The sequence below is a fragment of the Ovis canadensis genome, chromosome 7, assembly GCF_042477335.2.
Source record: "Ovis canadensis isolate MfBH-ARS-UI-01 breed Bighorn chromosome 7, ARS-UI_OviCan_v2, whole genome shotgun sequence".
NCBI classification, from domain to species: domain Eukaryota; kingdom Metazoa; phylum Chordata; class Mammalia; order Artiodactyla; family Bovidae; genus Ovis; species Ovis canadensis.
In genome coordinates, this window is record NC_091251.1 from 7,965,287 (window position 1) to 8,035,266 (window position 69,980).

Sequence of the window (69,980 nt, forward strand, 5' to 3'; positions counted from 1 at the left end):
TGTGGAGTCGGGGCCGGAACCTGAGGATTCCTCTCCAGTGCTGACATGGATCTTGGGGTACTTCTGGAGTCTCCCCAGGGGAGTCAGTCCTCGTCTCGAATTCGGGCATGCACTTGCGCTTTCCTCCAGAGCGGTAGCAGCAGTGTCACGCAGTCCGCCGCGTGGATCAAAGGATCTATGGTTTTCCCTCGAGTCTTTCCCACGAGGCTTTCCCACGAGGCTTTCCCACAGGGCTGTCCCACGTGCACACGTGGTGGGAGTCGATCCTCGGCTTGAACGTCAAGGCAGTGCAGGGAAAACAGGTTCCTCTGGAATGGACTGACACATCTGGGGGACTCTTGGAATGGTGGCACGACCCTGGAGTTCCTCTCGCCTTTCCTGTGGAGAGCGCCTCCTCTTGAGATGCGACGGGAACTCCGGGAATTCTTTCCCTATGAAACAGGGAAAGGATCCCTCATCTCGAGTTAGGAGGCCGAAACAGGGCTCCCCTGGATGTGTGCGGGACCCCACGTGCTTCCTCTCGAGTGGAGACGGGTATGTCGGGGAACTTCTTGAGTTGCAGCAATGGTGTGAAGGACCCTTTGGAAGTTCCAGTGGTTAGACGTGATTGGCCTCGAGAAGTCTCAGCGGAAATGGGCCTCATCTCGCCTGGAGGGCAAAACCTCCTGGATTTTCTCGAGTTGCGGCAGGTGCTCTCGACTTACGACGGGGACCTCAGGGACCCGCTCTGGTGGCCTCAGGAAAGGCCAGTCCCCATGCGAGTTCCTCGGGGGCCTCTCGGGATTCCTCTCCCGTCGATGCCGGGGCCTAAGACCTTGTGTGGAGTCGGGGCCGGAACCTGAGGATTCCTCTCCATTGCTGACATGGATCTTGGGGTACTTCTGGAGTCTCCCCAGGGGAGTCAGTCCTCGTCTCGAATGCGGGCATGCACTTGCGCTTTCCTCCAGAGCGGTAGCAGCAGTGTCACGCAGTCCGCCGCGTGGATCAAAGGATCTATGGTTTTCCCTCGAGTCTTTCCCACGAGGCTTTCCCACGAGGCTTTCCCACAGGGCTGTCCCACGTGCACACGTGGTGGGAGTCGATCCTCGGCTTGAACGTCAAGGCAGTGCAGGGAAAACAGGTTCCTCTGGAATGGACTGACATATCTGGGGGACTCATGGAATGGTGGCATGACCCTGGAGTTCCTCTCGCCTTTCCTGTGGAGAGCGCCTCCTCTTGAGATGCGACGGGAACGCCGGGAATTCTTTCCCTAGGAAACAGGGAAAGGATCCCTCATCTCGAGCTAGGAGGCGGAAACGGGGCTCCCCTGGATGTGTGCGGGACACCACGTGCTTCCTCTCGAGTGGAGACGGGTATGTCGGGGAACTTCCTGAGTTGCAGCAAGGGTGTGAAGGACCCTTTGGAAGTTCCAGTGGTTAGATGTGATTGGCCTCGAGAAGCCTCAGCGGAAATGGGCCTCATCTCGCCTGGAGGGCAAAACCTCCTGGATTTTCTCGAGTTGCGGCAGGTGCTCTCGACTTACGACGGGGACCTCAGGGACCCGCTCTTGTGGCCTCAGGAAAGGCCAGTCCCCATGCGAGTTCCTCGGGGGCCTCTCGGGATTCCTCTCCCATCGATGCCGGGGCCTAAGACCTTGTGTGGAGTCGGGGCCGGAACCTGAGGATTCCTCTCCAGTGCTGACATGGATCTTGGGGTACTTCTGGAGTCTCCCCAGGGGAGTCAGTCCTCGTCTCGAATGCGGGCATACACTTGAGCTTTCCTCCAGAGCGGTAGCAGCAGTGTCACGCAGTCCGCCGCGTGGATCAAAGGATCTATGGTTTTCCCTCGAGTCTTTCCCACGAGGCTTTCCCACGAGGCTTTCCCACAGGGCTGTCCCACGTGCACACGTGGTGGGAGTCGATCCTCGGCTTGAACGTCAAGGCAGTGCAGGGAAAGCAGGATCCTCTGGAATGGACTGACACATCTGGGGGACTCTTGGAATGGTGTCACGACCCTGGAGTTCCTCTCGCCTTTCCTGTGGAGAGCGCCTCCTCTTGAGATGCGACGGGAACGCCGGGAATTCTTTCCCTACGAAACAGGGAAAGGATCCCTCATCTCGAGCTAGGAGGCGGAAACGGGGCTCCCCTGGATGTGTGCGGGACCCACGTGCTTCCTCTCGAGTGGAGACGGGTATGTCGGGGAACTTCTTGAGTTGCAGCAAGGGTGTGAAGGACCCTTTGGAAGTTCCAGTGGTTAGATGTGATTGGCCTCGAGAAGCCTCAGCGGAAATGGGCCTCATCTCGCCCGGAGGGCAAAACCTCCTGGATTTTCTCGAGTTGCGGCAGGTGCTCTCGACTTACGACGGGGACCTCAGGGACCCGCTCTGGTGGCCTCAGGAAAGGCCAGTCCCCATGCGAGTTCCTCGGGGGCCTCTCGGGATTCCTCTCCCGTCGATGCCGGGGCTTAAGACCTTGTGTGGAGTCGGGGCCGGAACCTGAGGATTCCTCTCCAGTGCTGACATGGATCTTGGGGTACTTCTGGAGTCTCCCCAGGGGAGTCAGTCCTCGTCTCGAATGCGGGCATGCACTTGCGCTTTCCTCCAGAGCGGTAGCAGCAGTGTCACGCAGTCCTCCGCGTGGATCAAAGGATCTATGGTTTTCCCTCGAGTCTTTCCCACGAGGCTTTCCCACGAGGCTTTCCCACAGGGCTGTCCCACGTGCACACGTGGTGGGAGTCGATCCTCGGCTTGAACGTCAAGGCAGTGCAGGGAAAACAGGTTCCTCTGGAATGGACTGACACATCTGGGGGACTCTTGGAATAGTGGCACGACCCTGGAGTTCCTCTCGCCTTTCCTGTGGAGAGGGCCTCCTCTTGAGATGCGACGGGAACGCCGGGAATTCTTTCCCTACGAAACAGGGAAAGGATCCCTCATCTCGAGCTAGGAGGCGGAAACGGGGCTCCCCTGGATGTGTGCGGGACCCCACGTGCTTCCTCTCGAGTGGAGACAGGTATGTCGGGGAACTTCTTGAGTTGCAGCAAGGGTGTGAAGGACCCTTTGGAAGTTCCAGTGGTTAGACGTGATTGGCCTCGAGAAGCCTCAGCGGAAATGGGCCTCATCTCGCCCGGAGGGCAAAACCTCCTGGATTTTCTCGAGTTGCGGCAGGTGCTCTCGACTTACGACGGGGACCTCAGGGACCCGCTCTGGTGGCCTCAGGAAAGGCCAGTCCCCATGCGAGTTCCTCGGGGGCCTCTGGGGATTCCTCTCCCGTCGATGCCGGGGCCTAAGACCTTGTGTGGAGTTGAGGCCGGAACCTGAGGATTCCTCTCCAGTGCTGACATGGATCTTGGGGTACTTCTGGAGTCTCCCCAGGGGAGTCAGTCCTCGTCTCGAATGCGGGCATGCACTTGCGCTTTCCTCCAGAGCGGTAGAAGCAGTGTTACGCAGTCCGCCGCGTGGATCAAAGGATCTATGGTTTTCCCTTGAGTCTTTCCCACGAGGCTTTCCCACGAGGCTTTCCCACAGGGCTGTCCCACGTGCACACGTGGTGGGAGTCGATCCTCAGCTTGAACGTCAAGGCAGTGCAGGGAAAACAGGTTCCTCTGGAATGGACTGACACATCTGGGGGACTCTTGGAATGGTGGCACGACCCTGGAGTTCCTCTCGCCTTTCCTGTGGAGAGGGCCTCCTCTTGAGATGCGACGGGAACGCCGGGAATTCTTTCCCTACGAAACAGGGAAAGGATCCCTCATCTTGAGATAGGAGGCGGAAACGGGGCTCCCCTGGATGTGTGCGGGACCCCACGTGCTTCCTCTCGAGTGGAGACGGGTATGTCGGGGAACTTCTTGAGTTGCAGCAAGGGTGTGAAGGACCCTTTGGAAGTTCCAGTGGTTAGATGTGATTGGCCTCGAGAAGCCTCAGCGGAAATGGGCCTCATCTCGCCTGGAGGGCAAAACCTCCTGGATTTTCTCGAGTTACGGCAGGTGCTCTCGACTTACGACGGGGACCTCAGGGAACCGCTCTGGTGGCCTCAGGAAAGGCCAGTCCCCATGCGAGTTCCTCGGGGGCTTCTCGGGATTCCTCGCCCGTCGATGCCGGGGCCTAAGACCTTGTGTGGAGTCGGGGCCGGAACCTGAGGATTCCTCTCCAGTGCTGACATGGATCTTGGGGTACTTCTGGAGTCTCCCCAGGGGAGTCAGTCCTCGTGTCGAATGCGGGCATGCACTTGCGCTTTCCTCCAGAGCGGTAGCAGCAGTGTCACGCAGTCCTCCGCGTGGATCAAAGGATCTATGGTTTTCCCTCGAGTCTTTCCCACGAGGCTTTCCCACGAGGCTTTCCCACAGGTCTGTCCCACGTGCACACGTGGTGGGAGTCGATCCTCGGCTTGAACGTCAAGGCAGTGCAGGGAAAACAGGTTCCTCTGGAATGGACTGACACATCTGGGGGACTCTTGGAATGGTGGCACGACCCTGGAGTTCCTCTCGCCTTTCCTGTGGAGAGGGCCTCCTCTTGAGATGCGACGGGAACGCCGGGAATTCTTTCCCTACGAAACAGGGAAAGGATCCCTCATCTCGAGCTAGGAGGCGGAAACGGGGCTCCCCTGGATGTGTGCGGGACCCCACGTGCTTCCTCTCGAGTGGAGACAGGTATGTAGGGGAACTTCTTGAGTTGCAGCAAGGGTGTGAAGGACCCTTTGGAAGTTCCAGTGGTTAGATGTGATTGGCCTCGAGAAGCCTCAGCGGAAATGGGCCTCATCTCGCCCGGAGGGCAAAACCTCCTGGATTTTCTCGAGTTGCGGCAGGTGCTCTCGACTTACGACGGGGACCTCAGGGACCCTCTCTGGTGGCCTCAGGAAAGGCCAGTCCCCATGCGAGTTCCTCGGGGGCGTCTCGGGATTCCTCTCCCGTCGATGCCGGGGCTTAAGACCTTGTGTGGAGTCGGGGCCGGAACCTGAGGATTCCTCTCCAGTGCTGACATGGATCTTGGGGTACTTCTGGAGTCTCCCCAGGGGAGTCAGTCCTCGTCTCGAATGCGGGCATGCACTTGCGATTTCCTCCAGAGCGGTAGCAGCAGTGTCACGCAGTCCGCCGCGTGGATCAAAGGATCTATGGTTTTCCCTCGAGTCTTTCCCACGAGGCTTTCCCACGAGGCTTTCCCACAGGGCTGTCCCACGTACACACGTGGTGGGAGTCGATCCTCGGCTTTAACATCAAGGCAGTGCAGGGAAAACAGGTTCCTCTGGAATGGACTGACACATCTGGGGGACTCTTGGAATGGTGGCACGACCCTGGAGTTCCTCTCGCCTTTCCTGTGGAGAGCGCCTCCTCTTGAGATGCGACGGAAACGCCGGGAATTCTTTCCCTACGAAGCAGGGAAAGGATCCCTCATCTCGAGCTAGGAGGCGGAAACGGGGCTCCCCTGGATGTGTGCGGGACACCACGTGCTTCCTCTCGAGTGGAGACGGGTATGTCGGGGAACTTCTTGAGTTGCAGCAAGGGTGTGAAGGACCCTTTGGAAGTTCCAGTGGTTAGACGTGATTGGCCTCGAGAAGCCTCAGCGGAAATGGGCCTCATCTCGCCTGGAGGGCAAAACCTCCTGGATTTTCTCGAGTTGCGGCAGGTGCTCTCGACTTACGACGGGGACCTCAGGGACCCGCTCTTGTGGCCTCAGGAAAGGCCAGTCCCCATGCGAGTTCCTCGGGGGCCTCTTGGGATTCCTCTCCCGTCGATGCCGGGGCCTAAGACCTTGTGTGGAGTCGGGGCCGGGACCTGAGGATTCCTCTCCAGTGCTGACATGGATCTTGGGGTACTTCTGGAGTCTCCCCAGGGGAGTCAGTCCTCGTCTCGAATGCGGGCATGCACTTGCGCTTTCCTCCAGAGCGGTAGCAGCAGTGTCACGCAGTCCGCCGCGTGGATCAAAGGATCTATGGTTTTCCCTCGAGTCTTTCCCACGAGGCTTTCCCACGAGGCTTTCCCACAGGGCTGTCCCAGGTGCACACGTGGTGGGAGTCGATCCTCGGCTTGAACGTCAAGGCAGTGCAGGGAAAACAGGTTCCTCTGGAATGGACTGACACATCTGGCGGACTCTTGGAATGGTGGCATGACCCTGGAGTTCCTCTCGCCTTTCCTGTGGAGAGCGCCTCCTCTTGAGATGCGACGGGAACGCCGGGAATTCTTTCCCTACAAAACAGGGAAAGGATCCCTCATCTCGAGATAGGAGGTGGAAACGGGGCTCCCCTGGATGTGTGCGGGAAACCACGTGCTTCCTCTCGAGTGCAGACGGGTATGTAGCGGAACTTCTTGAGTTGCAGCAAGGGTGTGAAGGACCCTTTGGAAGTTCAAGTGGTTAGATGTGATTGGCCTCGAGAAGCCTCAGCGGAAATGGGCCTCATCTCGCCCGGAGGGCAAAACCTCCTGGATTTTCTCGAGTTGCGGCAGGTGCTCGCGACTTATGACGGGAACCTCAGGGACCCGCTCTGGTGGCCTCAGGAAAGGCCAGTCCCCATGCGAGTTCCTCGGGGGCGTCTCGGGATTCCTCTCCCGTCGATGCCGGGGCTTAAGACCTTGTGTGGAGTCGGGGCCGGAACCTGAGGATTCCTCTCCAGTGCTGACATGGATCTTGGGGTACTTCTGGAGTCTCCCCAGGGGAGTCAGTCCTCGTCTCGAATGCGGGCATGCACTTGCGCTTTCCTCCAGAGCGGTAGCAGCAGTGTCACGCAGTCCGCCGCGTGGATCAAAGGATCTATGGTTTTCCCTCGAGTCTTTCCCACGAGGCTTTCCCACGAGGCTTTCCCACAGGGCTGTCCCACGTGCACACGTGGTGGGAGTCGATCCTCGGCTTGAACGTCAAGGCAGTGCAGGGAAAACAGGTTCCTCTGGAATGGACTGACACATCTGGGGGACTCTTGGAATGGTGGCACGACCCTGGAGTTCCTCTCGCCTTTCCTGTGGAGAGGGCCTCCTCTTGAGATGCGACGGGAACGCCGGGAATTCTTTCCCTACGAAACAGGGAAAGGATCCCTCATCTCGAGCTAGGAGGCGGAAACGGGGCTCCCCTGGATGTGTGCGGGACCCCACCTGCTTCCTCTCGAGTGGAGACAGGTATGTCGGGGAACTTCTTGAGTTGCAGCAAGGGTGTGAAGGACCCTTTGGAAGTTCCAGTGGTTAGATGTGATTGGCCTCGAGAAGCCTCAGCGGAAATGGGCCTCATCTCGCCCGGAGGGCAAAACCTGCTGGATTTTCTCGAGTTGCGGCAGGTGCTCTCGACTTACGACGGGGACCTCAGGGACCCGCTCTGGTGGCCTCAGGAAAGGCCAGTCCCCATGCGAGTTCCTCGGGGGCCTCTCGGGATTCCTCTCCCGTCGATGCCGGGGCTTAAGACCTTGTGTGGAGTCGTGGCCGGAACCTGAGGAATCCTCTCCAGTGCTGACATGGATCTTGGGGTACTTCTGGAGTCTCCCCAGGGGAGTCAGTCCTCGTCTCGAATGCGGGCATGCACTTGCGATTTCCTCCAGAGCGGTAGCAGCAGTGTCACGCACTCCGCCGCGTGGATCAAAGGATCTATGGTTTTCCCTCGAGTCTTTCCCACGAGGCTTTCCCACGAGGCTTTCCCACAGGGCTGTCCCACGTGCACACGTGGTGGGAGTCGATCCTCGGCTTTAACATCAAGGCAGTGCAGGGAAAACAGGTTCCTCTGGAATGGACTGACACATCTGGGGGACTCTTGGAATGGTGGCACGACCCTGGAGTTCCTCTCGCCTTTCCTGTGGAGAGCGCCTCCTCTTGAGATGCGACGGGAACGCCGGAAATTCTTTCCCTACGAAACAGGGAAAGGATCCCTCATCTCGAGCTAGGAGGCGGAAACGGGGCTCCCCTGGATGTGTGCGGGACACCACGTGCTTCCTCTCGAGTGGAGACGGGTATGTCGGGGAACTTCTTGAGTTGCAGCAAGGGTGTGAAGGACCCTTTGGATGTTCCAGTGGTTAGACGTGATTGGCCTCGAGAAGCCTCAGCGGAAATGGGCCTCATCTCGCCTGGAGGGCAAAACCTCCTGGATTTTCTCGAGTTGCGGCAGGTGCTCTCGATTACGACGGGGACCTCAGGGACCCGCTCTTGTGGCCTCAGGAAAGGCCAGTCCCCATGCGAGTTCCTCGGGGGCCTCTCGGGATTCCTCTCCCGTCGATGCCGGGGCCTAAGACCTTGTGTGGAGTCGGGGCCGGAACCTGAGGATTCCTCTCCAGTGCTGACATGGATCTTGGGGTACTTCTGGAGTCTCCCCAGGGGAGTCAGTCCTCGTCTCGAATTCGGGCATGCACTTGCGCTTTCCTCCAGAGCGGTAGCAGCAGTGTCACGCAGTCCGCCGCGTGGATCAAAGGATCTATGGTTTTCCCTCGAGTCTTTCCCACGAGGCTTTCCCACGAGGCTTTCCCACAGGGCTGTCCCACGTGCACACGTGGTGGGAGTCGATCCTCGGCTTGAACGTCAAGGCAGTGCAGGGAAAACAGGTTCCTCTGGAATGGACTGACACATCTGGGGGACTCTTGGAATGGTGTCACGACCCTGGAGTTCCTCTCGCCTTTCCTGTGGAGAGCGCCTCCTCTTGAGATGCGACGGGAACTCCGGGAATTCTTTCCCTACGAAACAGGGAAAGGATCCCTCATCTCGAGTTAGGAGGCCGAAACAGGGCTCCCCTGGATGTGTGCGGGACCCACGTGCTTCCTCTCGAGTGGAGACGGGTATGTCGGGGAACTTCTTGAGTTGCAGCAATGGTGTGAAGGACCCTTTGGAAGTTCCAGTGGTTAGACGTGATTGGCCTCGAGAAGTCTCAGCGGAAATGGGCCTCATCTCGCCTGGAGGGCAAAACCTCCTGGATTTTCTCGAGTTGCGGCAGGTGCTCTCGACTTACGACGGGGACCTCAGGGACCCGCTCTGGTGGCCTCAGGAAAGGCCAGTCCCCATGCGAGTTCCTCGGGGGCCTCTCGGGATTCCTCTCCCGTCGATGCCGGGGCCTAAGACCTTGTGTGGAGTCGGGGCCGGAACCTGAGGATTCCTCTCCATTGCTGACATGGATCTTGGGGTACTTCTGGAGTCTCCCCAGGGGAGTCAGTCCTCGTCTCGAATGCGGGCATGCACTTGCGCTTTCCTCCAGAGCGGTAGCAGCAGTGTCACGCAGTCCGCCGCGTGGATCAAAGGATGTTTGGTTTTCCATCGAGTCTTTCCCACGAGGCTTTCCCACGAGGCTTTCCCACAGGGCTGTCCCACGTGCACACGTGGTGGGAGTCGATCCTCGGCTTGAACGTTAAGGCAGTGCAGGGAAAACAGGTTCCTTTGGAATGGACTGACATATCTGGGGGACTCTTGGAATGGTGGCATGACCCTGGAGTTCCTCTCGCCTTTCCTGTGGAGAGCGCCTCCTCTTGAGATGCGACGGGAACGCCGGGAATTCTTTCCCTAGGAAACAGGGAAAGGATCCCTCATCTCGAGCTAGGAGGCGGAAACGGGGCTCCCCTGGATGTGTGCGGGACACCACGTGCTTCCTCTCGAGTGGAGACGGGTATGTCGGGGAACTTCCTGAGTTGCAGCAAGGGTGTGAAGGACCCTTTGGAAGTTCCAGTGGTTAGATGTGATTGGCCTCGAGAAGCCTCAGCGGAAATGGGCCTCATCTCGCCTGGAGGGCAAAACCTCCTGGATTTTCTCGAGTTGCGGCAGGTGCTCTCGACTTACGACGGGGACCTCAGGGACCCGCTCTTGTGGCCTCAGGAAAGGCCAGTCCCCATGCGAGTTCCTCGGGGGCCTCTCGGGATTCCTCTCCCATCGATGCCGGGGCCTAAGACCTTGTGTGGAGTCGGGGCCGGAACCTGAGGATTCCTCTCCAGTGCTGACATGGATCTTGGGGTACTTCTGGAGTCTCCCCAGGGGAGTCAGTCCTCTTCTCGAATGCGGGCATACACTTGCGCTTTCCTCCAGAGCGGTAGCAGCAGTGTCACGCAGTCCGCCGCGTGGATCAAAGGATCTATGGTTTTCCCTCGAGTCTTTCCCACGAGGCTTTCCCACGAGGCTTTCCCACAGGGCTGTCCCACGTGCACACGTGGTGGGAGTCGATCCTCGGCTTGAACGTCAAGGCAGTGCAGGGAAAGCAGGATCCTCTGGAATGGACTGACACATCTGGGGGACTCTTGGAATGGTGGCACGACCCTGGAGTTCCTCTCGCCTTTCCTGTGGAGAGCGCCTCCTCTTGAGATGCGACGGGAACGCCGGAAATTCTTTCCCTACGAAACAGGGAAAGGATCCCTCATCTCGAGCTAGGAGGCGGAAACGGGGCTCCCCTGGATGTGTGCGGGACACCACGTGCTTCCTCTCGAGTGGAGACGGGTATGTCGGGGAACTTCTTGAGTTGCAGCAAGGGTGTGAAGGACCCTTTGGATGTTCCAGTGGTTAGACGTGATTGGCCTCGAGAAGCCTCAGCGGAAATGGGCCTCATCTCGCCTGGAGGGCAAAACCTCCTGGATTTTCTCGAGTTGCGGCAGGTGCTCTCGATTACGACGGGGACCTCAGGGACCCGCTCTTGTGGCCTCAGGAAAGGCCAGTCCCCATGCGAGTTCCTCGGGGGCCTCTCGGGATTCCTCTCCCGTCGATGCCGGGGCCTAAGACCTTGTGTGGAGTCGGGGCCGGAACCTGAGGATTCCTCTCCAGTGCTGACATGGATCTTGGGGTACTTCTGGAGTCTCCCCAGGGGAGTCAGTCCTCGTCTCGAATTCGGGCATGCACTTGCGCTTTCCTCCAGAGCGGTAGCAGCAGTGTCACGCAGTCCGCCGCGTGGATCAAAGGATCTATGGTTTTCCCTCGAGTCTTTCCCACGAGGCTTTCCCACGAGGCTTTCCCACAGGGCTGTCCCACGTGCACACGTGGTGGGAGTCGATCCTCGGCTTGAACGTCAAGGCAGTGCAGGGAAAACAGGTTCCTCTGGAATGGACTGACACATCTGGGGGACTCTTAGAATGGTGTCACGACCCTGGAGTTCCTCTCGCCTTTCCTGTGGAGAGCGCCTCCTCTTGAGATGCGACGGGAACTCCGGGAATTCTTTCCCTACGAAACAGGGAAAGGATCCCTCATCTCGAGCTAGGAGGCGGAAACGGGGCTCCCCTGGATGTGTGCGGGACACCACGTGCTTCCTCTCGAGTGGAGACGGGTATGTCGGGGAACTTCCTGAGTTGCAGCAAGGGTGTGAAGGACCCTTTGGAAGTTACAGTGGTTAGATGTGATTGGCCTCGAGAAGCCTCAGCGGAAATGGGCCTCATCTCGCCTGGAGGGCAAAACCTCCTGGATTTTCTCGAGTTGCGGCAGGTGCTCTCGACTTACGACGGGGACCTCAGGGACCCGCTCTTGTGGCCTCAGGAAAGGCCAGTCCCCATGCGAGTTCCTCGGGGGCCTCTCGGGATTCCTCTCCCATCGATGCCGGGGCCTAAGACCTTGTGTGGAGTCGGGGCCGGAACCTGAGGATTCCTCTCCAGTGCTGACATGGATCTTGGGGTACTTCTGGAGTCTCCCCAGGGGAGTCAGTCCTCTTCTCGAATGCGGGCATACACTTGCGCTTTCCTCCAGAGCGGTAGCAGCAGTGTCACGCGGTCCGCCGCGTGGATCAAAGGATCTATGGTTTTCCCTCGAGTCTTTCCCACGAGGCTTTCCCACGAGGCTTTCCCACAGGGCTGTCCCACGTGCACACGTGGTGGGAGTCGATCCTCGGCTTGAACGTCAAGGCAGTGCAGGGAAAGCAGGATCCTCTGGAATGGACTGACACATCTGGGGGACTCTTGGAATGGTGGCACGACCCTGGAGTTCCTCTCGCCTTTCCTGTGGAGAGCGCCTCCTCTTGAGATGCGACGGGAACGCCGGGAATTCTTTCCCTACGAAACAGGGAAAGGATCCCTCATCTCGAGCTAGGAGGCGGAAACGGGGCTCCCCTGGATGTGTGCGGGACCCCACGTGCTTCCTCTCGAGTGGAGACGGGTATGTCGGGGAACTTCTTGAGTTGCAGCAAGGGTGTGAAGGACCCTTTGGATGTTCCAGTGGTTAGACGTGATTGGCCTCGAGAAGCCTCAGCGGAAATGGGCCTCATCTCGCCTGGAGGGCAAAACCTCCTGGATTTTCTCGAGTTGCGGCAGGTGCTCTCGATTACGACGGGGACCTCAGGGACCCGCTCTTGTGGCCTCAGGAAAGGCCAGTCCCCATGCGAGTTCCTCGGGGGCCTCTCGGGATTCCTCTCCCGTCGATGCCGGGGCCTAAGACCTTGTGTGGAGTCGGGGCCGGAACCTGAGGATTCCTCTCCAGTGCTGACATGGATCTTGGGGTACTTCTGGAGTCTCCCCAGGGGAGTCAGTCCTCGTCTCGAATTCGGGCATGCACTTGCGCTTTCCTCCAGAGCGGTAGCAGCAGTGTCACGCAGTCCGCCGCGTGGATCAAAGGATCTATGGTTTTCCCTCGAGTCTTTCCCACGAGGCTTTCCCACGAGGCTTTCCCACAGGGCTGTCCCACGTGCACACGTGGTGGGAGTCGATCCTCGGCTTGAACGTCAAGGCAGTGCAGGGAAAACAGGTTCCTCTGGAATGGACTGACACATCTGGGGGACTCTTGGAATGGTGTCACGACCCTGGAGTTCCTCTCGCCTTTCCTGTGGAGAGCGCCTCCTCTTGAGATGCGACGGGAACTCCGGGAATTCTTTCCCTACGAAACAGGGAAAGGATCCCTCATCTCGAGTTAGGAGGCCGAAACAGGGCTCCCCTGGATGTGTGCGGGACCCCACGTGCTTCCTCTCGAGTGGAGACGGGTATGTCGGGGAACTTCTTGAGTTGCAGCAATGGTGTGAAGGACCCTTTGGAAGTTCCAGTGGTTAGACGTGATTGGCCTCGAGAAGTCTCAGCGGAAATGGGCCTCATCTCGCCTGGAGGGCAAAACCTCCTGGATTTTCTCGAGTTGCGGCAGGTGCTCTCGACTTACGACGGGGACCTCAGGGACCCGCTCTGGTGGCCTCAGGAAAGGCCAGTCCCCATGCGAGTTCCTCGGGGGCCTCTCGGGATTCCTCTCCCGTCGATGCCGGGGCCTAAGACCTTGTGTGGAGTCGGGGCCGGAACCTGAGGATTCCTCTCCATTGCTGACATGGATCTTGGGGTACTTCTGGAGTCTCCCCAGGGGAGTCAGTCCTCGTCTCGAATGCGGGCATGCACTTGCGCTTTCCTCCAGAGCGGTAGCAGCAGTGTCACGCAGTCCGCCGCGTGGATCAAAGGATGTTTGGTTTTCCATCGAGTCTTTCCCACGAGGCTTTCCCACGAGGCTTTCCCACAGGGCTGTCCCACGTGCACACGTGGTGGGAGTCGATCCTCGGCTTGAACGTTAAGGCAGTGCAGGGAAAACAGGTTCCTTTGGAATGGACTGACATATCTGGGGGACTCTTGGAATGGTGGCATGACCCTGGAGTTCCTCTCGCCTTTCCTGTGGAGAGCGCCTCCTCTTGAGATGCGACGGGAACGCCGGGAATTCTTTCCCTAGGAAACAGGGAAAGGATCCCTCATCTCGAGCTAGGAGGCGGAAACGGGGCTCCCCTGGATGTGTGCGGGACACCACGTGCTTCCTCTCGAGTGGAGACGGGTATGTCGGGGAACTTCCTGAGTTGCAGCAAGGGTGTGAAGGACCCTTTGGAAGTTCCAGTGGTTAGATGTGATTGGCCTCGAGAAGCCTCAGCGGAAATGGGCCTCATCTCGCCTGGAGGGCAAAACCTCCTGGATTTTCTCGAGTTGCGGCAGGTGCTCTCGACTTACGACGGGGACCTCAGGGACCCGCTCTTGTGGCCTCAGGAAAGGCCAGTCCCCATGCGAGTTCCTCGGGGGCCTCTCGGGATTCCTCTCCCATCGATGCCGGGGCCTAAGACCTTGTGTGGAGTCGGGGCCGGAACCTGAGGATTCCTCTCCAGTGCTGACATGGATCTTGGGGTACTTCTGGAGTCTCCCCAGGGGAGTCAGTCCTCTTCTCGAATGCGGGCATACACTTGCGCTTTCCTCCAGAGCGGTAGCAGCAGTGTCACGCAGTCCGCCGCGTGGATCAAAGGATCTATGGTTTTCCCTCGAGTCTTTCCCACGAGGCTTTCCCACGAGGCTTTCCCACAGGGCTGTCCCACGTGCACACGTGGTGGGAGTCGATCCTCGGCTTGAACGTCAAGGCAGTGCAGGGAAAGCAGGATCCTCTGGAATGGACTGACACATCTGGGGGACTCTTGGAATGGTGTCACGACCCTGGAGTTCCTCTCGCCTTTCCTGTGGAGAGCGCCTCCTCTTGAGATGCGACGGGAACGCCGGGAATTCTTTCCCTACGAAACAGTGAAAGGATCCCTCATCTCGAGCGAGGAGGCGGAAACGGGGCTCCCCTGGATGTGTGCGGGACCCACGTGCTTCCTCTCGAGTGGAGACGGGTAGGTCGGGGAACTTCTTGAGTTGCAGCAAGGGTGTGAAGGACCCTTTGGAAGTTCCAGTGGTTAGACGTGATTAGCCTCAAGAAGCCTCAGCGGAAATGGGCCTCATCTCGCCTGGAGGGCAAAACCTCCTGGATTTTCTCGAGTTGCGGCAGGTGCTCTCGACTTACGTCGGGGACCTCAGTGACCCGCTCTGGTGGCCTCAGGAAAGGCCAGTCCCCATGCGAGTTCCTCGGGGGCCTCTGGGGATTCCTCTCCCGTCGATGCCGGGGCCTAAGACCTTGTGTGGAGTCGGGGCCGGAACCTGAGGATTCCTCTCCAGTGCTGACATGGATCTTGGGGTACATCTGGAGTCTCCCCAGGGGAGTCAGTCCTCGTCTCGAATGCGGGCATGCACTTGCGATTTCCTCCAGATCGGTAGCAGCAGTGTCACGCAGTCCGCCGCGTGGATCAAAGGATCTATGGTTTTCCCTCGAGTCTTTCCCACGAGGCTTTCCCACGAGGCTTTCCCACAGGGCTGTCCCACGTGCACACGTGGTGGGAGTCGATCCTCGGCTTTAACATCAAGGCAGTGCAGGGAAAACAGGTTCCTCTGGAATGGACTGACACATCGGGGGGACTCTTGGAATGGTGGCACGACCCTGGAGTTCCTCTCGCCTTTCCTGTGGAGAGCGCCTCCTCTTGAGATGCGACGGGAACGCCGGGAATTCTTTCCCTACGAAACAGGGAAAGGATCCCTCATCTCGAGCTAGGAGGCGGAAACGGGGCTCCCCTGGATGTGTGCGGGACACCACGTGCTTCCTCTCGAGTGGAGACGGGTATGTCGGGGAACTTCTTGAGTTGCAGCAAGGGTGTGAAGGACCCTTTGGAAGTTCCAGTGGTTAGACGTGATTGGCCTCGAGAAACCTCAGCGGAAATGGGCCTCATCTCGCCTGGAGGGCAAAACCTCCTGGATTTTCTCGAGTTGCGGCAGGTGCTCTCGACTTACGACGGGGACCTCAGGGACCCGCACTGGTGGCCTCAGGAAAGGCCAGTCCCCATGCGAGTTCCTCGGGGGCCTCTCGGGATTCCTCTCCCGTCGATGCCGGGGCCTAAGACCTTGTGTGGAGTCGGGGCCGGAACCTGAGGATTCCTCTCCAGTGCTGACATGTATCTTGGGGTACTTCTGGAGTCTCCCCAGGGGAGTCAGTCCTCGTCTCGAATTCGGGCATGCACTTGCGCTTTCCTCCAGAGCGGTAGCAGCAGTGTCACGCAGTCCGCCGCGTGGATCAAAGGATCTATGGTTTTCCCTCGAGTCTTTCCCACGAGGCTTTCCCACGAGGCTTTCCCACAGGGCTGTCCCACGTGCACACGTGGTGGGAGTCGATCCTCGGCTTGAACGTCAAGGCAGTGCAGGGAAAACAGGTTCCTCTGGAATGGACTGACACATCTGGGGGACTCTTGGAATGGTGTCACGACCCTGGATTTCCTCTCGCCTTTCCTGTGGAGAGGGCCTCCTCTTGAGATGCGACGGGAACGCCGGGAATTCTTTCCCTACGAAACAGGGAAAGGATCCCTCATCTCGAGCTAGGAGGCGGAAACGGGGCTCCCCTGGATGTGTGCGGGACCCCACGTACTTCCTCTCGAGTGGAGACAGGTATGTCGGGGAACTTCTTGAGTTGCAGCAAGGGTGTGAAGGACCCTTTGGAAGTTCCAGTGGTTAGACGTGATTGGCCTCGAGAAGCCTCAGCGGAAATGGGCCTCATCTCGCCCGGAGGGCAAAACCTCCTGGATTTTCTCGAGTTGAGGCAGGTGCTCTCGACTTACGACGGGGACCTCAGGGACCCGCTCTGGTGGCCTCAGGAAAGGCCAGTCCCCATGCGAGTTCCTCGGGGGCCTCTCGGGATTCCTCTCCCGTCGATGCCGGGGCTTAAGACCTTTTGTGGAGTCGGGGCCGGAACCTGAGGATTCCTCTCCAGTGCTGACATGGATCTTGGGGTACTTCTGGAGTCTCCCAAGGGGAGTCAGTCCTCGTCTCGAATGCGGGCATGGACTTGCGATTTCCTCCAGAGCGGTAGCAGCAGTGTCACGCAGTCCGCCGCGTGGATCAAAGGATCTATGGTTTTCCCTCGAGTCTTTCCCACGAGGCTTTCCCACGAGGCTTTCCCACAGGGCTGTCCCACGTGCACACGTGGTGGGAGTCGATCCTCGGCTTTAACATCAAGGCAGTGCAGGGAAAACAGGTTCCTCTGGAATGGACTGACACATCTGGCGGGCTCTTGGAATGGTGGCACGACCCTGGAGTTCCTCTCGCCTTTCCTGTGGAGAGCGCCTCCTCTTGAGATGCGACGGGAACGCCGGGAATTCTTTCCCTAGGAAACAGGGAAAGGATCCCTCATCTCGAGCTAGGAGGCGGAAACGGGGCTCCCCTGGATGTGTGCGGGACACCACGTGCTTCCTCTCGAGTGGAGACGGGTATGTCGGGGAACTTCCTGAGTTGCAGCAAGGGTGTGAAGGACCCTTTGGAAGTTCCAGTGGTTAGATGTGATTGGCCTCGAGAAGCCTCAGCGGAAATGGGCCTCATCTCGCCTGGAGGGCAAAACCTCCTGGATTTTCTCGAGTTGCGGCAGGTGCTCTCGACTTACGACGGGGACCTCAGGGACCCGCTCTTGTGGCCTCAGGAAAGGCCAGTCCCCATGCGAGTTCCTCGGGGGCCTCTCGGGATTCCTCTCCCATCGATGCCGGGGCCTAAGACCTTGTGTGGAGTCGGGGCCGGAACCTGAGGATTCCTCTCCAGTGCTGACATGGATCTTGGGGTACTTCTGGAGTCTCCCCAGGGGAGTCAGTCCTCTTCTCGAATGCGGGCATACACTTGCGCTTTCCTCCAGAGCGGTAGCAGCAGTGTCACGCAGTCCGCCGCGTGGATCAAAGGATCTATGGTTTTCCCTCGAGTCTTTCCCACGAGGCTTTCCCACGAGGCTTTCCCACAGGGCTGTCCCACGTGCACACGTGGTGGGAGTCGATCCTCGGCTTGAACGTCAAGGCAGTGCAGGGAAAGCAGGATCCTCTGGAATGGACTGACACATCTGGGGGACTCTTGGAATGGTGGCACGACCCTGGAGTTCCTCTCGCCTTTCCTGTGGAGAGCGCCTCCTCTTGAGATGCGACGGGAACGCCGGAAATTCTTTCCCTACGAAACAGGGAAAGGATCCCTCATCTCGAGCTAGGAGGCGGAAACGGGGCTCCCCTGGATGTGTGCGGGACACCACGTGCTTCCTCTCGAGTGGAGACGGGTATGTCGGGGAACTTCTTGAGTTGCAGCAAGGGTGTGAAGGACCCTTTGGATGTTCCAGTGGTTAGACGTGATTGGCCTCGAGAAGCCTCAGCGGAAATGGGCCTCATCTCGCCTGGAGGGCAAAACCTCCTGGATTTTCTCGAGTTGCGGCAGGTGCTCTCGATTACGACGGGGACCTCAGGGACCCGCTCTTGTGGCCTCAGGAAAGGCCAGTCCCCATGCGAGTTCCTCGGGGGCCTCTCGGGATTCCTCTCCCGTCGATGCCGGGGCCTAAGACCTTGTGTGGAGTCGGGGCCGGAACCTGAGGATTCCTCTCCAGTGCTGACATGGATCTTGGGGTACTTCTGGAGTCTCCCCAGGGGAGTCAGTCCTCGTCTCGAATTCGGGCATGCACTTGCGCTTTCCTCCAGAGCGGTAGCAGCAGTGTCACGCAGTCCGCCGCGTGGATCAAAGGATCTATGGTTTTCCCTCGAGTCTTTCCCACGAGGCTTTCCCACGAGGCTTTCCCACAGGGCTGTCCCACGTGCACACGTGGTGGGAGTCGATCCTCGGCTTGAACGTCAAGGCAGTGCAGGGAAAACAGGTTCCTCTGGAATGGACTGACACATCTGGGGGACTCTTGGAATGGTGGCACGACCCTGGAGTTCCTCTCGCCTTTCCTGTGGAGAGCGCCTCCTCTTGAGATGCGACGGGAACTCCGGGAATTCTTTCCCTACGAAACAGGGAAAGGATCCCTCATCTCGAGTTAGGAGGCCGAAACAGGGCTCCCCTGGATGTGTGCGGGACCCCACGTGCTTCCTCTCGAGTGGAGACGGGTATGTCGGGGACCTTCTTGAGTTGCAGCAATGGTGTGAAGGACCCTTTGGAAGTTCCAGTGGTTAGACGTGATTGGCCTCGAGAAGTCTCAGCGGAAATGGGCCTCATCTCGCCTGGAGGGCAAAACCTCCTGGATTTTCTCGAGTTGCGGCAGGTGCTCTCGACTTACGACGGGGACCTCAGGGACCCGCTCTGGTGGCCTCAGGAAAGGCCAGTCCCCATGCGAGTTCCTCGGGGGCCTCTCGGGATTCCTCTCCCGTCGATGCCGGGGCCTAAGACCTTGTGTGGAGTCGGGGCCGGAACCTGAGGATTCCTCTCCATTGCTGACATGGATCTTGGGGTACTTCTGGAGTCTCCCCAGGGGAGTCAGTCCTCGTCTCGAATGCGGGCATGCACTTGCGCTTTCCTCCAGAGCGGTAGCAGAAGTGTCACGCAGTCCGCCGCGTGGATCAAAGGATGTTTGGTTTTCCATCGAGTCTTTCCCACGAGGCTTTCCCACGAGGCTTTCCCACAGGGCTGTCCCACGTGCACACGTGGTGGGAGTCGATCCTCGGCTTGAACGTTAAGGCAGTGCAGGGAAAACAGGTTCCTTTGGAATGGACTGACATATCTGGGGGACTCTTGGAATGGTGGCATGACCCTGGAGTTCCTCTCGCCTTTCCTGTGGAGAGCGCCTCCTCTTGAGATGCGACGGGAACGCCGGGAATTCTTTCCCTAGGAAACAGGGAAAGGATCCCTCATCTCGAGCTAGGAGGCGGAAACGGGGCTCCCCTGGATGTGTGCGGGACACCACGTGCTTCCTCTCGAGTGGAGACGGGTATGTCGGGGAACTTCCTGAGTTGCAGCAAGGGTGTGAAGGACCCTTTGGAAGTTCCAGTGGTTAGATGTGATTGGCCTCGAGAAGCCTCAGCGGAAATGGGCCTCATCTCGCCTGGAGGGCAAAACCTCCTGGATTTTCTCGAGTTGCGGCAGGTGCTCTCGACTTACGACGGGGACCTCAGGGACCCGCTCTTGTGGCCTCAGGAAAGGCCAGTCCCCATGCGAGTTCCTCGGGGGCCTCTCGGGATTCCTCTCCCATCGATGCCGGGGCCTAAGACCTTGTGTGGAGTCGGGGCCGGAACCTGAGGATTCCTCTCCAGTGCTGACATGGATCTTGGGGTACTTCTGGAGTCTCCCCAGGGGAGTCAGTCCTCTTCTCGAATGCGGGCATACACTTGCGCTTTCCTCCAGAGCGGTAGCAGCAGTGTCACGCAGTCCGCCGCGTGGATCAAAGGATCTATGGTTTTCCCTCGAGTCTTTCCCACGAGGCTTTCCCACGAGGCTTTCCCACAGGGCTGTCCCACGTGCACACGTGGTGGGAGTCGATCCTCGGCTTGAACGTCAAGGCAGTGCAGGGAAAGCAGGATCCTCTGGAATGGACTGACACATCTGGGGGACTCTTGGAATGGTGTCACGACCCTGGAGTTCCTCTCGCCTTTCCTGTGGAGAGCGCCTCCTCTTGAGATGCGACGGGAACGCCGGGAATTCTTTCCCTACGAAACAGTGAAAGGATCCCTCATCTCGAGCGAGGAGGCGGAAACGGGGCTCCCCTGGATGTGTGCGGGACCCACGTGCTTCCTCTCGAGTGGAGACGGGTAGGTCGGGGAACTTCTTGAGTTGCAGCAAGGGTGTGAAGGACCCTTTGGAAGTTCCAGTGGTTAGACGTGATTAGCCTCAAGAAGCCTCAGCGGAAATGGGCCTCATCTCGCCTGGAGGGCAAAACCTCCTGGATTTTCTCGAGTTGCGGCAGGTGCTCTCGACTTACGTCGGGGACCTCAGTGACCCGCTCTGGTGGCCTCAGGAAAGGCCAGTCCCCATGCGAGTTCCTCGGGGGCCTCTGGGGATTCCTCTCCCGTCGATGCCGGGGCCTAAGACCTTGTGTGGAGTCGGGGCCGGAACCTGAGGATTCCTCTCCAGTGCTGACATGGATCTTGGGGTACATCTGGAGTCTCCCCAGGGGAGTCAGTCCTCGTCTCGAATGCGGGCATGCACTTGCGATTTCCTCCAGATCGGTAGCAGCAGTGTCACGCAGTCCGCCGCGTGGATCAAAGGATCTATGGTTTTCCCTCGAGTCTTTCCCACGAGGCTTTCCCACGAGGCTTTCCCACAGGGCTGTCCCACGTGCACACGTGGTGGGAGTCGATCCTCGGCTTTAACATCAAGGCAGTGCAGGGAAAACAGGTTCCTCTGGAATGGACTGACACATCGGGGGGACTCTTGGAATGGTGGCACGACCCTGGAGTTCCTCTCGCCTTTCCTGTGGAGAGCGCCTCCTCTTGAGATGCGACGGGAACGCCGGGAATTCTTTCCCTACGAAACAGGGAAAGGATCCCTCATCTCGAGCTAGGAGGCGGAAACGGGGCTCCCCTGGATGTGTGCGGGACACCACGTGCTTCCTCTCGAGTGGAGACGGGTATGTCGGGGAACTTCTTGAGTTGCAGCAAGGGTGTGAAGGACCCTTTGGAAGTTCCAGTGGTTAGACGTGATTGGCCTCGAGAAACCTCAGCGGAAATGGGCCTCATCTCGCCTGGAGGGCAAAACCTCCTGGATTTTCTCGAGTTGCGGCAGGTGCTCTCGACTTACGACGGGGACCTCAGGGACCCGCACTGGTGGCCTCAGGAAAGGCCAGTCCCCATGCGAGTTCCTCGGGGGCCTCTCGGGATTCCTCTCCCGTCGATGCCGGGGCCTAAGACCTTGTGTGGAGTCGGGGCCGGAACCTGAGGATTCCTCTCCAGTGCTGACATGTATCTTGGGGTACTTCTGGAGTCTCCCCAGGGGAGTCAGTCCTCGTCTCGAATTCGGGCATGCACTTGCGCTTTCCTCCAGAGCGGTAGCAGCAGTGTCACGCAGTCCGCCGCGTGGATCAAAGGATCTATGGTTTTCCCTCGAGTCTTTCCCACGAGGCTTTCCCACGAGGCTTTCCCACAGGGCTGTCCCACGTGCACACGTGGTGGGAGTCGATCCTCGGCTTGAAAGTCAAGGCAGTGCAGGGAAAACAGGTTCCTCTGGAATGGACTGACACATCTGGGGGACTCTTGGAATGGTGTCACGACCCTGGATTTCCTCTCGCCTTTCCTGTGGAGAGGGCCTCCTCTTGAGATGCGACGGGAACGCCGGGAATTCTTTCCCTACGAAACAGGGAAAGGATCCCTCATCTCGAGCTAGGAGGCGGAAACGGGGCTCCCCTGGATGTGTGCGGGACCCCACGTACTTCCTCTCGAGTGGAGACAGGTATGTCGGGGAACTTCTTGAGTTGCAGCAAGGGTGTGAAGGACCCTTTGGAAGTTCCAGTGGTTAGACGTGATTGGCCTCGAGAAGCCTCAGCCGAAATGGGCCTCATCTCGCCCGGAGGGCAAAACCTCCTGGATTTTCTCGAGTTGCGGCAGGTGCTCTCGACTTACGACGGGGACCTCAGGGACCCGCTCTGGTGGCCTCAGGAAAGGCCAGTCCCCATGCGAGTTCCTCGGGGGCCTCTCGGGATTCCTCTCCCGTCGATGCCGGGGCTTAAGACCTTTTGTGGAGTCGGGGCCGGAACCTGAGGATTCCTCTCCAGTGCTGACATGGATCTTGGGGTACTTCTGGAGTCTCCCAAGGGGAGTCAGTCCTCGTCTCGAATGCGGGCATGGACTTGCGATTTCCTCCAGAGCGGTAGCAGCAGTGTCACGCAGTCCGCCGCGTGGATCAAAGGATCTATGTTTTTCCCTCGAGTCTTTCCCACGAGGCTTTCCCACGAGGCTTTCCCACAGGGCTGTCCCACGTGCACACGTGGTGGGAGTCGATCCTCGGCTTTAACATCAAGGCAGTGCAGGGAAAACAGGTTCCTCTGGAATGGACTGACACATCTGGCGGGCTCTTGGAATGGTGGCACGACCCTGGAGTTCCTCTCGCCTTTCCTGTGGAGAGGGCCTCCTCTTGAGATGCGACGGGAACGCCGGGAATTCTTTCCCTACGAAACAGGGAAAGGATCCCTCATCTCGAGATAGGAGGCGGAAACGGGGCTCCCCTGGATGTGTGCGGGACACCACGTGATTCCTCTCGAGTGGAGACGGGTATGTCGGGGAACTTCTTGAGTTGCAGCAAGGGTGTGAAGGACCCTTTGGAAGTTCCAGTGGTTAGACGTGATTGGCCTCGAGAAGCCTCAGCGGAAATGGGCCTCATCTCGCCTGGAGGGCAAAACCTCCTGGATTTTCTCGAGTTGCGGCAGGTGCTCTCGACTTACGACGGGGACATCAGGGACCCGCTCTGGTGGCCTCAGGAAAGGCCAGTATCCATGCGAGTTCCTCGGGGGCCTCTGGGGATTCCTCTCCCGTCGATGCCGGGGCCTAAGACCTTGTGTGGAGTCGGGGCCGAAACCTGAGGATTCCTCTCCAGTGCTGACATGGATCTTGGGGAACTTCTGGAGTCTCCCCAGGGGAGTCAGTCCTCGTCTCGAATGCGGGCATGCACTTGCGCTTTCCTCCAGAGCGGTAGAAGCAGTGTCACGCAGTCCGCCGCGTGGATCAAAGGATCTATGGTTTTCCCTCGAGTCTTTCCCACGAGGCTTTCCCACGAGGCTTTCCCACAGGGCTGTCCCACGTGCACACGTGGTGGGAGTCGATTCTCAGCTTGAACGTCAAGGTAGTGCAGGGAAAACAGGTTCCTCTGGAATGGACTGACACATCTGGGGGACTCTTGGAATGGTGGCACGACCCTGGAGTTCCTCTCGCCTTTCCTGTGGAGAGCACCTCCTCTTGAGATGCGACGGGAACGCCGGGAATTCTTTCCCTACGAAACAGGGAAAGGATCCCTCATCTTGAGATAGGAGGCGGAAACGTGGCTCCCCTGGATGTGTGCGGGACCCCACGTGCTTCCTCTCGATTGGAGACGGGTATGTCGGGGAACTTCTTGAGTTGCAGCAAGGGTGTGAAGGACCCTTTGGAAGTTCCAGTGGTTAGATGTGATTGGCCTCGAGAAGCCTCAGCGGAAATGGGCCTCATCTCGCCTGGAGGGCAAAACCTCCTGGATTTTCTCGAGTTACGGCAGGTGCTCTCGACTTACGACGGGGACCTCAGGGAACCGCTCTGGTGGCCTCAGGAAAGGCCAGTCCCCATGCGAGTTCCTCGGGGGCTTCTCGGGATTCCTCGCCCGTCGATGCCGGGGCCTAAGACCTTGTGTGGAGTCGGGGCCGGAACCTGAGGATTCCTCTCCAGTGCTGACATGGATCTTGGGGTACTTCTGGAGTCTCCCCAGGGGAGTCAGTCCTCGTGTCGAATGCGGGCATGCACTTGCGCTTTCCTCCAGAGCGGTAGCAGCAGTGTCACGCAGTCCTCCGCGTGGATCAAAGGATCTATGGTTTTCCCTCGAGTCTTTCCCACGAGGCTTTCCCACGAGGCTTTCCCACAGGTCTGTCCCACGTGCACACGTGGTGGGAGTCGATCCTCGGCTTGAACGTCAAGGCAGTGCAGGGAAAACAGGTTCCTCTGGAATGGACTGACACATCTGGGGGACTCTTGGAATGGTGGCACGACCCTGGAGTTCCTCTCGCCTTTCCTGTGGAGAGGGCCTCCTCTTGAGATGCGACGGGAACGCCGGGAATTCTTTCCCTACGAAACAGGGAAAGGATCCCTCATCTCGAGCTAGGAGGCGGAAACGGGGCTCCCCTGGATGTGTGCGGGACCCCACGTGCTTCCTCTCGAGTGGAGACAGGTATGTCGGGGAACTTCTTGAGTTGCAGCAAGGGTGTGAAGGACCCTTTGGAAGTTCCAGTGGTTAGACGTGATTGGCCTCGAGAAGCCTCAGCGGAAATGGGCCTCATCTCGCCCGGAGGGCAAAACCTCCTGGATTTTCTCGAGTTGCGGCAGGTGCTCTCGACTTACGACGGGGACCTCAGGGACCCGCTCTGGTGGCCTCAGGAAAGGCCAGTCCCCATGCGATTTCCTCGGGGGCCTCTCGGGATTCCTCTCCCGTCGATGCCGGGGCCTAAGACCTTGTGTGGAGTCGGGGCCGGAACCTGAGGTTTCCTCTCCAGTGCTGACATGGATCTTGGGGTACTTCTGGAGTCTCCCCAGGGGAGTCAGTCCTCGTCTCGAATTCCGGCATGCACTTGCGCTTTCCTCCAGAGTGGTAGCAGCAGTGTCACGCAGTCCGCCGCGTGGATCAAAGGATCTATGGTTTTCCCTCGAGTCTTTCCCACGAGGCTTTCCCACGAGGCTTTCCCACAGGGCTGTCCCACGTGCACACGTGGTGGGAGTCGATCCTTGGCTTGAACGTCAAGGCAGTGCAGGGAAAACAGGTTCCTCTGGAATGGACTGACACATCTGGGGGACTCTTGGAATGGTGGCACGACCCTGGAGTTCCTCTCGCCTTTCCTGTGGAGAGCGCCTCCTCTTGAGATGCGACGGGAACGCCGGGAATTCTTTCCCTACGAAACAGGGAAAGGATCCCTCTTCTCGAGCTAGGTGTCGGAAATGGAGCTCCCCTGGATGTGGGCGGGACACCACGTGCTTCCTCTCGAGTGGAGACAGGTATGTCGGGGAACTTCTTGAGTTGCAGCAAGGGTGTGAAGGACCCTTTGGAAGTTCCAGTGGTTAGATGTGATTGGCCTCGAGAAGCCTCAGCGGAAATGGGCCTCATCTCGCCCGGAGGGCAAAACCTCCTGGATTTTCTCGAGTTGCGGCAGGTGCTCTCGACTTATGACGGGGACTCAGGGACCCGCTCTGGTGGCCTCAGGAAAGGCCAGTCCCCATGCGAGTTCCTCGGGGGCGTCTCGGGATTCCTCTCCCGTCGATGCCGGGGCCTAAGACCTTGTGTGGAGTCGGGGCCGGAACCTGAGGATTCCTCTCCAGTGCTGACATGGATCTTGGGGTACTTCTGGAGTCTCCCCAGGGGAGTCAGTCCTCGTCTCGAATGCGCGCATGCACTTGCGATTTCCTCCAGAGCGGTAGCAGCAGTGTCACGCAGTCCGCCGCGTGGATCAAAGGATCTATGGTTTTCCCTCGAGTCTTTCCCACGAGGCTTTCCCACGAGGCTTTCCCACAGGGCTGTCCCACGTGCACACGTGGTGGGAGTCGATCCTCGGCTTTAACATCAAGGCAGTGCAGGGAAAACAGGTTCCTCTGGAATGGACTGACACATCTGGGGGACTCTTGGAATGGTGGCACGACCCTGGAGTTCCTCTCGCCTTTCCTGTGGAGAGCGCCTCCTCTTGAGATGCGACGGGAACGCCGGGAATTCTTTCCCTACGAAACAGGGAAAGGATCCCTCATCTCGAGCTAGGAGGCGGAAACGGGGCTCCCCTGGATGTGTGCGGGACACCACGTGCTTCCTCTCGAGTGGAGACGGGTATGTCGGGGAACTTCTTGAGTTGCAGCAAGGGTGTGAAGGACCCTTTGGAAGTTCCAGTGGTTAGACGTGATTGGCCTCGAGAAGCCTCAGCGGAAATGGGCCTCATCTCGCCTGGAGGGCAAAACCTCCTGGATTTTCTCGAGTTGCGGCAGGTGCTCTCGACTTACGACGGGGACCTCAGGGACCCGCTCTGGTGGCCTCAGGAAAGGCCAGTCCCCATGCGAGTTCCTCGGGGGCCTCTCGGGATTCCTCTCCCGTCGATGCCGGGGCCTAAGACCTTGTGTGGAGTCGGGGCCGGAACCTGAGGATTCCTCTCCAGTGCTGACATGGATCTTGGGGTACTTCTGGAGTCTCCCCAGGGGAGTCAGTCCTCGTCTCGAATGCGGGCATGCACTTGCGCTTTCCTCCAGAGCGGTAGCAGCAGTGTCACGCAGTCCGCCGCGTGGATCAAAGGATCTATGGTTTTCCCTCGAGTCTTTCCCACGAGGCTTTCCCACGAGGCTTTCCCACAGGGCTGTCCCACGTGCACACGTGGTGTGAGTCGATCCTCGGCTTGAACGTCAAGGCAGTGCAGGGAAAACAGGTTCCTCTGGAATGGACTGACACATCTGGCGGACTCTTGGAATGGTGGCATGACCCTGGAGTTCCTCTCGCCTTTCCTGTGGAGAGCACCTCCTCTTGAGATGCGACGGGAACGCCGGGAATTCTTTCCCTACAAAACAGGGAAAGGATCCCTCATCTCGAGATAGGAGGCGGAAACGGGGCTCCCCTGGATGTGTGCGGGAAACCACGTGCTTCCTCTCGAGTGCAGACGGGTATGTCGCGGAACTTCTTGAGTTGCAGCAAGGGTGTGAAGGACCCTTTGGAAGTTAAGTGGTTAGATGTGATTGGCCTCGAGAAGCCTCAGCGGAAATGGGCCTCATCTCGCCCGGAGGGCAAAACCTCCTGGATTTTCTCGAGTTGCGGCAGGTGCTCTCGACTTATGACGGGGACCTCAGGGACCCGCTCTGGTGGCCTCAGGAAAGGCCAGTCCCCATGCGAGTTCCTCGGGGGCGTCTTGGGATTCCTCTCCCGTCGATGCCGGGGCTTAAGACCTTGTGTGGAGTCGGGGCCGGAACCTGAGGATTCCTCTCCAGTGCTGACATGGATCTTGGGGTACTTCTGGAGTCTCCCCAGGGGAGTCAGTCCTCGTCTCGAATGCGGGCATGCACTTGCGATTTCCTCCAGAGCGGTAGCAGCAGTGTCACGCAGTCCGCCGCGTGGATCAAAGGATCTATGGTTTTCCCTCGAGTCTTTCCCACGAGGCTTTCCCACGAGGCTTTCCCACAGGGCTGTCCCACGTGCACACGTGGTGGGAGTCGATCCTCGGCTTTAACATCAAGGCAGTGCAGGGAAAACAGGTTCCTCTGGAATGGACTGACATATCTGGGGAACTCTTGGAATGGTGGCACGACCCTGGAGTTCCTCTCGCCTTTCCTGTGGAGAGCGCCTCCTCTTGAGATGCGACGGGAACGCCGGGAATTCTTTCCCTACGAAACAGGGAAAGGATCCCTCATCTCGAGCTAGGAGGCGGAAACGGGGCTCCCCTGGATGTGTGCGGGACACCACGTGCTTCCTCTCGAGTGGAGACGGGTATGTCGGGGAACTTCTTGAGTTGCAGCAAGGGTGTGAAGGACCCTTTGGAAGGTCCAGTGGTTAGACGTGATTGGCCTCGAGAAGCCTCAGCGGAAATGGGCCTCATCTCGCCCGGAGGGCAAAACCTCCTGGATTTTCTCGAGTTGCGGCAGGTGCTCTCGACTTACGACGGGGACCTCAGGGACCCGCTCTGGTGGCCTCAGGAAAGGCCAGTCCCCATGCGATTTCCTCGGGGGCCTCTCGGGATTCCTCTCCCGTCGATGCCGGGGCCTAAGACCTTGTGTGGAGTCGGGGCCGGAACCTGAGGTTTCCTCTCCAGTGCTGACATGGATCTTGGGGTACTTCTGGAGTCTCCCCAGGGGAGTCAGTCCTCGTCTCGAATTCCGGCATGCACTTGCGCTTTCCTCCAGAGTGGTAGCAGCAGTGTCACGCAGTCCGCCGCGTGGATCAAAGGATCTATGGTTTTCCCTCGAGTCTTTCCCACGAGGCTTTCCCACGAGGCTTTCCCACAGGGCTGTCCCACGTGCACACGTGGTGGGAGTCGATCCTTGGCTTGAACGTCAAGGCAGTGCAGGGAAAACAGGTTCCTCTGGAATGGACTGACACATCTGGGGGACTCTTGGAATGGTGGCACGACCCTGGAGTTCCTCTCGCCTTTCCTGTGGAGAGCGCCTCCTCTTGAGATGCGACGGGAACGCCGGGAATTCTTTCCCTACGAAACAGGGAAAGGATCCCTCTTCTCGAGCTAGGTGTCGGAAATGGAGCTCCCCTGGATGTGGGCGGGACACCACGTGCTTCCTCTCGAGTGGAGACAGGTATGTCGGGGAACTTCTTGAGTTGCAGCAAGGGTGTGAAGGACCCTTTGGAAGTTCCAGTGGTTAGATGTGATTGGCCTCGAGAAGCCTCAGCGGAAATGGGCCTCATCTCGCCCGGAGGGCAAAACCTCCTGGATTTTCTCGAGTTGCGGCAGGTGCTCTCGACTTATGACGGGGACTCAGGGACCCGCTCTGGTGGCCTCAGGAAAGGCCAGTCCCCATGCGAGTTCCTCGGGGGCGTCTCGGGATTCCTCTCCCGTCGATGCCGGGGCCTAAGACCTTGTGTGGAGTCGGGGCCGGAACCTGAGGATTCCTCTCCAGTGCTGACATGGATCTTGGGGTACTTCTGGAGTCTCCCCAGGGGAGTCAGTCCTCGTCTCGAATTCCGGCATGCACTTGCGCTTTCCTCCAGAGTGGTAGCAGCAGTGTCACGCAGTCCGCCGCGTGGATCAAAGGATCTATGGTTTTCCCTCGAGTCTTTCCCACGAGGCTTTCCCACGAGGCTTTCCCACAGGGCTGTCCCACGTGCACACGTGGTGGGAGTCGATCCTTGGCTTGAACGTCAAGGCAGTGCAGGGAAAACAGGTTCCTCTGGAATGGACTGACACATCTGGGGGACTCTTGGAATGGTGGCACGACCCTGGAGTTCCTCTCGCCTTTCCTGTGGAGAGCGCCTCCTCTTGAGATGCGACGGGAACGCCGGGAATTCTTTCCCTACGAAACAGGGAAAGGATCCCTCTTCTCGAGCTAGGTGTCGGAAATGGAGCTCCCCTGGATGTGGGCGGGACACCACGTGCTTCCTCTCGAGTGGAGACGGGTATGTCGGGGAACTTCTTGAGTTGCAGCAAGGGTGTGAAGGACCCTTTGGAAGTTCCAGTGGTTAGACGTGATTAGCCTCGAGAAGCCTCAGCGGAAATGGGCCTCATCTCGCCTGGAGGGCAAAACCTCCTGGATTTTCTCGAGTTGCGGCAGGTGCTCTCGACTTACGACGGGGACCTCAGGGACCCGCTCTGGTGGCCTCAGGAAAGGCCAGTATCCATGCGAGTTCCTCGGGGGCCTCTGGGGATTCCTCTCCCGTCGATGCCGGGGCCTAAGACCTTGTGTGGAGTCGGGGCCGAAACCTGAGGATTCCTCTCCAGTGCTGACATGGATCTTGGGGTACTTCTGGAGTCTCCCCAGGGGAGTCAGTCCTCGTGTCGAATGCGGGCATGCACTTGCGCTTTCCTCCAGAGCGGTAGCAGCAGTGTCACGCAGTCCTCCGCGTGGATCAAAGGATCTATGGTTTTCCCTCGAGTCTTTCCCACGAGGCTTTCCCACGAGGCTTTCCCACAGGGCTGTCCCACGTGCACACGTGGTGGGAGTCGATCCTCGGCTTGAACGTCAAGGCAGTGCAGGGAAAACAGGTTCCTCTGGAATGGACTGACACATCTGGGGGACTCTTGGAATGGTGGCACGACCCTGGAGTTCCTCTCGCCTTTCCTGTGGAGAGGGCCTCCTCTTGAGATGCGACGGGAACGCCGGGAATTCTTTCCCTACGAAACAGGGAAAGGATCCCTCATCTCGAGCTAGGAGGCGGAAACGGGGCTCCCCTGGATGTGTGCGGGACCCCACGTGCTTCCTCTCGAGTGGAGACAGGTATGTCGGGGAACTTCTTGAGTTGCAGCAAGGGTGTGAAGGACCCTTTGGAAGTTCCAGTGGTTAGATGTGATTGGCCTCGAGAAGCCTCAGCGGAAATGGGCCTCATCTCGCCCGGAGGGCAAAACCTCCTGGATTTTCTCGAGTTGCGGCAGGTGCTCTCGACTTATGACGGGGACTCAGGGACCCGCTCTGGTGGCCTCAGGAAAGGCCAGTCCCCATGCGAGTTCCTCGGGGGCGTCTCGGGATTCCTCTCCCGTCGATGCCGGGGCCTAAGACCTTGTGTGGAGTCGGGGCCGGAACCTGAGGATTCCTCTCCAGTGCTGACATGGATCTTGGGGTACTTCTGGAGTCTCCCCAGGGGAGTCAGTCCTCGTCTCGAATGCGCGCATGCACTTGCGCTTTCCTCCAGAGCGGTAGCAGCAGTGTCACGCAGTCCGCCGCGTGGATCAAAGGATCTATGGTTTTCCCTCGAGTCTTTCCCACGAGGCTTTCCCACGAGGCTTTCCCACAGGGCTGTCCCACGTGCACACGTGGTGGGAGTCGATCCTCGGCTTTAACATCAAGGCAGTGCAGGGAAAACAGGTTCCTCTGGAATGGACTGACACATCTGGGGGACTCTTGGAATGGTGGCACGACCCTGGAGTTCCTCTCGCCTTTCCTGTGGAGAGCGCCTCCTCTTGAGATGCGACGGGAACGCCGGGAATTCTTTCCCTACGAAACAGGGAAAGGATCCCTCATCTCGAGCTAGGAGGCGGAAACGGGGCTCCCCTGGATGTGTGCGGGACACCACGTGCTTCCTCTCGAGTGGAGACGGGTATGTCGGGGAACTTCTTGAGTTGCAGCAAGGGTGTGAAGGACCCTTTGGAAGTTCCAGTGGTTAGACGTGATTGGCCTCGAGAAGCCTCAGCGGAAATGGGCCTCATCTCGCCTGGAGGGCAAAACCTCCTGGATTTTCTCGAGTTGCGGCAGGTGCTCTCGACTTACGACGGGGACCTCAGGGACCCGCTCTGGTGGCCTCAGGAAAGGCCAGTCCCCATGCGAGTTCCTCGGGGGCCTCTCGGGATTCCTCTCCCGTCGATGCCGGGGCCTAAGACCTTGTGTGGAGTCGGGGCCGGAACCTGAGGATTCCTCTCCAGTGCTGACATGGATCTTGGGGTACTTCTGGAGTCTCCCCAGGGGAGTCAGTCCTCGTCTCGAATGCGGGCATGCACTTGCGCTTTCCTCCAGAGCGGTAGCAGCAGTGTCACGCAGTCCGCCGCGTGGATCAAAGGATCTATGGTTTTCCCTCGAGTCTTTCCCACGAGGCTTTCCCACGAGGCTTTCCCACAGGGCTGTCCCACGTGCACACGTGGTGTGAGTCGATCCTCGGCTTGAACGTCAAGGCAGTGCAGGGAAAACAGGTTCCTCTGGAATGGACTGACACATCTGGCGGACTCTTGGAATGGTGGCATGACCCTGGAGTTCCTCTCGCCTTTCCTGTGGAGAGCACCTCCTCTTGAGATGCGACGGGAACGCCGGGAATTCTTTCCCTACAAAACAGGGAAAGGATCCCTCATCTCGAGATAGGAGGCGGAAACGGGGCTCCCCTGGATGTGTGCGGGAAACCACGTGCTTCCTCTCGAGTGCAGACGGGTATGTCGCGGAACTTCTTGAGTTGCAGCAAGGGTGTGAAGGACCCTTTGGAAGTTAAGTGGTTAGATGTGATTGGCCTCGAGAAGCCTCAGCGGAAATGGGCCTCATCTCGCCCGGAGGGCAAAACCTCCTGGATTTTCTCGAGTTGCGGCAGGTGCTCTCGACTTACGACGGGGACCTCAGGGACCCGCTCTGGTGGCCTCAGGAAAGGCCAGTCCCCATGCGAGTTCCTCGGGGGCGTCTTGGGATTCCTCTCCCGTCGATGCCGGGGCTTAAGACCTTGTGTGGAGTCGGGGCCGGAACCTGAGGATTCCTCTCCAGTGCTGACATGGATCTTGGGGTACTTCTGGAGTCTCCCCAGGGGAGTCAGTCCTCGTCTCGAATGCGGGCATGCACTTGCGATTTCCTCCAGAGCGGTAGCAGCAGTGTCACGCAGTCCGCCGCGTGGATCAAAGGATCTATGGTTTTCCCTCGAGTCTTTCCCACGAGGCTTTCCCACGAGGCTTTCCCACAGGGCTGTCCCACGTGCACACGTGGTGGGAGTCGATCCTCGGCTTTAACATCAAGGCAGTGCAGGGAAAACAGGTTCCTCTGGAATGGACTGACATATCTGGGGGACTCTTGGAATGGTGGCACGACCCTGGAGTTCCTCTCGCCTTTCCTGTGGAGAGCGCCTCCTCTTGAGATGCGACGGGAACGCCGGGAATTCTTTCCCTACGAAACAGGGAAAGGATCCCTCATCTCGAGCTAGGAGGCGGAAACGGGGCTCCCCTGGATGTGTGCGGGACACCACGTGCTTCCTCTCGAGTGGAGACGGGTATGTCGGGGAACTTCTTGAGTTGCAGCAAGGGTGTGAAGGACCCTTTGGAAGGTCCAGTGGTTAGACGTGATTGGCCTCGAGAAGCCTCAGTGGAAATGGGCCTCATCTCGCCTGGAGGGCAAAACATCCTGGATTTTCTCGAGTGCGGCAGGTGCTCTCGACTTACGACGGGGACCTCAGGGACCCTCTCTTGTGGCCTCAGGAAAGGCCAGTCCCCATGCGAGTTCCTCGGGGGCCTCTCGGGATTCCTCTCCTGTCGATGCCGGGGCCTAAGACCTTGTGTGGAGTCGGGGCCGGAACCTGAGGATTCCTCTCCAGTGCTGACATGGATCTTGGGGTACTTCTGGAGTCTCCCCAGGGGAGTCAGTCTTCGTCTCGAATGCGGGCATGCACTTGCGCTTTCATCCAGAGCGGTAGCAGCAGTGTCACGCAGTCCGCCGCGTGGATCAAAGGATCTATGTTTTTCCCTCGAGTCTTTCCCACGAGGCTTTCCCACGAGGCTTTCCCACAGGGCTGTCCCACGTGCACACGTGGTGGGAGTCGATCCTTGGCTTGAACGTCAAGGCAGTGCAGGGAAAACAGGTTCCTCTGGAATGGACTGACACATCTGGGGGACTCTTGGAATGGTGGCACGACCCTGGAGTTCCTCTGGCCTTTCCTGTGGAGAGCGCCTCCTCTTGAGATGCGACGGGAACGCCGGGAATTCTTTCCCTACGAAACAGGGAAAGGATCCCTCTTCTCGAGCTAGGTGTCGGAAATGGAGCTCCCCTGGATGTGGGCGGGACACCACGTGCTTCCTCTCGAGTGGAGACGGGTATGTCGGGGAACTTCTTGAGTTGCAGCAAGGGTGTGAAGGATCCTTTGGAAGTTCCAGTGGTTAGATGTGATTGGCCTCGAGAAGCCTCAGCGGAAATGGGCCTCATCTCGCCTGGAGGGCAAAACCTCCTGGATTTTCTCGAGTTGCGGCAGGTGCTCTCGACTTACGACGGGGACCTCAGGGACCCGCTCTTGTGGCCTCAGGAAAGGCCAGTCCCCATGCGAGTTCCTCGGGGGCCTCTCGGGATTCCTCTCCCGTCGATGCCGGGGCCTAAGACCTTGTGTGGAGTCGGGGCCGGAACCTGAGGATTCCTCTCCAGTGCTGACATGGATCTTGGGGTACTTCTGGAGTCTCCCCAGGGGAGTCAGTCCTCGTCTCGAATTCCGGCATGCACTTGCGCTTTCCTCCAGAGTGGTAGCAGCAGTGTCACGCAGTCCGCCGCGTGGATCAAAGGATCTATGGTTTTCCCTCGAGTCTTTCCCACGAGGCTTTCCCACGAGGCTTTCCCACAGGGCTGTCCCACGTGCACACGTGGTGGGAGTCGATCCTTGGCTTGAACGTCAAGGCAGTGCAGGGAAAACAGGTTCCTCTGGAATGGACTGACACATCTGGGGGACTCTTGGAATGGTGGCACGACCCTGGAGTTCCTCTCGCCTTTCCTGTGGAGAGCGCCTCCTCTTGAGATGCGACGGGAACGCCGGGAATTCTTTCCCTACGAAACAGGGAAAGGATCCCTCTTCTCGAGCTAGGTGTCGGAAATGGAGCTCCCCTGGATGTGGGCGGGACACCACGTGCTTCCTCTCGAGTGGAGACGGGTATGTCGGGGAACTTCTTGAGTTGCAGCAAGGGTGTGAAGGACCCTTTGGAAGTTCCAGTGGTTAGACGTGATTAGCCTCGAGAAGCCTCAGCGGAAATGGGCCTCATCTCGCCTGGAGGGCAAAACCTCCTGGATTTTCTCGAGTTGCGGCAGGTGCTCTCGACTTACGACGGGGACCTCAGGGACCCGCTCTGGTGGCCTCAGGAAAGGCCAGTATCCATGCGAGTTCCTCGGGGGCCTCTGGGGATTCCTCTCCCGTCGATGCCGGGGCCTAAGACCTTGTGTGGAGTCGGGGCCGAAACCTGAGGATTCCTCTCCAGTGCTGACATGGATCTTGGGGTACTTCTGGAGTCTCCCCAGGGGAGTCAGTCCTCGTGTCGAATGCGGGCATGCACTTGCGCTTTCCTCCAGAGCGGTAGCAGCAGTGTCACGCAGTCCTCCGCGTGGATCAAAGGATCTATGGTTTTCCCTCGAGTCTTTCCCACGAGGCTTTCCCACGAGGCTTTCCCACAGGGCTGTCCCACGTGCACACGTGGTGGGAGTCGATCCTCGGCTTGAACGTCAAGGCAGTGCAGGGAAAACAGGTTCCTCTGGAATGGACTGACACATCTGGGGGACTCTTGGAATGGTGGCACGACCCTGGAGTTCCTCTCGCCTTTCCTGTGGAGAGGGCCTCCTCTTGAGATGCGACGGGAACGCCGGGAATTCTTTCCCTACGAAACAGGGAAAGGATCCCTCATCTCGAGCTAGGAGGCGGAAACGGGGCTCCCCTGGATGTGTGCGGGACCCCACGTGCTTCCTCTCGAGTGGAGACAGGTATGTCGGGGAACTTCTTGAGTTGCAGCAAGGGTGTGAAGGACCCTTTGGAAGTTCCAGTGGTTAGATGTGATTGGCCTCGAGAAGCCTCAGCGGAAATGGGCCTCATCTCGCCCGGAGGGCAAAACCTCCTGGATTTTCTCGAGTTGCGGCAGGTGCTCTCGACTTATGACGGGGACTCAGGGACCCGCTCTGGTGGCCTCAGGAAAGGCCAGTCCCCATGCGAATTCCTCGGGGGCGTCTCGGGATTCCTCTCCCGTCGATGCCGGGGCCTAAGACCTTGTGTGGAGTCGGGGCCGGAACCTGAGGATTCCTCTCCAGTGCTGACATGGATCTTGGGGTACTTCTGGAGTCTCCCCAGGGGAGTCAGTCCTCGTCTCGAATGCGCGCATGCACTTGCGATTTCCTCCAGAGCGGTAGCAGCAGTGTCACGCAGTCTGCCGCGTGGATCAAAGGATCTATGGTTTTCCCTCGAGTCTTTCCCACGAGGCTTTCCCACGAGGCTTTCCCACAGGGCTGTCCCACGTGCACACGTGGTGGGAGTCGATCCTCGGCTTTAACATCAAGGCAGTGCAGGGAAAACAGGTTCCTCTGGAATGGACTGACACATCTGGGGGACTCTTGGAATGGTGGCACGACCCTGGAGTTCCTCTCGCCTTTCCTGTGGAGAGCGCCTCCTCTTGAGATGCGACGGGAACGCCGGGAATTCTTTCCCTACGAAACAGGGAAAGGATCCCTCATCTCGAGCTAGGAGGCGGAAACGGGGCTCCCCTGGATGTGTGCGGGACACCACGTGCTTCCTCTCGAGTGGAGACGGGTATGTCGGGGAACTTCTTGAGTTGCAGCAAGGGTGTGAAGGACCCTTTGGAAGTTCCAGTGGTTAGACGTGATTGGCCTCGAGAAGCCTCAGCGGAAATGGGCCTCATCTCGCCTGGAGGGCAAAACCTCCTGGATTTTCTCGAGTTGCGGCAGGTGCTCTCGACTTACGACGGGGACCTCAGGGACCCGCTCTGGTGGCCTCAGGAAAGGCCAGTCCCCATGCGAGTTCCTCGGGGGCCTCTCGGGATTCCTCTCCCGTCGATGCCGGGGCCTAAGACCTTGTGTGGAGTCGGGGCCGGAACCTGAGGATTCCTCTCCAGTGCTGACATGGATCTTGGGGTACTTCTGGAGTCTCCCCAGGGGAGTCAGTCCTCGTCTCGAATGCGGGCATGCACTTGCGCTTTCCTCCAGAGCGGTAGCAGCAGTGTCACGCAGTCCGCCGCGTGGATCAAAGGATCTATGGTTTTCCCTCGAGTCTTTCCCACGAGGCTTTCCCACGAGGCTTTCCCACAGGGCTGTCCCACGTGCACACGTGGTGTGAGTCGATCCTCGGCTTGAACGTCAAGGCAGTGCAGGGAAAACAGGTTCCTCTGGAATGGACTGACACATCTGGCGGACTCTTGGAATGGTGGCATGACCCTGGAGTTCCTCTCGCCTTTCCTGTGGAGAGCACCTCCTCTTGAGATGCGACGGGAACGCCGGGAATTCTTTCCCTACAAAACAGGGAAAGGATCCCTCATCTCGAGATAGGAGGCGGAAACGGGGCTCCCCTGGATGTGTGCGGGAAACCACGTGCTTCCTCTCGAGTGCAGACGGGTATGTCGCGGAACTTCTTGAGTTGCAGCAAGGGTGTGAAGGACCCTTTGGAAGTTAAGTGGTTAGATGTGATTGGCCTCGAGAAGCCTCAGCGGAAATGGGCCTCATCTCGCCCGGAGGGCAAAACCTCCTGGATTTTCTCGAGTTGCGGCAGGTGCTCTCGACTTACGACGGGGACCTCAGGGACCCGCTCTGGTGGCCTCAGGAAAGGCCAGTCCCCATGCGAGTTCCTCGGGGGCGTCTTGGGATTCCTCTCCCGTCGATGCCGGGGCTTAAGACCTTGTGTGGAGTCGGGGCCGGAACCTGAGGATTCCTCTCCAGTGCTGACATGGATCTTGGGGTACTTCTGGAGTCTCCCCAGGGGAGTCAGTCCTCGTCTCGAATGCGGGCATGCACTTGCGATTTCCTCCAGAGCGGTAGCAGCAGTGTCACGCAGTCCGCCGCGTGGATCAAAGGATCTATGGTTTTCCCTCGAGTCTTTCCCACGAGGCTTTCCCACGAGGCTTTCCCACAGGGCTGTCCCACGTGCACACGTGGTGGGAGTCGATCCTCGGCTTTAACATCAAGGCAGTGCAGGGAAAACAGGTTCCTCTGGAATGGACTGACATATCTGGGGGACTCTTGGAATGGTGGCACGACCCTGGAGTTCTTCTCGCCTTTCCTGTGGAGAGCGCCTCCTCTTGAGATGCGACGGGAACGCCGGGAATTCTTTCCCTACGAAACAGGGAAAGGATCCCTCATCTCGAGCTAGGAGGCGGAAACGGGGCTCCCCTGGATGTGTGCGGGACACCACGTGCTTCCTCTCGAGTGGAGACGGGTATGTCGGGGAACTTCTTGAGTTGCAGCAAGGGTGTGAAGGACCCTTTGGAAGGTCCAGTGGTTAGACGTGATTGGCCTCAAGAAGCCTCAGTGGAAATGGGCCTCATCTCGCCTGGAGGGCAAAACATCCTGGATTTTCTCGAGTTGCGGCAGGTGCTCTCGACTTACGACGGGGACCTCAGGGACCCGCTCTTGTGGCCTCAGGAAAGGCCAGTCCCCATGCGAGTTCCTCGGGGGCCTCTGGGGATTCCTCTCCTGTCGATGCCGGGGCCTAAGACCTTGTGTGGAGTCGGGGCCGGAACCTGAGGATTCCTCTCCAGTGCTGACATGGATCTTGGGGTACTTCTGGAGTCTCCCCAGGGGAGTCAGTCTTCGTCTCGAATGCGGGCATGCACTTGCGCTTTCATCCAGAGCCGTAGCAGCAGTGTCACGCAGTCCGCCGCGTGGATCAAAGGATCTATGGTTTTCCCTCGAGTCTTTCCCACGAGGCTTTCCCACGAGGCTTTCCCACAGGGCTGTCCCACGTGCACACGTGGTGGGAGTCGATCCTTGGCTTGAACGTCAAGGCAGTGCAGGGAAAACAGGTTCCTCTGGAATGGACTGACACATCTGGGGGACTCTTGGAATGGTGGCACGACCCTGGAGTTCCTCTGGCCTTTCCTGTGGAGAGCGCCTCCTCTTGAGATGCGACGGGAACGCCGGGAATTCTTTCCCTACGAAACAGGTAAAGGATCCCTCTTCTCGAGCTAGGTGTCGGAAATGGAGCTCCCCTGGATGTGGGCGGGACACAACGTGCTTCCTCTCGAGTGGAGACGGGTATGTCGGGGAACTTCTTGAGTTGCAGCAAGGGTGTGAAGGATCCTTTGGAAGTTCCAGTGGTTAGATGTGATTGGCCTCGAGAAGCCTCAGCGGAAATGGGCCTCATCTCGCCTGGAGGGCAAAACCTCCTGGATTTTCTCGAGTTACGGCAGGTGCTCTCGACTTACGACGGGGACCTTAGGGAACCGCTCTGATGGCCTCAGGAAAGGCCAGTCCCCATGCGAGTTCCTCGGGGGCTTCTCGGGATTCCTCGCTCGTCGATGCCGGGGCCTAAGACCTTGTGTGGAGTCGGGGCCGGAACCTGAGGATTCCTCTCCAGTGCTGACATTGATCTTGGGGTACTTCTGGAGTCTCCCCAGGGGAGTGAGTCCTCGTGTCGAATGCGGGCATGCACTTGCGCTTTCCTCCAGAGCGTTAGCAGCAGTGTCACGCAGTCCTCCGCGTGGATCAAAGGATCGATGGTTTTCCCTCGAGTCTTTCCCACGAGGCTTTCCCACGAGGCTTTCCCACAGGGCAGTCCCACGTGCACACGTGGTGGGAGTCGATCCTCGACTTGAACGTCAAGGCAGTGCAGGGAAAACAGGTTCCTCTGGAATGGACTGACACATCTGGGGGACTCTTGGAATGGTGGCACGACCCTGGAGTTCCTCTCGCCTTTCCTGTGGAGAGGGCCTCCTCTTGAGATGCGACGGGAACGCCGGGAATTCTTTCCCTACGAAACAGGGAAAGGATCCCTCATCTCGAGCTAGGAGGCGGAAACGGGGCTCCCCTGGATGTGTGCGGGACCCCACGTGCTTCCTCTCGAGTGGAGACAGGTATGTCGGGGAACTTCTTGAGTTGCAGCAAGGGTGTGAAGGACCCTTTGGAAGTTCCAGTGGTTAGATGTGATTGGCCTCGAGAAGCCTCAGCGGAAATGGGCCTCATCTCGCCCGGAGGGCAAAACCTCCTGGATTTTCTCGAGTTGCGGCAGGTGCTCTCGACTTACGACGGGGACCTCAGGGACCCGCTCTGGTGGCCTCAGGAAAGGCCAGTCCCCATGCGAGTTCCTCGGGGGCCTCTCGGGATTCCTCTCCCGTCGATGCCGGGGCTTAAGACCTTGTGTGGAGTCGGGGCCGGAACCTGAGGATACCTCTCCAGTGCTGACATGGATCTTGGGGTACTTCTGGAGTCTCCCCAGGGGAGTCAGTCCTCGTCTCGAATGCGGGCATGCACTTGCGATTTCCTCCAGAGCGGTAGCAGCAGTGTCACGCAGTCCGCCGCGTGGATCAAAGGATCTATGGTTTTCCCTCGAGTCTTTCCCACGAGGCTTTCCCACGAGGCTTTCCCACAGGGCTGTCCCACGTGCACACGTGGTGGGAGTCGATCCTCGGCTTTAACATCAAGGCAGTGCAGGGAAAACAGGTTCCTCTGGAATGGACTGACACATCTGGGGGACTCTTGGAATGGTGGCACGACCCTGGAGTTCCTCTCGCCTTTCCTGTGGAGAGCGCCTCCTCTTGAGATGCGACGGGAACGCCGGGAATTCTTTCCCTACGAAACAGGGAAAGGATCCCTCATCTCGAGCTAGGAGGCGGAAACGGGGCTCCCCTGGATGTGTGCGGGACACCACGTGCTTCCTCTCGAGTGGAGACGGGTATGTCGGGGAACTTCTTGAGTTGCAGCAAGGGTGTGAAGGACCCTTTGGAAGTTCCAGTGGTTAGACGTGATTGGCCTCGAGAAGCCTCCGCGGAAATGGGCCTCATCTCGCCTGGAGGGCAAAACCTCCTGGATTTTCTCGAGTTGCGGCAGGTGCTCTCGATTTACGACGGGGACCTCAGGGACCCGCTCTGGTGGCCTCAGGAAAGGCCAGTCCCCATGCGAGTTCCTCGGGGGCCTCTCGGGATTCCTCTCCCGTCGATGCCGGGGCCTAAGACCTTGTGTGGAGTCGGGGCCGGAACCTGAGGATTCCTGTCCAGTGCTGACATGGATCTTGGGGTACTTCTGGAGTCTCCCCAGGGGAGTCAGTCCTCGTCTCGAATGCGGGCATGCACTTGCGCTTTCCTCCAGAGCGGTAGCAGCAGTGTCACGCAGTCCGCCGCGTGGATCAAAGGATGTTTGGTTTTCCATCGAGTCTTTCCCACGAGGCTTTCCCACGAGGCTTTCCCACAGGGCTATCCCACGTGCACACGTGGTGGGAGTCGATCCTCGGCTTGAACGTCAAGGCAGTGCAGGGAAAACAGGTTCCTCTGGAATGGACTGACACATCTGGGGGACTCTTGGAATGGTGGCATGACCCTGGAGTTCCTCTCGCCTTTCCTGTGGAGAGCGCCTCCTCTTGAGATGCGACGGGAACGCCGGGAATTCTTTCCCTAGGAAACAGGGAAAGGATCCCTCATCTCGAGCTAGGATGCGGAAACGGGGCTCCCCTGGATGTGTGCGGGACACCACGTGCTTCCTCTCGAGTGGAGAAGGGTATGTCGGGGAACTTCTTGAGTTGCAGCAAGGGTGTGAAGGACCCTTTGGAAGTTCCAGTGGTTAGATGTGATTGGCCTCGAGAAGCCTCAGCGGAAATGGGCCTCATCTCGCCTGGAGGGCAAAACCTCCTGGATTTTCTCGAGTTGCGGCAGGTGCTCTCGACTTACGACGGGAACCTCATGGACCCGCTCTGGTGGCCTCAGGAAAGGCCAGTCCCCATGCGAGTTCCTCGGGGGCGTCTCGGGATTCCTCTCCCGTCGATGCCGGGGCCTAAGACCTTGTGTGGAGTCGGGGCCGGAACCTGAGGATTCCTCTCCAGTGCTGACATGGATCTTGGGGTACTTCTGGAGTCTCCCTAGGGGAGTCAGTCCTCGTCTCGAATGCGGGCATGCACTTGCGCTTTCCTCCAGAGCGGTAGCAGCAGTGTCACGCAGTCTGCCGAGTGGATCAAAGGATCTATGTTTTTCCCTCGCGTCTTTCACACGAGGCTTTCCCACGAGGCTTTCCCACAGGGCTGTCCCACGTGCACACGTGGTGGGAGTCGATCCTCGGCTTGAACGTCAAGGCAGTGCAGGGAAAGCAGGTTCCTCTGGAATGGACTGACACATCTGGGGGACTCTTGGAATGGTGTCACGACCCTGGAGTTCCTCTCGCCTTTCCTGTGGAGAGCGCCTCCTCTTGAGATGCGACGGGAACGCCGGGAATTCTTTCCCTACGAAACAGGGAAAGGATCCCTCATCTCGAGCTAGGAGGCGGAAACGTGGCTCCCCTGGATGTGTGCGGGACACCACGTGCTTCCTCTCGAGTGGAGACGGGTATGTCGGGGAACTTCTTGAGTTGCAGCAAGGGTGTGAAGGACCCTTTGGAAGTTCCAGTGATTAGATGTGATTGGCCTCGAGAAGCCTCAGCGGAAATGGGCCTCATCTCGCCTGGAGGGCAAAACCTCCTGGATGTTCTCGAGTTGCGGCAGGTGCTCTCGACTTACGACGGGGACGTTAGGGACCCGCTCTGGTGGCCTCAGGAAAGGCCAGTCCCCATGCGAGTTCCTCGGGGGCCTCTCGGGATTCCTCTCCCGTCGATGCCGGGGCCTAAGACCTTGTGTGGAGTCGGGGCCGGAACCTGAGGATTCCTCTCCAGTGCTGACATGGATCTTGGGGTACTTCTGGAGTCTCCCCAGGGGAGTCAGTCCTCGTCTCGAATGCGGGCATGCACTTGCGCTTTCCTCCAGAGCGGTAGCAGCAGTGTCACGCAGTCCGCCGCGTGGATCAAAGGATCTATGGCTTTCCCTCGAGTCTTTCCCACGAGGCTTTCCCACGAGGCTTTCCCACAGGGCTGTCCCACGTGCACACGTGGTGGGAGTCGATCCTCGGCTTGAACGTCAAGGCAGTGCAGGGAAAACAGGTTCCTCTGGAAAGGACTGACACATCTGGGGGACTCTTGGAATGGTGTCACGACCCTGGAGTTCCTCTCGCCTTTCCTGTGGAGAGCGCCTCCTCTTGAGATGCGACGGGAACGCCGGGAATTCTTTCCCTACGAAACAGGGAAAGGATCCCTCATCTCGAGCTAGGATGCGGAAACGGGTCTCCCCTGGATGTGTGCGGGACCCACGTGCTTCCTCTCGAGTGCAGACGGGTATGTCGGGGAACTTCTTGAGTTGCAGCAAGGGTGTGAAGGACCCTTTGGAAGTTCCAGTGGTTAGATGTGATTGGCCTCGAGAAGCCTCAGCGGAAATGGGCCTCATCTCGCCAGGAGGGCAAAACCTCCTGGATTTTCTCGAGTTGCGGCAGGTGCTCTCGACTTACGACGGGGACCTCAGGGACCCGCTCTGGTGGCCTCAGGAAAGGCCAGTCCCCATGCGAGTTCCTCGGGGGCCTCTCGGGATTCCTCTCCCGTCGATGCCGGGGCCTAAGACCTTGTGTGGAGTCGGGGCTGGAACCTGAGGATTCCTCTCCAGTGCTGACATGGATCTTGGGGTACTTCTGGAGTCTCCCCAGGGGAGTCAGTCCTCGTCTCGAATGCGGGCATGCACTTGCGCTTTCCTCCAGAGTGGTAGCAGCAGTGTCACGCAGTCCGCCGCGTGGATCAAAGGATCTATGGTTTTCCCTCGAGTCTTTCCCACGAGGCTTTCCCACGAGGCTTTCCCACAGGGCTGTCCCACGTGCACACGTGGTGGGAGTCGATCCTCGGCTTGAACGTCAAGGCAGTGCAGGGAAAACAGGTTCCTCTGGAATGGACTGACACATCTGGGGGACTCTTGGAATGGTGGCACGACCCTGGAGTTCCTCTCGCCTTTCCTATGGAGAGCGCCTCCTCTTGAGATGCGACGGGAACGCCGGGAATTCTTTCCCTATGAAACAGGGAAAGGATCCCTCATCTCGAGCTAGGAGGCGGAATAGGGGCTCCCCTGGATGTGTGCGGGACACCACGTGCTTCCTCTCGAGTGGAGACGGGTATGTCGGGGAACTTCTTGAGTTGCACCAAGGGTGTGAAGGACCCTTTGGAAGTTCCAGTGGTTAGATGTGATTGGCCTCGAGAAGCCTCAGCGGAAATGGGCCTCATCTCGCCTGGAGGGCAAAACCTCCTGGATTTTCTCAAGTTGCGGCAGGTGCTATCGACTTACGACGGGGACCTCAGGGAACCGCTCTGGTGGCCTCAGGAAAGGCCAGTGCCCATGCGAGTTCCTCGGGGGCCTCTCGGGATTCCTCTCCCGTCGATGCCGGGGCCTAAGACCTTGTGTGGAATCGGGGCCGGAACCTGAGGATTCCTCTCCAGTGCTGACATGGATCTTGGGGTATTTCTGGAGTCTCCCCAGGGGAGTCAGTCCTCGTCTCGAATGCGGGCATGCACTTGCGCTTTCCTCCAGAGCGGTAGCAGCAGTGTCACGCAGTCCTCCGCGTGGATAAAAGGATCTATGTTTTTCCCTCGCGTCTTTCCCACGAAGCTTTCCCACGAGGCTTTCCCACAGGGCTGTCCCACGTGCACACGTGGTGGGAGTCGATCCTCGGCTTGAACGTCAAGGCAGTGCAGGGAAAACAGGTTTCTCTGGAATGGACTGACACATCTGGGGGACTCTTGGAATGGTGGCATGACCCTGGAGTTCCTCTCGCCTTTCCTGTGGAGAGCGCCTCCTCTTGAAATGCGACGGGAACGCCGGGAATTCTTTCCCTACGAAACAGGGAAAGGATCCCTCATCTCGAGCTAGGAGGCGGAAACGGGGCTCCCCTGGATATGTGCGGGACACCACGTGCTTCCTCTCGAGTGGAGACGGGTATGTCGGGGAACTTCTTGAGTTGCAGCAAGGGTGTGAAGGACCCTTTGGAAGTTCCAGTGGTTAGATGTGATTGGCCTCGAGAAGCCTCAGCGGAAATGGGCCTCATCTCGACTGGAGGGCAAAACCTCCTGGAGTTTCTCGAGTTGCGGCAGGTGCTCTCGACTTACGACGGGGACCTCAGGGACCCGCTCTGGTGGCCTCAGGAAAGGCCAGTCCCCATGCGAGTTCCTCTGGGGCCTCTCGGGATTCCTCGCTCGTCGATGCCGGGGCCTAAGACCTTGTGTGGAGTCGGGGCCGGAACCTGAGGATTCCTCTCCAGTGCTGACATGGATCTTGGGGTACTTCTGGAGTCTCCCCAGGGGAGTCAGTCTTCGTCTCGAATGCGGGCATGCACTTGCGCTTTCATCCAGAGCCGTAGCAGCAGTGTCACGCAGTCCGCCGCGTGGATCAAAGGATCTATGGTTTTCCCTCGAGTCTTTCCCACGAGGCTTTCCCACGAGGCTTTCCCACAGGGCTGTCCCACGTGCACACGTGGTGGGAGTCGATCCTTGGCTTGAACGTCAAGGCAGTGCAGGGAAAACAGGTTCCTCTGGAATGGACTGACACATCTGGGGGACTCTTGGAATGGTGGCACGACCCTGGAGTTCCTCTGGCCTTTCCTGTGGAGAGCGCCTCCTCTTGAGATGCGACGGGAACGCCGGGAATTCTTTCCCTACGAAACAGGTAAAGGATCCCTCTTCTCGAGCTAGGTGTCGGAAATGGAGCTCCCCTGGATGTGGGCGGGACACAACGTGCTTCCTCTCGAGTGGAGACGGGTATGTCGGGGAACTTCTTGAGTTGCAGCAAGGGTGTGAAGGATCCTTTGGAAGTTCCAGTGGTTAGATGTGATTGGCCTCGAGAAGCCTCAGCGGAAATGGGCCTCATCTCGCCTGGAGGGCAAAACCTCCTGGATTTTCTCGAGTTACGGCAGGTGCTCTCGACTTACGACGGGGACCTTAGGGAACCGCTCTGATGGCCTCAGGAAAGGCCAGTCCCCATGCGAGTTCCTCGGGGGCTTCTCGGGATTCCTCGCTCGTCGATGCCGGGGCCTAAGACCTTGTGTGGAGTCGGGGCCGGAACCTGAGGATTCCTCTCCAGTGCTGACATTGATCTTGGGGTACTTCTGGAGTCTCCCCAGGGGAGTGAGTCCTCGTGTCGAATGCGGGCATGCACTTGCGCTTTCCTCCAGAGCGTTAGCAGCAGTGTCACGCAGTCCTCCGCGTGGATCAAAGGATCGATGGTTTTCCCTCGAGTCTTTCCCACGAGGCTTTCCCACGAGGCTTTCCCACAGGGCAGTCCCACGTGCACACGTGGTGGGAGTCGATCCTCGACTTGAACGTCAAGGCAGTGCAGGGAAAACAGGTTCCTCTGGAATGGACTGACACATCTGGGGGACTCTTGGAATGGTGGCACGACCCTGGAGTTCCTCTCGCCTTTCCTGTGGAGAGGGCCTCCTCTTGAGATGCGACGGGAACGCCGGGAATTCTTTCCCTACGAAACAGGGAAAGGATCCCTCATCTCGAGCTAGGAGGCGGAAACGGGGCTCCCCTGGATGTGTGCGGGACCCCACGTGCTTCCTCTCGAGTGGAGACAGGTATGTCGGGGAACTTCTTGAGTTGCAGCAAGGGTGTGAAGGACCCTTTGGAAGTTCCAGTGGTTAGATGTGATTGGCCTCGAGAAGCCTCAGCGGAAATGGGCCTCATCTCGCCCGGAGGGCAAAACCTCCTGGATTTTCTCGAGTTGCGGCAGGTGCTCTCGACTTACGACGGGGACCTCAGGGACCCGCTCTGGTGGCCTCAGGAAAGGCCAGTCCCCATGCGAGTTCCTCGGGGGCCTCTCGGGATTCCTCTCCCGTCGATGCCGGGGCTTAAGACCTTGTGTGGAGTCGGGGCCGGAACCTGAGGATACCTCTCCAGTGCTGACATGGATCTTGGGGTACTTCTGGAGTCTCCCCAGGGGAGTCAGTCCTCGTCTCGAATGCGGGCATGCACTTGCGATTTCCTCCAGAGCGGTAGCAGCAGTGTCACGCAGTCCGCCGCGTGGATCAAAGGATCTATGGTTTTCCCTCGAGTCTTTCCCACGAGGCTTTCCCACGAGGCTTTCCCACAGGGCTGTCCCACGTGCACACGTGGTGGGAGTCGATCCTCGGCTTTAACATCAAGGCAGTGCAGGGAAAACAGGTTCCTCTGGAATGGACTGACACATCTGGGGGACTCTTGGAATGGTGGCACGACCCTGGAGTTCCTCTCGCCTTTCCTGTGGAGAGCGCCTCCTCTTGAGATGCGACGGGAACGCCGGGAATTCTTTCCCTACGAAACAGGGAAAGGATCCCTCATCTCGAGCTAGGAGGCGGAAACGGGGCTCCCCTGGATGTGTGCGGGACACCACGTGCTTCCTCTCGAGTGGAGACGGGTATGTCGGGGAACTTCTTGAGTTGCAGCAAGGGTGTGAAGGACCCTTTGGAAGTTCCAGTGGTTAGACGTGATTGGCCTCGAGAAGCCTCCGCGGAAATGGGCCTCATCTCGCCTGGAGGGCAAAACCTCCTGGATTTTCTCGAGTTGCGGCAGGTGCTCTCGATTTACGACGGGGACCTCAGGGACCCGCTCTGGTGGCCTCAGGAAAGGCCAGTCCCCATGCGAGTTCCTCGGGGGCCTCTCGGGATTCCTCTCCCGTCGATGCCGGGGCCTAAGACCTTGTGTGGAGTCGGGGCCGGAACCTGAGGATTCCTGTCCAGTGCTGACATGGATCTTGGGGTACTTCTGGAGTCTCCCCAGGGGAGTCAGTCCTCGTCTCGAATGCGGGCATGCACTTGCGCTTTCCTCCAGAGCGGTAGCAGCAGTGTCACGCAGTCCGCCGCGTGGATCAAAGGATGTTTGGTTTTCCATCGAGTCTTTCCCACGAGGCTTTCCCACGAGGCTTTCCCACAGGGCTATCCCACGTGCACACGTGGTGGGAGTCGATCCTCGGCTTGAACGTCAAGGCAGTGCAGGGAAAACAGGTTCCTCTGGAATGGACTGACACATCTGGGGGACTCTTGGAATGGTGGCATGACCCTGGAGTTCCTCTCGCCTTTCCTGTGGAGAGCGCCTCCTCTTGAGATGCGACGGGAACGCCGGGAATTCTTTCCCTAGGAAACAGGGAAAGGATCCCTCATCTCGAGCTAGGATGCGGAAACGGGGCTCCCCTGGATGTGTGCGGGACACCACGTGCTTCCTCTCGAGTGGAGAAGGGTATGTCGGGGAACTTCTTGAGTTGCAGCAAGGGTGTGAAGGACCCTTTGGAAGTTCCAGTGGTTAGATGTGATTGGCCTCGAGAAGCCTCAGCGGAAATGGGCCTCATCTCGCCTGGAGGGCAAAACCTCCTGGATTTTCTCGAGTTGCGGCAGGTGCTCTCGACTTACGACGGGAACCTCATGGACCCGCTCTGGTGGCCTCAGGAAAGGCCAGTCCCCATGCGAGTTCCTCGGGGGCGTCTCGGGATTCCTCTCCCGTCGATGCCGGGGCCTAAGACCTTGTGTGGAGTCGGGGCCGGAACCTGAGGATTCCTCTCCAGTGCTGACATGGATCTTGGGGTACTTCTGGAGTCTCCCTAGGGGAGTCAGTCCTCGTCTCGAATGCGGGCATGCACTTGCGCTTTCCTCCAGAGCGGTAGCAGCAGTGTCACGCAGTCTGCCGAGTGGATCAAAGGATCTATGTTTTTCCCTCGCGTCTTTCACACGAGGCTTTCCCACGAGGCTTTCCCACAGGGCTGTCCCACGTGCACACGTGGTGGGAGTCGATCCTCGGCTTGAACGTCAAGGCAGTGCAGGGAAAGCAGGTTCCTCTGGAATGGACTGACACATCTGGGGGACTCTTGGAATGGTGTCACGACCCTGGAGTTCCTCTCGCCTTTCCTGTGGAGAGCGCCTCCTCTTGAGATGCGACGGGAACGCCGGGAATTCTTTCCCTACGAAACAGGGAAAGGATCCCTCATCTCGAGCTAGGAGGCGGAAACGTGGCTCCCCTGGATGTGTGCGGGACACCACGTGCTTCCTCTCGAGTGGAGACGGGTATGTCGGGGAACTTCTTGAGTTGCAGCAAGGGTGTGAAGGACCCTTTGGAAGTTCCAGTGATTAGATGTGATTGGCCTCGAGAAGCCTCAGCGGAAATGGGCCTCATCTCGCCTGGAGGGCAAAACCTCCTGGATGTTCTCGAGTTGCGGCAGGTGCTCTCGACTTACGACGGGGACGTTAGGGACCCGCTCTGGTGGCCTCAGGAAAGGCCAGTCCCCATGCGAGTTCCTCGGGGGCCTCTCGGGATTCCTCTCCCGTCGATGCCGGGGCCTAAGACCTTGTGTGGAGTCGGGGCCGGAACCTGAGGATTCCTCTCCAGTGCTGACATGGATCTTGGGGTACTTCTGGAGTCTCCCCAGGGGAGTCAGTCCTCGTCTCGAATGCGGGCATGCACTTGCGCTTTCCTCCAGAGCGGTAGCAGCAGTGTCACGCAGTCCGCCGCGTGGATCAAAGGATCTATGGCTTTCCCTCGAGTCTTTCCCACGAGGCTTTCCCACGAGGCTTTCCCACAGGGCTGTCCCACGTGCACACGTGGTGGGAGTCGATCCTCGGCTTGAACGTCAAGGCAGTGCAGGGAAAACAGGTTCCTCTGGAAAGGACTGACACATCTGGGGGACTCTTGGAATGGTGTCACGACCCTGGAGTTCCTCTCGCCTTTCCTGTGGAGAGCGCCTCCTCTTGAGATGCGACGGGAACGCCGGGAATTCTTTCCCTACGAAACAGGGAAAGGATCCCTCATCTCGAGCTAGGATGCGGAAACGGGTCTCCCCTGGATGTGTGCGGGACCCACGTGCTTCCTCTCGAGTGCAGACGGGTATGTCGGGGAACTTCTTGAGTTGCAGCAAGGGTGTGAAGGACCCTTTGGAAGTTCCAGTGGTTAGATGTGATTGGCCTCGAGAAGCCTCAGCGGAAATGGGCCTCATCTCGCCAGGAGGGCAAAACCTCCTGGATTTTCTCGAGTTGCGGCAGGTGCTCTCGACTTACGACGGGGACCTCAGGGACCCGCTCTGGTGGCCTCAGGAAAGGCCAGTCCCCATGCGAGTTCCTCGGGGGCCTCTCGGGATTCCTCTCCCGTCGATGCCGGGGCCTAAGACCTTGTGTGGAGTCGGGGCTGGAACCTGAGGATTCCTCTCCAGTGCTGACATGGATCTTGGGGTACTTCTGGAGTCTCCCCAGGGGAGTCAGTCCTCGTCTCGAATGCGGGCATGCACTTGCGCTTTCCTCCAGAGTGGTAGCAGCAGTGTCACGCAGTCCGCCGCGTGGATCAAAGGATCTATGGTTTTCCCTCGAGTCTTTCCCACGAGGCTTTCCCACGAGGCTTTCCCACAGGGCTGTCCCACGTGCACACGTGGTGGGAGTCGATCCTCGGCTTGAACGTCAAGGCAGTGCAGGGAAAACAGGTTCCTCTGGAATGGACTGACACATCTGGGGGACTCTTGGAATGGTGGCACGACCCTGGAGTTCCTCTCGCCTTTCCTATGGAGAGCGCCTCCTCTTGAGATGCGACGGGAACGCCGGGAATTCTTTCCCTATGAAACAGGGAAAGGATCCCTCATCTCGAGCTAGGAGGCGGAATAGGGGCTCCCCTGGATGTGTGCGGGACACCACGTGCTTCCTCTCGAGTGGAGACGGGTATGTCGGGGAACTTCTTGAGTTGCACCAAGGGTGTGAAGGACCCTTTGGAAGTTCCAGTGGTTAGATGTGATTGGCCTCGAGAAGCCTCAGCGGAAATGGGCCTCATCTCGCCTGGAGGGCAAAACCTCCTGGATTTTCTCAAGTTGCGGCAGGTGCTATCGACTTACGACGGGGACCTCAGGGAACCGCTCTGGTGGCCTCAGGAAAGGCCAGTGCCCATGCGAGTTCCTCGGGGGCCTCTCGGGATTCCTCTCCCGTCGATGCCGGGGCCTAAGACCTTGTGTGGAATCGGGGCCGGAACCTGAGGATTCCTCTCCAGTGCTGACATGGATCTTGGGGTATTTCTGGAGTCTCCCCAGGGGAGTCAGTCCTCGTCTCGAATGCGGGCATGCACTTGCGCTTTCCTCCAGAGCGGTAGCAGCAGTGTCACGCAGTCCTCCGCGTGGATAAAAGGATCTATGTTTTTCCCTCGCGTCTTTCCCACGAAGCTTTCCCACGAGGCTTTCCCACAGGGCTGTCCCACGTGCACACGTGGTGGGAGTCGATCCTCGGCTTGAACGTCAAGGCAGTGCAGGGAAAACAGGTTTCTCTGGAATGGACTGACACATCTGGGGGACTCTTGGAATGGTGGCATGACCCTGGAGTTCCTCTCGCCTTTCCTGTGGAGAGCGCCTCCTCTTGAAATGCGACGGGAACGCCGGGAATTCTTTCCCTACGAAACAGGGAAAGGATCCCTCATCTCGAGCTAGGAGGCGGAAACGGGGCTCCCCTGGATATGTGCGGGACACCACGTGCTTCCTCTCGAGTGGAGACGGGTATGTCGGGGAACTTCTTGAGTTGCAGCAAGGGTGTGAAGGACCCTTTGGAAGTTCCAGTGGTTAGATGTGATTGGCCTCGAGAAGCCTCAGCGGAAATGGGCCTCATCTCGACTGGAGGGCAAAACCTCCTGGAGTTTCTCGAGTTGCGGCAGGTGCTCTCGACTTACGACGGGGACCTCAGGGACCCGCTCTGGTGGCCTCAGGAAAGGCCAGTCCCCATGCGAGTTCCTCTGGGGCCTCTCGGGATTCCTCTCCCGTCGATGCCGGGGCCTAAGACCTTGTGTGGAGTCGGGGCTGGAACCTGAGGATTCCTCTCCAGTGCTGACATGGATCTTGGGGTACTTCTGGAGTCTCCCCAGGGGAGTCAGTCCTCGTCTCGAATGCGGGCATGCACTTGTGCTTTCCTCCAGAGTGGTAGCAGCAGTGTCACGCAGTCCGCCGCGTGGATCAAAGGATCTATGGTTTTCCCTCGAGTCTTTCCCACGAGGCTTTCCCACGAGGCTTTCCCACAGGGCTGTCCCACGTGCACACGTGGTGGGAGTCGATCCTCGGCTTGAACGTCAAGGCAGTGCAGGGAAAACAGGTTCCTCTGGAATGGACTGACACATCTGGGGGACTCTTGGAATGGTGGCACGACCCTGGAGTTCCTCTCGCCTTTCCTGTGGAGAGCGCCAGCTCTTGAGATGCGACGGGAACGCCGGGAATTCTTTCCCTATGAAACAGGGAAAGGATCCCTCATCTCGAGCTAGGAGGCGGAAAAGGGGCTCCCCTGGATGTGTGCGGGACACCACGTGCTTCCTCTCGAGTGGAGACGGGTATGTCGGGGAACTTCTTGAGTTGCAGCAAGGGTGTGAAGGACCCTTTGGAAGTTCCAGTGGTTAGACGTGATTAGCCTCGAGAAGCCTCAGCGGAAATGGGCCTCATCTCGCCTGGAGGGCAAAACCTCCTGGATTTTCTCGAGTTGCGGCAGGTGCTCTCGAATTACGACGGGGACCTCAGGGACCCGCTCTGGTGGCCTCAGGAAAGGCCAGTATCCATGCGAGTTCCTCGGGGGCCTCTGGGGATTCCTCTCCCGTCGATGCCGGGGCCTAAGACCTTGTGTGGAGTCGGGGCCGAAACCTGAGGATTCCTCTCCAGTGCTGACATGGATCTTGGGGTACTTCTGGAGTCTCCCCAGGGGAGTCAGTCCTCGTGTCGAATGCGGGCATGCACTTGCGCTTTCCTCCAGAGCGGTAGCAGCAGTGTCACGCAGTCCTCCGCGTGGATCAAAGGATCTATGGTTTTCCCTCGAGTCTTTCCCACGAGGCTTTCCCACGAGGCTTTCCCACAGGGCTGTCCCACGTGCACACGTGGTGGGAGTCGATCCTCAGCTTGAACGTCAAGGCAGTGCAGGGAAAGCAGGTTCCTCTGGAATGGACTGACACATCTGGGGGACTCTTGGAATGGTGGCACGACCCTGGAGTTCCTCTCGCCTTTCCTGTGGAGAGCGCCTCCTCTTGAGATGCGACGGGAACGCCGGGAATTCTTTCCCTACGAAACAGGGAAAGGATCCCTCATCTCGAGATAGGAGGCGGAAACGGGGCTCCCCTGGATGTGTGCGGGACACCACGTGCTTCCTCTCGAGTGCAGACGGGTATGTCGGGGAACTTCTTGAGTTGCAGCAAGGGTGTGAAGGACCCTTTGGAAGTTCCATTGGTTAGATGTGATTGGCCTCGAGAAGCCTCAGCGGAAATGGGCCTCATCTCGCCTGGAGGGCAAAACCTCCTGGATATTCTCGAGTTGCGGCAGGTGCTCTCGACTTACGACGGGGACCTCAGGGACCCGCTCTGGTGGCCTCAGGAAAGGCCAGTCCCCATGCGAGTTCCTCGGGGGCCTCTCGGGATTCCTCTCCCGTGGATGCCGGGGCCTAAGACCTTGTGTGGAGTCGGGGCTGGAACCTGAGGATTCCTCTCCAGTGCTGACATGGATCTTGGGGTACTTCTGGAGTCTCCCCAGGGGAGTCAGTCCTCGTCTCGAATGCGGGCATGCACTTGTGCTTTCCTCCAGAGCGGTAGCAGCAGTGTCACGCAGTCCGCCGCGAGGATCAAAGGATCTATGGTTTTCCCTCGAGTCTTTCCCACGAGGCTTTCCCACGAGGCTTTCCCACAGGGCTGTCCCACGTGCACACGTGGTGGGAGTCGATCCTCGGCTTGAACGTCAAGGCAGTGCAGGGAAAACAGGTTCCTCTGGAATGGACTGACACATCTGGGGGACTCTTGGAATGGTGGCACGACCCTGGAGTTCCTCTCGCCTTTCCTGTGGAGAGCGCCTCCTCTTGAGATGCGACGGGAACGCCGGGAATTCTTTCCCTATGAAACAGGGAAAGGATCCCTCATCTCGAGCTAGGAGGCGGAAAAGGGGCTCCCCTGGATGTGTGCGGGACACCACGTGCTTCCTCTCGAGTGGAGACGGGTATGTCGGGGAACTTCTTGAGTTGCAGCAAGGGTGTGAAGGACCCTTTGGAAGTTCCAGTGGTTAGACGTGATTAGCCTCGAGAAGCCTCAGCGGAAATGGGCCTCATCTCGCCTGGAGGGCAAAACCTCCTGGATTTTCTCGAGTTGCGGCAGGTGCTCTCGAATTACGACGGGGACCTCAGGGACCCGCTCTGGTGGCCTCAGGAAAGGCCAGTATCCATGCGAGTTCCTCGGGGGCCTCTGGGGATTCCTCTCCCGTCGATGCCGGGGCCTAAGACCTTGTGTGGAGTCGGGGCCGAAACCTGAGGATTCCTCTCCAGTGCTGACATGGATCTTGGGGTACTTCTGGAGTCTCCCCAGGGGAGTCAGTCCTCGTGTCGAATGCGGGCATGCACTTGCGCTTTCCTCCAGAGCGGTAGCAGCAGTGTCACGCAGTCCTCCGCGTGGATCAAAGGATCTATGGTTTTCCCTCGAGTCTTTCCCACGAGGCTTTCCCACGAGGCTTTCCCACAGGGCTGTCCCACGTGCACACGTGGTGGGAGTCGATCCTCGGCTTAAACATCAAGGCAGTGCAGGGAAAACAGGTTCCTCTGGAATGGACTGACACATCTGGCGGACTCTTGGAATGGTGGCACGACCCTGGAGTTCCTCTCGCCTTTCCTGTGGAGAGGGCCTCCTCTTGAGATGCGACGGGAACGCCGGGAATTCTTTCCCTACGAAACAGGGAAAGGATCCCTCATCTCGAGATAGGAGGCGGAAACGGGGCTCCCCTGGATGTGTGCGGGACACCACGTGCTTCCTCTCGAGTGGAGACGGGTATGTCGGGGAACTTCTTGAGTTGCAGCAAGGGTGTGAAGGACCCTTTGGAAGTTCCAGTGGTTAGACGTGATTGGCCTCGAGAAGCCTCCGCGGAAATGGGCCTCATCTCGCCTGGAGGGCAAAACCTCCTGGATTTTCTCGAGTTGCGGCAGGTGCTCTCGATTTACGACGGGGACCTCAGGGACCCGCTCTGGTGGCCTCAGGAAAGGCCAGTCCCCATGCGAGTTCCTCGGGGGCCTCTCGGGATTCCTCTCCCGTCGATGCCGGGGCCTAAGACCTTGTGTGGAGTCGGGGCCGGAACCTGAGGATTCCTGTCCAGTGCTGACATGGATCTTGGGGTACTTCTGGAGTCTCCCCAGGGGAGTCAGTCCTCGTCTCGAATGCGGGCATGCACTTGCGCTTTCCTCCAGAGCGGTAGCAGCAGTGTCACGCAGTCCGCCGCGTGGATCAAAGGATGTTTGGTTTTCCATCGAGTCTTTCCCACGAGGCTTTCCCACGAGGCTTTCCCACAGGGCTGTCCCACGTGCACACGTGGTGGGAGTCGATCCTCGGCTTGAACGTCAAGGCAGTGCAGGGAAAACAGGTTTCTCTGGAATGGACTGACACATCTGGGGGACTCTTGGAATGGTGGCATGACCCTGGAGTTCCTCTCGCCTTTCCTGTGGAGAGCGCCTCCTCTTGAGATGCGACGGGAACGCCGGGAATTCTTTCCCTATGAAACAGGGAAAGGATCCCTCATCTCGAGCTAGGAGGCGGAATAGGGGCTCCCCTGGATGTGTGCGGGACACCACGTGCTTCCTCTCGAGTGGAGACGGGTATGTCGGGGAACTTCTTGAGTTGCAGCAAGGGTGTGAAGGACCCTTTGGAAGTTCCAGTGGTTAGATGTGATTGGCCTCGAGAAGCCTCAGCGGAAATGGGCCTCATCTCGCCTGGAGGGCAAAACCTCCTGGATTTTCTCAAGTTGCGGCAGGTGCTATCGACTTACGACGGGGACCTCAGGGAACCGCTCTGGTGGCCTCAGGAAAGGCCAGTGCCCATGCGAGTTCCTCGGGGGCCTCTCGGGATTCCTCTCCCGTCGATGCCGGGGCCTAAGACCTTGTGTGGAATCGGGGCCGGAACCTGAGGATTCCTCTCCAGTGCTGACATGGATCTTGGGGTATTTCTGGAGTCTCCCCAGGGGAGTCAGTCCTCGTCTCGAATGCGGGCATGCACTTGCGCTTTCCTCCAGAGCGGTAGCAGCAGTGTCACGCAGTCCTCCGCGTGGATAAAAGGATCTATGTTTTTCCCTCGCGTCTTTCCCACGAAGCTTTCCCACGAGGCTTTCCCACAGGGCTGTCCCACGTGCACACGTGGTGGGAGTCGATCCTCGGCTTGAACGTCAAGGCAGTGCAGGGAAAACAGGTTTCTCTGGAATGGACTGACACATCTGGGGGACTCTTGGAATGGTGGCATGACCCTGGAGTTCCTCTCGCCTTTCCTGTGGAGAGCGCCTCCTCTTGAAATGCGACGGGAACGCCGGGAATTCTTTCCCTACGAAACAGGGAAAGGATCCCTCATCTCGAGCTTGGAGGCGGAAACGGGGCTCCCCTGGATATGTGCGGGACACCACGTGCTTCCTCTCGAGTGGAGACGGGTATGTCGGGGAACTTCTTGAGTTGCAGCAAGGGTGTGAAGGACCCTTTGGAAGTTCCAGTGGTTAGATGTGATTGGCCTCGAGAAGCCTCAGCGGAAATGGGCCTCATCTCGACTGGAGGGCAAAACCTCCTGGAGTTTCTCGAGTTGCGGCAGGTGCTCTCGACTTACGACGGGGACCTCAGGGACCCGCTCTGGTGGCCTCAGGAAAGGCCAGTCCCCATGCGAGTTCCTCTGGGGCCTCTCGGGATTCCTCTCCCGTCGATGCCGGGGCCTAAGACCTTGTGTGGAGTCGGGGCTGGAACCTGAGGATTCCTCTCCAGTGCTGACATGGATCTTGGGGTACTTCTGGAGTCTCCCCAGGGGAGTCAGTCCTCGTCTCGAATGCGGGCATGCACTTGTGCTTTCCTCCAGAGTGGTAGCAGCAGTGTCACGCAGTCCGCCGCGTGGATCAAAGGATCTATGGTTTTCCCTCGAGTCTTTCCCACGAGGCTTTCCCACGAGGCTTTCCCACAGGGCTGTCCCACGTGCACACGTGGTGGGAGTCGATCCTCGGCTTGAACGTCAAGGCAGTGCAGGGAAAACAGGTTCCTCTGGAATGGACTGACACATCTGGGGGACTCTTGGAATGGTGGCACGACCCTGGAGTTCCTCTCGCCTTTCCTGTGGAGAGCGCCTCCTCTTGAGATGCGACGGGAACGCCGGGAATTCTTTCCCTATGAAACAGGGAAAGGATCCCTCATCTCGAGCTAGGAGGCGGAAAAGGGGCTCCCCTGGATGTGTGCGGGACACCACGTGCTTCCTCTCGAGTGGAGACGGGTATGTCGGGGAACTTCTTGAGTTGCAGCAAGGGTGTGAAGGACCCTTTGGAAGTTCCAGTGGTTAGACGTGATTAGCCTCGAGAAGCCTCAGCGGAAATGGGCCTCATCTCGCCTGGAGGGCAAAACCTCCTGGATTTTCTCGAGTTGCGGCAGGTGCTCTCGAATTACGACGGGGACCTCAGGGACCCGCTCTGGTGGCCTCAGGAAAGGCCAGTATCCATGCGAGTTCCTCGGGGGCCTCTGGGGATTCCTCTCCCGTCGATGCCGGGGCCTAAGACCTTGTGTGGAGTCGGGGCCGAAACCTGAGGATTCCTCTCCAGTGCTGACATGGATCTTGGGGTACTTCTGGAGTCTCCCCAGGGGAGTCAGTCCTCGTGTCGAATGCGGGCATGCACTTGCGCTTTCCTCCAGAGCGGTAGCAGCAGTGTCACGCAGTCCTCCGCGTGGATCAAAGGATCTATGGTTTTCCCTCGAGTCTTTCCCACGAGGCTTTCCCACGAGGCTTTCCCACAGGGCTGTCCCACGTGCACACGTGGTGGGAGTCGATCCTCGGCTTTAACATCAAGGCAGTGCAGGGAAAGCAGGTTCCTCTGGAATGGACTGACACATCTGGGGGACTCTTGGAATGGTGGCACGACCCTGGAGTTCCTCTCGCCTTTCCTGTGGAGAGCGCCTCCTCTTGAGATGCGACGGGAACGCCGGGAATTCTTTCCCTACGAAACAGGGAAAGGATCCCTCATCTCGAGATAGGAGGCGGAAACGGGGCTCCCCTGGATGTGTGCGGGACACCACGTGCTTCCTCTCGAGTGCAGACGGGTATGTCGGGGAACTTCTTGAGTTGCAGCAAGGGTGTGAAGGACCCTTTGGAAGTTCCATTGGTTAGATGTGATTGGCCTCGAGAAGCCTCAGCGGAAATGGGCCTCATCTCGCCTGGAGGGCAAAACCTCCTGGATATTCTCGAGTTGCGGCAGGTGCTCTCGACTTACGACGGGGACCTCAGGGACCCGCTCTGGTGGCCTCAGGAAAGGCCAGTCCCCATGCGAGTTCCTCGGGGGCCTCTCGGGATTCCTCTCCCGTCGATGCCGGGGCCTAAGACCTTGTGTGGAGTCGGGGCTGGAACCTGAGGATTCCTCTCCAGTGCTGACATGGATCTTGGGGTACTTCTGGAGTCTCCCCAGGGGAGTCAGTCCTCGTCTCGAATGCGGGCATGCACTTGTGCTTTCCTCCAGAGCGGTAGCAGCAGTGTCACGCAGTCCGCCGCGAGGATCAAAGGATCTATGGTTTTCCCTCGAGTCTTTCCCACGAGGCTTTCCCACGAGGCTTTCCCACAGGGCTGTCCCACGTGCACACGTGGTGGGAGTCGATCCTCGGCTTGAACGTCAAGGCAGTGCAGGGAAAACAGGTTCCTCTGGAATGGACTGACACATCTGGGGGACTCTTGGAATGGTGGCACGACCCTGGAGTTCCTCTCGCCTTTCCTGTGGAGAGCGCCTCCTCTTGAGATGCGACGGGAACGCCGGGAATTCTTTCCCTATGAAACAGGGAAAGGATCCCTCATCTCGAGCTAGGAGGCGGAAAAGGGGCTCCCCTGGATGTGTGCGGGACACCACGTGCTTCCTCTCGAGTGGAGACGGGTATGTCGGGGAACTTCTTGAGTTGCAGCAAGGGTGTGAAGGACCCTTTGGAAGTTCCAGTGGTTAGACGTGATTAGCCTCGAGAAGCCTCAGCGGAAATGGGCCTCATCTCGCCTGGAGGGCAAAACCTCCTGGATTTTCTCGAGTTGCGGCAGGTGCTCTCGAATTACGACGGGGACCTCAGGGACCCGCTCTGGTGGCCTCAGGAAAGGCCAGTATCCATGCGAGTTCCTCGGGGGCCTCTGGGGATTCCTCTCCCGTCGATGCCGGGGCCTAAGACCTTGTGTGGAGTCGGGGCCGAAACCTGAGGATTCCTCTCCAGTGCTGACATGGATCTTGGGGTACTTCTGGAGTCTCCCCAGGGGAGTCAGTCCTCGTGTCGAATGCGGGCATGCACTTGCGCTTTCCTCCAGAGCGGTAGCAGCAGTGTCACGCAGTCCTCCGCGTGGATCAAAGGATCTATGGTTTTCCCTCGAGTCTTTCCCACGAGGCTTTCTCACGAGGCTTTCCCACAGGGCTGTCCCACGTGCACACGTGGTGGGAGTCGATCCTCGGCTTAAACATCAAGGCAGTGCAGGGAAAACAGGTTCCTCTGGAATGGACTGACACATCTGGCGGACTCTTGGAATGGTGGCACGACCCTGGAGTTCCTCTCGCCTTTCCTGTGGAGAGGGCCTCCTCTTGAGATGCGACGGGAACGCCGGGAATTCTTTCCCTACGAAACAGGGAAAGGATCCCTCATCTCGAGATAGGAGGCGGAAACGGGGCTCCCCTGGATGTGTGCGGGACACCACGTGCTTCCTCTCGAGTGGAGACGGGTATGTCGGGGAACTTCTTGAGTTGCAGCAAGGGTGTGAAGGACCCTTTGGAAGTTCCAGTGGTTAGACGTGATTGGCCTCGAGAAGCCTCCGCGGAAATGGGCCTCATCTCGCCTGGAGGGCAAAACCTCCTGGATTTTCTCGAGTTGCGGCAGGTGCTCTCGATTTACGACGGGGACCTCAGGGACCCGCTCTGGTGGCCTCAGGAAAGGCCAGTCCCCATGCGAGTTCCTCGGGGGCCTCTCGGGATTCCTCTCCCGTCGATGCCGGGGCCTAAGACCTTGTGTGGAGTCGGGGCCGGAACCTGAGGATTCCTGTCCAGTGCTGACATGGATCTTGGGGTACTTCTGGAGTCTCCCCAGGGGAGTCAGTCCTCGTCTCGAATGCGGGCATGCACTTGCGCTTTCCTCCAGAGCGGTAGCAGCAGTGTCACGCAGTCCGCCGCGTGGATCAAAGGATGTTTGGTTTTCCATGGAGTCTTTCCCACGAGGCTTTCCCACGAGGCTTTCCCACAGGGCTGTCCCACGTGCACACGTGGTGGGAGTCGATCCTCGGCTTGAACGTCAAGGCAGTGCAGGGAAAACAGGTTTCTCTGGAATGGACTGACACATCTGGGGGACTCTTGGAATGGTGGCATGACCCTGGAGTTCCTCTCGCCTTTCCTGTGGAGAGCGCCTCCTCTTGAGATGCGACGGGAACGCCGGGAATTCTTTCCCTATGAAACAGGGAAAGGATCCCTCATCTCGAGCTAGGAGGCGGAATAGGGGCTCCCCTGGATGTGTGCGGGACACCACGTGCTTCCTCTCGAGTGGAGACGGGTATGTCGGGGAACTTCTTGAGTTGCAGCAAGGGTGTGAAGGACCCTTTGGAAGTTCCAGTGGTTAGATGTGATTGGCCTCGAGAAGCCTCAGCGGAAATGGGCCTCATCTCGCCTGGAGGGCAAAACCTCCTGGATTTTCTCAAGTTGCGGCAGGTGCTATCGACTTACGACGGGGACCTCAGGGAACCGCTCTGGTGGCCTCAGGAAAGGCCAGTGCCCATGCGAGTTCCTCGGGGGCCTCTCGGGATTCCTCTCCCGTCGATGCCGGGGCCTAAGACCTTGTGTGGAATCGGGGCCGGAACCTGAGGATTCCTCTCCAGTGCTGACATGGATCTTGGGGTATTTCTGGAGTCTCCCCAGGGGAGTCAGTCCTCGTCTCGAATGCGGGCATGCACTTGCGCTTTCCTCCAGAGCGGTAGCAGCAGTGTCACGCAGTCCTCCGCGTGGATAAAAGGATCTATGTTTTTCCCTCGCGTCTTTCCCACGAAGCTTTCCCACGAGGCTTTCCCACAGGGCTGTCCCACGTGCACACGTGGTGGGAGTCGATCCTCGGCTTGAACGTCAAGGCAGTGCAGGGAAAACAGGTTTCTCTGGAATGGACTGACACATCTGGGGGACTCTTGGAATGGTGGCATGACCCTGGAGTTCCTCTCGCCTTTCCTGTGGAGAGCGCCTCCTCTTGAAATGCGACGGGAACGCCGGGAATTCTTTCCCTACGAAACAGGGAAAGGATCCCTCATCTCGAGCTTGGAGGCGGAAACGGGGCTCCCCTGGATATGTGCGGGACACCACGTGCTTCCTCTCGAGTGGAGACGGGTATGTCGGGGAACTTCTTGAGTTGCAGCAAGGGTGTGAAGGACCCTTTGGAAGTTCCAGTGGTTAGATGTGATTGGCCTCGAGAAGCCTCAGCGGAAATGGGCCTCATCTCGACTGGAGGGCAAAACCTCCTGGAGTTTCTCGAGTTGCGGCAGGTGCTCTCGACTTACGACGGGGACCTCAGGGACCCGCTCTGGTGGCCTCAGGAAAGGCCAGTCCCCATGCGAGTTCCTCTGGGGCCTCTCGGGATTCCTCTCCCGTCGATGCCGGGGCCTAAGACCTTGTGTGGAGTCGGGGCTGGAACCTGAGGATTCCTCTCCAGTGCTGACATGGATCTTGGGGTACTTCTGGAGTCTCCCCAGGGGAGTCAGTCCTCGTCTCGAATGCGGGCATGCACTTGTGCTTTCCTCCAGAGTGGTAGCAGCAGTGTCACGCAGTCCGCCGCGTGGATCAAAGGATCTATGGTTTTCCCTCGAGTCTTTCCCACGAGGCTTTCCCACGAGGCTTTCCCACAGGGCTGTCCCACGTGCACACGTGGTGGGAGTCGATCCTCGGCTTGAACGTCAAGGCAGTGCAGGGAAAACAGGTTCCTCTGGAATGGACTGACACATCTGGGGGACTCTTGGAATGGTGGCACGACCCTGGAGTTCCTCTCGCCTTTCCTGTGGAGAGCGCCTCCTCTTGAGATGCGACGGGAACGCCGGGAATTCTTTCCCTATGAAACAGGGAAAGGATCCCTCATCTCGAGCTAGGAGGCGGAAAAGGGGCTCCCCTGGATGTGTGCGGGACACCACGTGCTTCCTCTCGAGTGGAGACGGGTATGTCGGGGAACTTCTTGAGTTGCAGCAAGGGTGTGAAGGACCCTTTGGAAGTTCCAGTGGTTAGACGTGATTAGCCTCGAGAAGCCTCAGCGGAAATGGGCCTCATCTCGCCTGGAGGGCAAAACCTCCTGGATTTTCTCGAGTTGCGGCAGGTGCTCTCGAATTACGACGGGACCTCAGGGACCCGCTCTGGTGGCCTCAGGAAAGGCCAGTATCCATGCGAGTTCCTCGGGGGCCTCTCGGGATTCCTCTCCCGTCGATGCCGGGGCCTAAGACCTTGTGTGGAGTCGGGGCTGGAACCTGAGGATTCCTCTCCAGTGCTGACATGGATCTTGGGGTACTTCTGGAGTCTCCCCAGGGGAGTCAGTCCTCGTCTCGAATGCGGGCATGCACTTGTGCTTTCCTCCAGAGCGGTAGCAGCAGTGTCACGCAGTCCGCCGCGTGGATCAAAGGATCTATGGTTTTCCCTCGAGTCTTTCCCACGAGGCTTTCCCACGAGGCTTTCCCACAGGGCTGTCCCACGTGCACACGTGGTGGGAGTCGATCCTCGGCTTGAACGTCAAGGCAGTGCAGGGAAAACAGGTTCCTCTGGAATGGACTGACACATCTGGGGGACTCTTGGAATGGTGGCACGACCCTGGAGTTCCTCTCGCCTTTCCTGTGGAGAGCGCCTCCTCTTGAGATGCGACGGGAACGCCGGGAATTCTTTCCCTATGAAACAGGGAAAGGATCCCTCATCTCGAGCTAGGAGGCGGAAAAGGGGCTCCCCTGGATGTGTGCGGGACACCACGTGCTTCCTCTCGAGTGGAGACGGGTATGTCGGGGAACTTCTTGAGTTGCAGCAAGGGTGTGAAGGACCCTTTGGAAGTTCCAGTGGTTAGATGTGATTGGCCTCGAGAAGCCTCAGCGGAAATGGGCCTCATCTCGCCTGGAGGGCAAAACCTCCTGGATTTTCTCGAGTTGCGGCAGGTGCTCTCGAATTACGACGGGGACCTCAGGGACCCGCTCTGGTGGCCTCAGGAAAGGCCAGTATCCATGCGAGTTCCTCGGGGGCCTCTGGGGATTCCTCTCCCGTCGATGCCGGGGCCTAAGACCTTGTGTGGAGTCGGGGCCGAAACCTGAGGATTCCTCTCCAGTGCTGACATGGATCTTGGGGTACTTCTGGAGTCTCCCCAGGGGAGTCAGTCCTCGTGTCGAATGCGGGCATGCACTTGCGCTTTCCTCCAGAGCGGTAGCAGCAGTGTCACGCAGTCCTCCGCGTGGATCAAAGGATCTATGGTTTTCCCTCGAGTCTTTCCCACGAGGCTTTCCCACGAGGCTTTCCCACAGGGCTGTCCCACGTGCACACGTGGTGGGAGTCGATCCTCGGCTTAAACATCAAGGCAGTGCAGGGAAAACAGGTTCCTCTGGAATGGACTGACACATCTGGCGGACTCTTGGAATGGTGGCACGACCCTGGAGTTCCTCTCGCCTTTCCTGTGGAGAGGGCCTCCTCTTGAGATGCGACGGGAACGCCGGGAATTCTTTCCCTACGAAACAGGGAAAGGATCCCTCATCTCGAGATAGGAGGCGGAAACGGGGCTCCCCTGGATGTGTGCGGGACACCACGTGCTTCCTCTCGAGTGGAGACGGGTATGTCGGGGAACTTCTTGAGTTGCAGCAAGGGTGTGAAGGACCCTTTGGAAGTTCCAGTGGTTAGACGTGATTGGCCTCGAGAAGCCTCCGCGGAAATGGGCCTCATCTCGCCTGGAGGGCAAAACCTCCTGGATTTTCTCGAGTTGCGGCAGGTGCTCTCGATTTACGACGGGGACCTCAGGGACCCGCTCTGGTGGCCTCAGGAAAGGCCAGTCCCCATGCGAGTTCCTCGGGGGCCTCTCGGGATTCCTCTCCCGTCGATGCCGGGGCCTAAGACCTTGTGTGGAGTCGGGGCCGGAACCTGAGGATTCCTGTCCAGTGCTGACATGGATCTTGGGGTACTTCTGGAGTCTCCCCAGGGGAGTCAGTCCTCGTCTCGAATGCGGGCATGCACTTGCGCTTTCCTCCAGAGCGGTAGCAGCAGTGTCACGCAGTCCGCCGCGTGGATCAAAGGATGTTTGGTTTTCCATCGAGTCTTTCCCACGAGGCTTTCCCACGAGGCTTTCCCACAGGGCTGTCCCACGTGCACACGTGGTGGGAGTCGATCCTCGGCTTGAACGTCAAGGCAGTGCAGGGAAAACAGGTTCCTCTGGAATGGACTGACACATCTGGGGGACTCTTGGAATGGTGGCATGACCCTGGAGTTCCTCTCGCCTTTCCTGTGGAGAGCGCCTCCTCTTGAGATGCGACGGGAACGCCGGGAATTCTTTCCCTAGGAAACAGGGAAAGGATCCCTCATCTCGAGCTAGGAGGCGGAAACGGGGCTCCCCTGGATGTGTGCGGGACACCACGTGCTTCCTCTCGAGTGGAGAAGGGTATGTCGGGGAACTTCTTGAGTTGCAGCAAGGGTGTGAAGGACCCTTTGGAAGTTCCAGTGGTTAGATGTGATTGGCCTCGAGAAGCCTCAGCGGAAATGGGCCTCATCTCGCCTGGAGGGCAAAACCTCCTGGATTTTCTCGAGTTGCGGCAGGTGCTCTCGACTTACGACGGGAACCTCATGGACCCGCTCTGGTGGCCTCAGGAAAGGCCAGTCCCCATACGAGTTCCTCGGGGGCGTCTCGGGATTCCTCTCCCGTCGATGCCGGGGCCTAAGACCTTGTGTGGAGTCGGGGCCGGAACCTGAGGATTCCTCTCCAGTGCTGACATGGATCTTGGGGTACTTCTGGAGTCTCCCTAGGGGAGTCAGTCCTCGTCTCGAATGCGGGCATGCACTTGCGCTTTCCTCCAGAGCGGTAGCAGCAGTGTCACGCAGTCTGCCGAGTGGATCAAAGGATCTATGTTTTTCCCTCGCGTCTTTCACACGAGGCTTTCCCACGAGGCTTTCCCACAGGGCTGTCCCACGTGCACACGTGGTGGGAGTCGATCCTCGGCTTGAACGTCAAGGCAGTGCAGGGAAAGCAGGTTCCTCTGGAATGGACTGACACATCTGGGGGACTCTTGGAATGGTGTCACGACCCTGGAGTTCCTCTCGCCTTTCCTGTGGAGAGCGCCTCCTCTTGAGATGCGACGGGAACGCCGGAAATTCTTTCCCTACGAAACAGGGAAAGGATCCCTCATCTCGAGCTAGGAGGCGGAAACGTGGCTCCCCTGGATGTGTGCGGGACACCACGTGCTTCCTCTCGAGTGGAGACGGGTATGTCGGGGAACTTCTTGAGTTGCAGCAAGGGTGTGAAGGACCCTTTGGAAGTTCCAGTGATTAGATGTGATTGGCCTCGAGAAGCCTCAGCGGAAATGGGCCTCATCTCGCCTGGAGGGCAAAACCTCCTGGATTTTCTCGAGTTGCGGCAGGTGCTCTCGACTTACGACGGGGACGTTAGGGACCCGCTCTGGTGGCCTCAGGAAAGGCCAGTCCCCATGCGAGTTCCTCGGGGGCCTCTCGGGATTCCTCTCCCGTCGATGCCGGGGCCTAAGACCTTGTGTGGAGTCGGGGCCGGAACCTGAGGATTCCTCTCCAGTGCTGACATGGATCTTGGGGTAATTCTGGAGTCTCCCCAGGGGAGTCAGTCCTCGTCTCGAATGCGGGCATGCACTTGCGCTTTCCTCCAGAGCGGTAGCAGCAGTGTCACGCAGTCCGCCGCGTGGATCAAAGGATCTATGGCTTTCCCTCGAGTCTTTCCCACGAGGCTTTCCCACGAGGCTTTCCCACAGGGCTGTCCCACGTGCACACGTGGTGGGAGTCGATCCTCGGCTTGAACGTCAAGGCAGTGCAGGGAAAGCAGGTTCCTCTGGAATGGACTGACACATCTGGGGGACTCTTGGAATGGTGTCACGACCCTGGAGTTCCTCTCGCCTTTCCTGTGGAGAGCGCCTCCTCTTGAGATGCGACGGGAACGCCGGGAATTCTTTCCCTACGAAACAGGGAAAGGATTCCTCATCTCGAGATAGGAGGCGGAAATGGGGCTCCCCTGGATGTGTGCGGGACACCACGTGCTTCCTCTCGAGTGGAGACGGGTATGTCGGGGAACTTCTTGAGTTGCAGCAAGGGTGTGAAGGACCCTTTGGAAGTTCCAGTGGTTAGATGTGATTGGCCTCGAGAAGCCTCAGCGGAAATGGGCCTCATCTCGCCTGGAGGGCAAAACCTCCTGGATATTCTCGAGTTGCGGCAGGTGCTCTCGACTTACGACGGGGACCTCAGGGACCCGCTCTGGTGGCCTCAGGAAAGGCCAGTCCCCATGCGAGTTCCTCGGGGGCCTCTCGGGATTCCTCTCCCGTCGATGCCGGGGCCTAAGACCTTGTGTGGAGTCGGGGCCGGAACCTGAGGATTCCTCTCCAGTGCTGACATGGATCTTGGGGTACTTCTGGAGTCTCCCCAGGGGAGTCAGTCCTCGTCTCGAATGCGGACATGCACTTGCGCTTTCCTCCAGAGCGGTAGCAGCAGTGTCACGCAGTCCGCCGCGAGGATCAAAGGATCTATGGTTTTCCCTCGCGTCTTTCCCACGAGGCTTTCCCACGAGGCTTTCCCACAGGGCTGTCCCACGTGCACACGTGGTGGGAGTCGATCCTCGGCTTGAACGTCAAGGCAGTGCAGGGAAAGCAGGTTCCTCTGGAATGGACTGACACATCTGGGGGACTCTTGGAATGGTGGCACGACCCTGGAGTTCCTCTCGCCTTTCCTGTGGAGAGCGCCTCCTCTTGAGATGCGACGGGAACGCCGGGAATTCTTTCCCTACGAAACAGGGAAAGGATCCCTCATCTCGAGCTAGGAGGCGGAAACGGGGCTCCCCTGGATGTGTGCGGGACACCACGTGCTTCTTCTCGAGTGGAGACGGGTATGTCGGGGAACTTCTTGAGTTGCAGCAAGGGTGTGAAGGACCCTTTGGAAGTTCCAGTGGTTAGATGTGATTGGCCTCGAGAAGCCTCAGCGGAAATGGGCCTCATCTCGCCTGGAGGGCAAAACCTCCTGGATTTTCTCGAGTTGCGGCAGGTGCTCTCGACTTACGACGGGGACCTCAGGGACCCGCTCTGGTGGCCTCAGGAAAGGCCAGTCCCCATGCCAGTTCCTCAGGGGCCTCTCGGGATTCCTCTCCCGTCGATGCCGGGGCCTAAGACCTTGTGTGGAGTCGGGGCCGGAACCTGAGGATTCCTCTCCAGTGTTGACATGGATCTTGGGGTACTTCTGGAGTCTCCCCAGGGGAGTCAGTCCTCGTCTCGAATGCGGGCATGCACTTGCGCTTTCCTCCAGAGCGGTAGCAGCAGTGTCACGCAGTCCGCCGCGTGGATCAAAGGATCTATGGTTTTCCCTCGAGTCTTTCCCACGAGGCTTTCCCACGAGGCTTTCCCACAGGGCTGTCCCACGTGCACACGTGGTGGGAGTCGATCCTCGGCTTGAACGTCAAGGCAGTGCAGGGAAAACATTTTCCTCTGGAATGGACTGACACATCTGGGGGACTCTTGGAATGGTGTCACGACCCTGGAGTTCCTCTCGCCTTTCCTGTGGAGAGCGCCTCCTCTTGAGATGCGACGGGAACGTCGGGAATTCTTTCCCTACGAAACAGGGAAAGGATCCCTCATCTCGAGCTAGGAGGCGGAAACGGGTCTCCCCTGGATGTGTGCGGGACCCACGTGCTTCCTCTCGAGTGCAGACGGGTAGGTCGGGGAACTTCTTGAGTTGCAGCAAGGGTGTGAAGGACCCTTTGGAAGTTCCAGTGGTTAGATGTGATTGGCCTCGAGAAGCCTCAGCGGAAATGGGCCTCATTTCGCCAGGAGGGCAAAACCTCCTGGATTTTCAAGAGTTGCGGCAGGTGCTCTCGACTTACGACGGGGACCTCAGGGACCCGCTCTGGTGGCCTCAGGAAAGGCCAGTCCCCATGCGAGTTCCTCGGGGGCCTCTCGGGATTCCTCTCCCGTCGATGCCGGGGCCTAAGACCTTGTGTGGAGTCGGGGCTGGAACCTGAGGATTCCTCTCCAGTGCTGACATGGATCTTGGGGTACTTCTGGAGTCTCCCCAGGGGAGTCAGTCCTCGTCTCGAATGCGGGCATGCACTTGCGCTTTCCTCCAGAGTGGTAGCAGCAGTGTCACGCAGTCCGCCGCGTGGATCAAAGGATCTATGGTTTTCCCTCGAGTCTTTCCCACGAGGCTTTCCCACGAGGCTTTCCCACAGGGCTGTCCCACGTGCACACGTGGTGGGAGTCGATCCTCGGCTTGAACGTCAAGGCAGTGCAGGGAAAACAGGTTCCTCTGGAATGGACTGACACATCTGGGGGACTCTTGGAATGGTGGCACGACCCTGGAGTTCCTCTCGCCTTTCCTGTGGAGAGCGCCTCCTCTTGAGATGCGACGGGAACGCCGGGAATTCTTTCCCTATGAAACAGGGAAAGGATCCCTCATCTCGAGCTAGGAGGCGGAATAGGGGCTCCCCTGGATGTGTGCGGGACACCACGTGCTTCCTCTCGATTGGAGACGGGTATGTCGGGGAACTTCTTGAGTTGCAGCAAGGGTGTGAAGGACCCTTTGGAAGTTCCAGTGGTTAGATGTGATTGGCCTCGAGAAGCCTCAGCGGAAATGGGCCTCATCTCGCCTGGAGGGCAAAACCTCCTGGATTTTCTCAAGTTGCGGCAGGTGCTCTCGACTTACGACTTGGACCTCAGGGAACCGCTCTGGTGGCCTCAGGAAAGGCCAGTGCCCATGCGAGTTCCTCGGGGGCCTCTCGGGATTCCTCTCCCGTCGATGCCGGGGCCTAAGACCTTGTGTGGAATCGGGGCCGGAACCTGAGGATTCCTCTCCAGTGCTGACATGGATCTTGGGGTATTTCTGGAGTCTCCCCAGGGGAGTCAGTCCTCGTCTCGAATGCGGGCATGCACTTGCGCTTTCCTCCAGAGCGGTAGCAGCAGTGTCACGCAGTCCTCCGCGTGGATAAAAGGATCTATGTTTTTCCCTCGCGTCTTTCCCACGAAGCTTTCCCACGAGGCTTTCCCACAGGGCTGTCCCACGTGCACACGTGGTGGGAGTCGATCCTCGGCTTGAACGTCAAGGCAGTGCAGGGAAAACAGGTTTCTCTGGAATGGACTGACACATCTGGGGGACTCTTGGAATGGTGGCATGACCCTGGAGTTCCTCTCGCCTTTCCTGTGGAGAGCGCCTCCTCTTGAAATGCGACGGGAACGCCGGGAATTCTTTCCCTACGAAACAGGGAAAGGATCCCTCATCTCGAGATAGGAGGCGGAAACGGGGCTCCCCTGGATATGTGCGGGACACCACGTGCTTCCTCTCGAGTGGAGACGGGTATGTCGGGGAACTTCTTGAGTTGCAGCAAGGGTGTGAAGGACCCTTTGGAAGTTCCAGTGGTTAGATGTGATTGGCCTCGAGAAGCCTCAGCGGAAATGGGCCTCATCTCGACTGGAGGGCAAAACCTCCTGGAGTTTCTCGAGTTGCGGCAGGTGCTCTCGACTTACGACGGGGACCTCAGGGACCCGCTCTGGTGGCCTCAGGAAAGGCCAGTCCCCATGCGAGTTCCTCTGGGGCCTCTCGGGATTCCTCTCCCGTCGATGCCGGGGCCTAAGACCTTGTGTGGAGTCGGGGCTGGAACCTGAGGATTCCTCTCCAGTGCTGACATGGATCTTGGTGTACTTCTGGAGTCTCCCCAGGGGAGTCAGTCCTCGTCTCGAATGCGGGCATGCACTTGTGCTTTCCTCCAGAGCGGTAGCAGCAGTGTCACGCAGTCCGCCGCGTGGATCAAAGGATCTATGGTTTTCCCTCGCGTCTTTCCCACGAGGCTTTCCCACGAGGCTTTCCCACAGGGCTGTCCCACGTGCACACGTGGTGGGAATCGATCCTCGGCTTGAACGTCAAGGCAGTGCAGGGAAAGCAGGTTCCTCTGGAATGGACTGACACATCTGGGGGACTCTTGGAATGGTGTCACGACCCTGGAGTTCCTCTCGCCTTTCCTGTGGAGAGCGCCTCCTCTTGAGATGCGACGGGAACGCCGGGAATTCTTTCCCTACGAAACAGGGAAAGGATCCCTCATCTCGAGCTAGGAGGCGGAAACGGGGCTCCCCTGGATGTGTGCGGGACACCACGTGCTTCCTCTCGAGTGGAGACGGGTATGTCGGGGAACTTCTTGAGTTGCAGCAAGGGTGTGAAGGACCCTTTGGAAGTTCCAGTGGTTAGATGTGATTGGCCTCGAGAAGCCTCAGCGGAAATGGGCCTCATCTCGCCTGGAGGGCAAAACCTCCTGGATTTTCTCGAGTTGCGGCAGGTGCTCTCGACTTACGACGGGGACCTCAGGGACCCGATCTGGTGGCCTCAGGAAAGGCCAGTCCCCATGCGACTTCCTCGGGGGCCTCTCGGGATTCCTCTCCCGTCGATGCCGGGGCCTAAGACCTTGTGTGGAGTCGGGGCCGGAACCTGAGGATTCCTCTCCAGTGCTGACATGGATCTTGGGGTACTTCTGGAGTCTCCCCAGGGGAGTCAGTCCTCGTCTCGAATGCGGGCATGCACTTGCGCTTTCCTCCAGAGCGGTAGCAGCAGTGTCACACAGTCCGCCGCGTGGATCAAAGGATCTATGGTTTTCCCTCGAGTCTTTCCCACGAGGCTTTCCCACGAGGCTTTCCCACAAGGCTGTCTCACGTGCACACGTGGTGGGAGTCGATCCTCGGCTTGAACGTCAAGGCAGTGCAGGGAAAGCAGGTTCCTCTGGAATGGACTGACACATCTGGGGGACTCTTGGAATGGTGGCACGACCCTGGAGTTCCTCTCGCCTTTCCTGTGGAGAGCGCCTCCTCTTGAGATGCGACGGGAACGCCGGGAATTCTTTCCCTACGAAACAGGGAAAGGATCCCTCATCTCGAGATAGGA